We start from the raw sequence: 66495 nt of genomic DNA, 5'->3' as shown, positions 1-66495 counted from the left end.
GTAGTTTAAAATTTGGAATAGACTCTTCCTAAGAGGGAAATCTTAGCCTGGGTCGAAATTGACCTGAACCATGAAGGCACAAAATATAAACAGTGTGTAAGGCTTAAAATGATTGGTGCGTGTCAGTGAGTATGAGCTGAGTGTGAGAAATGTCCTTCCACCTCTGAATGTCCTCTGAAAAGGGTGTTAAACCCCTTTCACAGACAAATTACATTAAACCCAATTAATCCAGTATTAATAAGGGATCAATCATTTGGGACGTCACAGCCAAGAACTGCTAATTGTTGAGTTTATGGATATTTAACCACACTGCCTCTGATACTTGAGGATCTTATTAACTTTTAATCCCTGACCTCATCCATGATTAATAATTCTCTGTCTGATCCTGCAGAAATGAGGTCCCAGCTCTGCCTCTGACAGATGGGCAAGCCAACTGCTGCCAACTGCTTTCTATGAATTTTCAAGATGTACCAGGACACGCACACGCTCTGTCTCTTGCACACACATGCAAACACACACGCACACACACACACACACACACACACAAAGAAGCACATGTGTCCATCAGTCACATCAGTAGGAAAACAAAGGAACCATCTCACCTCAACAAAGGCAGAGGATTCATTTCTACCAAGAATGTCAGTCTTTTATCTGTATTACATTAAACCTGCGATCATCATTTATAGAAGCAAAGAAGGAAGATGTGACAGACAGAAAACAGGACTAGATCACATGGAAATGAGTTTTTAGTCATGATTCAGTTTGATGCAAAATGCTGTTTTTATATGTTGCTGCTTTGTGTTACTGATTTCTTCTGTTTGTGTTTGATTCAGTTTGATCTGCTTTTTGTTGTTTGTTTGGTAAATGTGTGTGTGTGTGTGTGTGTGTGTTAATTGCATGTTTTACAAAAGAAATTCAAACATATACATTTCTATTGATTTGACAGTTTCCTCTTAATGACACTGAAAACGGTTTCATTGGAACAATTCTTATGTCTCAAAACAATTACAAGCATGGCATAATTTAAATCTGTGAGATACACATTCACAGGAAATTATTTTCTGTCTTTTCTTTAAACTCAATTTAAAAAATATGTCAAATTTAATAGTAGAAACTAATGTTTTTAAAGTTGGGAGAGGGGCAAATAAGGACAAAAAACACCATTCTGCAAGATTCTACTATCAGCAAATGAATTGGTGACAGGTAAGGGTGTCAAGACTGGGTATAAAAGAAGCATCTACAAAAAGATTGTAAACAAAGATGTTTGCGGCTCGATATTTTGTGCCAAACTTGCTGAAAGAATAAGTGAGATGTTCCAAAATTGGTATTTCTTAATATACTGCTTCATTCAAAAATATTGCCAAAATCTAGAATACAGTTGAAACGTCTTGTGTAAACGGGAGATTTATGAAGCACACTTAAGTATTTCCTATGTTTGTGAATAGTGAATGTACAGCACAAACATATAATGACAAATTTCCACCATAATTCAGTGGAAACTGAGAATTTTGTGTTAAAATGGCATCTTTAATTTTTGGCTTCACAGGTTGGCAGTCATGTTAGATTCCTTAAGTTTCACTATGAACTATGCAAATATAAAAAACAAACAAACAACAAAATTTCTCCCTCACCCAACCTCCCATCTCCTCTGGGTGGGGTGGGTGGCTGTTCATCTCAAGCTTAGGTCCTCTACCAGAGTCCTGGGAGCTGGAGTAACTAAAGCCTGGTACACACATAACGATATTTGGGCTGTTTTTGTCCTGATTTTGCCTCTTCCGGACCTCGGATGGCAAACGCCCGATCATTGTGAGATTTCCCTGTCCAATCATCATGTGGTCTGTGGTGTGTTACGAGCCAATTTGTCCCGATAATCCACCCTGAAACGGGTCGAAGCCGACAATTGGGAACATTGAACATGTTTAATATTTCAGTGACGATTTCTGAAGAACGCTGACGACTCATGCATTGTGGCTGCGTGGATAGTGACATGGTACAGAATGTAGCCAATCAGAGCGCGAGCTGGCTGGGGAGCAAGGAAGTTAATAAAGTCCATGTTCAGTTCTGGCTTTTTCTGGTAACAATAGTCCCAAGACCACCATCATTCCCTCGTCCTATATATCCTCTTCCATGCTGTGTGTTGTATTTTTCGATTGTTACTTTGTTTCTTCTTCGTTTTTTGCCAGTTGTTGCTATGGTTCTTCTTCTACTTTTTTTTGTTGGTTGTTGCTATGGTTCTTCTTCTACGTTTCAACGTTTGGCCGGCTCGGAGGACTAGATTGTAGATGAGTAGCAGGACAACATCGTCATGTGTGTGTTGTTCCATGATTACATTTTGGGAGCACACCACACACAGTACGATCAAAACAGATTTTTTTTATCTTCATGTGTGAGATCTCGACCAGATAAAAAAATCTCACAAGATTAAAAAAAATCGTTATGTGTGTACCAGGCTTTAGTTGTTCTTAGGACTGCACTCTCTGGATGGAGATATCTGATGTTTCTCCAGGTATCTGTTGGAGCCACTTCTCCCATGTGGGGGACACAAAGTCCAGTTGGGTGGCCACCACCAGGATCTTGGCCCACCAGAGGATCTTAGCCCTCTCATTCTCCACCACCTCGGAAGGTGTTTCACATTGTGACCTAGGGGTCCAGTCCATCTTTTGCACAGATGTTTCTGTACACTATGCCGGCTACTTGGTTATGGTGTCCCAGTATTCTTTTCCTACCAATATCTTGCACCCTGCTGGGAGGTGCTTGTTTCAGGGACCTCTTTGCACAGCCTGCACCTGGGGTCCTTTCATGGGGACATTTTATTTTGGATAGTGGCCCTAATGTTCACTAGTCCTCGGCCTCCCTCTTTGTGCTTAGTGTATAACATCTGGACACTGGATTTGGGGTGGAACCCTCCATAAATGGTGAACAACGCCCGTATTTAACATATTTGTCCCTTGGCCAGCTTTATCCCAGCAGGGTATCTGATCATTGGCAGGGCATCGCTATTAACTGCCCAGATCTTGTTCTTGCCGTTGAGCTGACTTCTCAGGACTTGTCTTACTTGTTGCAGATATTTGGCTGTAGCAGCTCTCCTCAACTTCTGTTATTCTGCCCTCTGAGAATGCAATGCCCTCTATATGGACTACGTTCCATCTCTTTGTTACCATTTGGCCTGTTTTTCTAGTGTCCGAATGATATTCCGATGTCCCTGCTGTGGATCCTGGTGGTGGGGATATATATATACAGCTTGTCCATGTCCCTCCCTCTGACACATTTTAAGAAAAAGCCATCATTACTCTGTACCTTCGGCTGATGCTGGGGTGATCTGACTCAGCATCTCCATCAATCTGCATAGATTAAGATCAGTTAATTAAACTGTTGAAACATTCTCACTCCAGGCCTGTTTTTATTTGTTTTTTCCCCCTCAGCTTGGAGCACAAATAAAGAGACAAATACTCAACAAGCAGACCAACATACCAAACCCTGCTTTACACCTTTTAAATTTACCAACCAGAGATTTTACCTTTTTACTCAGCAGGAGAGATTAGCCTACATGTTTGAAACAGAGCCAACTTTTACTGATAATGAAAACACGTATTTAATCTGTATAAATTAGCTCCTCTTTGCTTGTGCTTTCTTTCTTTTTCTTTTTTTTAATTGCCAGAAAAAGAAAGGAATATTGTTTTAACAGAACATATGGCACTGAAATAAAACCTCCATCAATTCCACATTTCCCCCTTTTCTTCGCTGTTACACAGAAAAAAAATCACCCATTGTCAGGATGTGTCATTTCACTCTATAAACCCCAACCTCCTCCTTCGCCTCCTCCTCCCTCCTTTCATTAACCCCCACAAACTGCAGCCTACTGTCTTCGTCTCCTCCTCATCTTTTGTCTCTTTCCCTCCAGAATTCCTTTCCAGAGGCTACACCTCTTTCAAGCCCAGTAACAGAGCAGATGTTTGTTTCTTCTACCTTGACCTGTGCTAGAGGTGTGTGTCAGGCGGAGACCCTCAGTGGGTAAAGAAGTGTGTGATGGACACCCATCATTTTACAGAAGAGAGGGGGATTAAGTTGAATTTAGTCATATCTTTTCCTTTTTGCAGTTTTTTCCATTAGCCAGCGTGTGGTGTCAAGCTTGTAGTAGTTACAGCCTCGTCTCTGTCCACACATGTGAGAGTCTGCCGGCTTTGTAATGTAGCTTTGCTAATGAACCGTTTGAGTTTGTGTCAATGTTAATGCTGCTTCAACAATACAGTTAATGTCAGGCAAATGCAGATGCAGAAGTGATTGATTTACCATTGACCTCCTCTGAGGTTGTCTAACAGCTGTCCAATGTCCCCCTGAGTCAAAATACACTTTCTGTTTCAAAAAGTAGATATTTACTTTTTACATTATTAATATATATGGATTCCGGTTATTTGAACTGAACTGAGTGAATTAAACTGAATCATCCTTAAAAGGAGACAAACAATTTCATAAATTATTGAGGAAAACAAGTCATGCAGCAAACAATAAATAAATAAATAAATAGGCTGGCAAACGCTTGGCACCTTAAATTGTAGCAGAAGGAAAATATATCACAAAAATATGTTTTACAAAATATATATATTTAAATATTTTTCTAAGCTACATGTGAAACTGATGTATAAATTTGACTCTTTAATTATTTATTCTAAAGGGAACATTGCATTGTTAGGCATTAAACCACCAACCCATGCAAAAAATTTTAAATCCAGTTCTAAAATAAAATGCCGGCCGAACTCATTTTGCTCCATAATCATGATGTTAAATATTTAAAACTTAGGGTGATGCTGTTTTAACAAGACACAACAAGCATGCAGAGTCCACTTGTATTTCATTCTTTGTATTATTACTTTTATATGTAAGTATTCTGAATACTTTTTCCACCACAACATCAGTTTAAGTGGGGGTGTAATTCCTTTGTTTTGGTCTCAGTGATCATTCTGAATCACATGATGGTCCTGCAGCTTCTGAGCCTCATACGGCCGTAAAATGCCAGTTGTGTGCATGTGAATGTAAATGAACCCTCCTCCTTCCTCTGTAGTTTTACTGTTAATCACCACTATAAATGATGGGTTTGAAAACAGTGAAGATTAGTAATGAGATCATTTGTGGAGAGTAGTGATTTATACTTATACTCCCGATTACAGGTTGCCAAAATTTAAAAGAAACAACAACATGTAGATAAAAACATGTCAGCTGCTCTTCATCTATTTGTACACAGTTATTAATGAGCTGCTTACAAGACAATACAGATAAACATAATAAACAGTAACTTAATTCATGTCTCATTTAGAATTTATCCAAAATAATTCATTACCCATTTGACCATTCTTAGAAGTAAAGTGAAACTTATATCAAAGAAGATTAAAAAGTAGTTAGACATAAGTCCTTATAATTACAAATCCTCCTCTTTATACCGCTTAAATATAATTTGTGTCAAACTGGTGAAAGTTTAGACATTGTTTTAGGTAAATGTTGAGGCTGTTCCATAATTTCAGAATGAAATACAAAATTATTTCCTGGTGGTTCATGCCCAATTACTTTTAAAATAAAGTTTTACCCTTAACTGGTAAGCTCCCCATTGACTAGAACAGTTTCTGGTTGTTTCCTGGTAGTAAATTATTTCTGCCCCTAAACATTATTTATGCTGGTAGATAGTCAATCATTTTGACTCTAAGTATATTAGGTTAGTGTTCCCAATATTCAACATAATTAATTATGTACTTTCTCTTTTTGGAGAATAAATAATTAACCTTTGTGGAAATTACCCCAAGCCTCTCTATAGTCTGTTAAATAAGGTAAAATCAGTTAACAATAAAGAATATGGAGAAATTTCTGATCCAAGGCTTGCTTTGCTCTTTATATTAATGGAAAGGTACGTATCAGTATCAGTCAGTATAGTATCAGTATCAGACTGACTGTGACTAGCTCGGGTAGGTAGGATGTAAGATGGATGCTGAATTAGCCGCCGTTAGGGGACGACTCCATGAGAAAATCTGCCAAAGTTCAGTGGTGCTTCTGAATCTTTTCCAAACAGGATGCAGGTTCAGCAACAACAGGAAGTGAAATCCTTATCATCTCTCTGTGTGATCCCTCTAATCTCTATTTATTGCATCACGTGGCTCATAATGGCTGATAATGTGTGACATTATCAGTTTCCAACAATAAAGTCATTTTACTGTAAACTGAAACCAGTTTGATTATGAAGTTGAAAAAAATTAGTAAATTATGTTGCAGAAATATGCAGCAACTTGTTTTGTGTAATGCCCCTGACTCTGTACGGACAATTAAAGCCATATTTGGTTCTCTGCAACTTTGAAGAGTACATGATTTGCAGTTAAATGGTCTTACTCCTTATCACTGATGTCTGTTGGCATGAGTGCAGGTTTGGTGGAAACTGAAAGCATCAGGATTTAAGGTTTTTTTTATTTTTTGGTGAGTGTGGGTCACCTTCCCTTTTCCCCCCTTTTGTGTCCTCTTTTCAGATGAGGGGTGTGGAGCTGATGCTTGTACCTCTCCCGGGAATTTCATTCAACTTCTTTTACATTTGCAAGGCCGGTCACACAAATACTTTGCCTCAACAAAGAGGGCTCAAGTAGTCGGTGTTTACTCCTCACCTCACATTCACAGGTTTGCTGAAAATCATGCTGAAAGGCCTCCCTGGTGGATACTAAAGCCCTGGTGTTGTGTTAAAACAGGCACTGCTTGCCTGATAAGTTATCAGAATCCAAATTACACTTCACTGCACCATTGACCACGTCAATGCAGTCCGGAAGAATGCAGAAGTTGGACTTATCTTGAAGAGCAATTTTAAAAATTAATCTAACTCAGGCTTGAGGAAAGTGTGCATAAACACATAAAATAGCCTCAAATGAACCTCAGGCAGAATACTGATGAGTTGTTACTGGTAATAACTGTCTGGTTTTGTCAGTTGGACAGCCTCTATCATCTGGTTGAACTGGTTACATGCCAACAGTTCTGTAAATGGGCGGCTGTAGCTCAGGAGGAAGAGCAGTCGTCTGCCAACTGGAAAGTTGGTGGATTGTTTCCAGGTTTCCCCTGACTACATGCTCCTTGGGCAAGACATTGAACCCCACATTGCCTCCCAATGTGTCTATCTGGGTATGAATGCTATGAGTGACAGTAGAAAGCACTTAGTATGTAGCAACAGAAGTGTGGTATGAGTGTGTGTCATTTTAACTTTCTTCTAACTAACTTGAAAATAGCTGCAATGCAATAGCTGTGCAGAAAAATTAGCACCTGATGTTTCATGAAGATAAATGTAACTATTTATCAATTTAAAACCTTAAAATTCCCATATGCTGCTGCAAGTTAACTATCCTTTCTCACTACTCTCATACTGCTTTCCTTATCTCTGAACAGAGCATGATTTCAGTAAGGAAGGACTATGTTTCATGGCAGGATGCAGAGGTGTTGGTCTTCATACATATGCACCCTGTTACATTGGTGAGGAACTGATTTCTTTTGTCTGGTCACTTTGTGTGGGAGGCATATAAGCTGCTTTTAGCACACAAGTTATGTTTTTGTCCATGTTAAGAGAATAAACTGCAAAACTTATGCACTGGTGGAATCTAACTAAATGTATTAATTTCAGAGCTGATCTGAATTCAAAATTGTATGGATTTTTTTCTCTTTTTGAATGCCTCTTTACATGCAAATGTCACCAGGTTTCAAATAAAATAATGTCCTCCCCCTTATTTTACAGCTTTTATAATTAGTGACATACCCACAATCAACTCTAGTGATTATTGTGCACTTTTATAAAATTAACATCTTTACTTATTGCGGTGTAATTTTACTTTCTAGTTGCCTGTTTATTATATACATATATTTCCTTCACTACTGATTGTGCTAATTATAATTTATTTTAGGTTTAACTTATAAAAATATTTGAACATTGTACGTATAATTTAATCATTTTTTGTAGGTTTGAATTAAATTAGCTGTACATCATTTAAGATTAAATTGATTCAGATTTTTTTTTAACCCATAACAGAATAATAAGTTGACATTTTGCCTGCTGCACTTGGTTTTTCTTTCTATTTTTGCCCAAATATTTTACAGCCATATAACTCCACAGACGAAGAACAAGCAAAATACACTAAAGATAGATTCGTCAAGACGTATAAAATAACAATATTAAAAACTGCAAGCTTTGCAACATAAAAACAAAAGATGTATGGAAATTTTAAAGAAACAGGTCACATCCGCCTCTGTTCCACATCCGGTAAAAGAACAACAACTTAGTTTCGTTTCGAGCGCTGATTGGTTAGCTGGACACACGACGGTTCTGATTGGCTGAAAAATTGCCGCTTCTGGGCTTCTATTTTGAACATAAATACGAGCAGCATCTCAGCCTTTCTCAGAAACCAGGGGATGTCAGAGAGGGAGTACCAAGTACTGCAGCTCTCTGACATACACAACAATTATGTGGCTCCAGTGAGTTAACCAGGTCGAATGAAAGTTTTACTCCAAGCGGGACCACTGAATCGTGTTTGGATCGTATTTTTTGAAAATGTTTTGTTATGAATTTCGCTGGCTGTCTGGTTAGCTTCCGGGTTAGCGTAAAATTTGGACCGTGGTCTAATCGGCATTGTTTGACTCGCAGCTCTGATTAAATCTACCACAAAGTAAAGTCGTCTGCAGGATCATTCTAGATTGGATAGAAAAGGAAAATGGAGCCCGAATTTGGAAGCACAAGTCCTGCTAAATCAGTTTTTAAAAGCAGGCCTCAAACGATCCCCGGAGTTTCTTCACTCATTCTGCCTGAGCTGGGCACAAAGACCACGCACTGCAGGAATCTGTTCTCCCCTGGACCCGCGGCTGTGTTGTCTCCGGTCACCAATTTAGCTCTTGATATGAACAATTTAGCTGGGCTCGGAAGGTACTATAATTACTGTGTTTTTTTTTTCCCTTAAATATTATTAATGCTTTCATTTCTGCTAAGTTAAAAGTTTAATAATATTTGGTATGCAGAAGATAGTTGTGTTCACATCACTCATTTAAATTTATCCTTTAATCAGTCAAAGTGATACCCCGAAAAGAAGAAAGCCTTCTCTCCTTGAGAAGGTTCCCTCCTTTGCCTCTGATGTCTCATCTGATTCTGGTGAGTCCTCGTTCAGTCCGTTGTCTGCGTTTAATGATGGGGTTAATGCTGCAGGGCCTGGTTTTAAATGAAAACCTTTAAAATAAGCTGTGATCATGAAATTCTGATTTAATTTTCTTTGGGTGGGCAGTAAGTGATAGAATTAGTAACATCAATTGTGAGAATTTGCCATTTTTCTTTTGGATTTTTATGTCTACAAATCAGATTTATTAACCTTTTTATTGTGATGAAATTATAATTAGCCAAACAAAAAGTCAGTTGCCTAAAAGTGATTATTTGGTTTCTCCTATTTTGCTGTTACACTATTGTTCCACTTCAACTCACATTAATTTGAGTTTCCCATCTCCTCCTCCAGGTCTTGGTATGGGCCCCCTCAGCCCTGTGGATGGTGAAATAGAGGACACGTAAGTTGAACTGTCCCCCCTCCCATCTCTTCTAATAAATCAACTTGTGAGCAGTGCCCCTCTTCTCAGCCCCCCTCAGCATCTCTACCCTGTGCTTGGCTTGACCATTTCTCATCTGCAGGATTATTATTTTTACCATTGGCTTTAAGATAACTGGACCACTCATGTTTTCTTGCTAATCAGATTAACAGATTAATCATGTGAGCTTAACTTTCTTAATGTTTTTTTTTTTTTTAAGTGAAAGAGGCATCAGTTATGTTTGACTCTCCCTGGTGATTTTTTATTTTTTGATAAAGTGGGAAATTATAACACATGAAGACAAGTAAACAAGGAGAGGAATATTTATACTTAATTTCTGTTGGCTCAAAGACCGATGTACTATTTGCCCGTCCCAGTGAAACTTGTTTGCAACAGTTGTGCTTAGCATTGTTATCTTGACCAGTTTGTCAGCATACCCTCAGCTGTCTGATCATGGGTGGCCTCTAGCTCTCAGTTGGGTGAGTCTCTGCAGACATCTGCTGCTCTCTGATCAGAGTGCCTTTACAGCAGCGCTGGGTGCTGAAGACCTCACCTCATTCACTGCCCAAAGCAGCTGTTTTGTTGCTATGAGCTCCACAGACCAGGGGGGGTGGATGTCCTCTAAGCTTGGGTTGGATGATACCCACCCCCTCGGTTTTGGCACACTCTTCCTATGCTGTTGTTTCAATAGGAAAAAGGAGGGGTCTTTTTTTACCCTTATACATTGCTGCTATAGAAATGAGGGCACCCCTAGAGCACAACTGCTTCCCACTCTTCTGGTCTGCTTTGAATGGGGCACGCTCCCCCCTCAACAAACAAAGGGCTCTTGCAGAAAAAGCTCAGCAGCGTTGGCTCCGGCAGGCATATGGTGGATTAGCTGATCTCTGCATCCCATCTCCCTTCCCCCTGAGTGCTCAGCTCCACTTGTTTAGCATACAGGTGGGCATTACTCCAATGCAAAGGACCACCTCTTGCCTTCTTTCTTAAAACCCAACCGTTCCCTCTTTTTTTTCCCAAAATAGCCCTCAGTTTCTGTAGCTTTTGAGCGCCAGTGTTTTGCCACTCTTACTAAGCAGCAACTCCTGATTAATTTTTTCTGTTATGTTACAGATTTGAAAAGGCCATTCAGCAGTCAAGCTGTGTTTTCAACAAGTAAGTTGCTTCTCAATTAATAAAATAAAGTTTATTAATTGGTGTTTGGCTGTCACGTCCTCCCACTGGAACAGAAATGCTCAAGACTGAACAAGCATATCTGCCTGTTCATTTTATTTGTATTAACTGCAACTTTTTCCTTTCCTCTTTAATTGTAGGAAGATGCCAATCCGAAGAATCAACTCGCTGCCAGTAAGCTGCTTTTTGTGCATGCCCTGCATGTCTCCATTACAATCAGTGTAAACTGCACAAACATTTAGGGAAACAACTGCTGTAAGAATTTTTGACCAGAAAGTTTTAAAACACAATGGAGAGGAATATAATGGGGGGGGGGGGGGGGGGGGGGGAGATCACACAAAACGGTGAATGTGGTTGAGTCTGGACCAGCTTGTTTTTCAAAGATGGAAATGATACCATATCAGTCCCTCACACACAGCAGTAAATACCACAAACAATTAATCACACTGCTTATTTAAAAAATAAGAAAAAAAAAACACACACATAAAACTTGTCAACCTGTAGCCTTACAGAGAGCAGTTTGTTTCTGGTCACTGAGTCTATCCCAACTGGTTTCTATTTGTTTCCCCCTTCAGCTCCAGCTTTTAGGTTTCAGTCCATGTCTGAAAGGACAGGAGACAGATTCTAACCGCTACGGAGTCTTTGGCCAGCAGCCCCCCCAAATATATGCTCCCTCCAGCTCTCAGCATGAAGACAAGGAGAACGTGCCAGAGGTTAGTGGGACAGGAGGCGTTGTTGCTGCAGAACGTCCAGAAAAGTGTTGCATAAGAGTGTTTCCCAAAGTCAGACACTTCCTTGGTAGGACGGGGTGTCAAACTCCTGTCCTCGAGGTCTACTATCCTGCAGGTTTCCCTGCTCCAACACCTGAATCAAGTCAAATGGATCGAACATCTTCTTGTCAACTTCTTCACATGACACATTAATTTCAGTCAGGTGTGTTGGTGCATGGAAACAACAAAAACCTGGAGGAGCGCATCCCTCCAGGACCGGGGTTTGACATCTGTGTGTTAGGAGGATGCTTTGCTTAAATCAAAGACTCTTTTGTTGCACATGGTAATGTGCACATAATGCATATTAATAAACACAAGTTAAAATAAAATACAAAATGTGTGCAAAGTTAGCATTACTGCTAATTTACATATGTTGACCCTTGGCAGGTCACGCACAAACTTCAACAACATATAACAAGGTACAGAACAAAGTAAACTAAACTGGGTTTAGTAAATATTATTGAAGTGCATATTTCAAGTACATGAGGTTGGAGTGTAGTTTAAGGAATACAAGATAAAACGCACTATAACTCATTCAAATACAGTCTGTTATCATTCAGTCACACAGGAAGCGTATGACACATGTAAACATACATATATGTAAACATGTAGTGAGTCATACCTGGAACAAACCACACAAATACAGAAGCAAGGCAAATGTATACAGCACATGGCTAGGTGTGTATCTGTGTGCTGAGGTGTAAAGCTGGGAGAAACAGTTTGGTTGGTAATAAGCCTTTTTTAGGACTGGGTTTAAAAGTGGTGTGTGTGTGCTCTTATTACAGGTGGTATCGTGTTCCAGATGTTACTAGGTCTCACTGACAGCACAGTTTGTCCTAAAGTGGTGCGTCTGTAGGGAACTCGCTGTCTCCTCCTTTTAGTTTGACATATTCCTTCATTTTGTGGCGATGCAATCCATTTAATATTTTACATATAGAGCAGACATATTTAATGTCTTAATTCTCAAAAGATAAAAGACTTGTATTTACTGAGAATATGACAGCAGTAATATGAATAAATTTTCCTGTCAGAGATTTTTCGGGCCTTTTTGAGAGACCAGTTTGTGAAGTTTGTGAATGATCAACATGAGAGAACATCTTGTGTTCAGATTCTGCACAAGTCTGTAAATGATCCATTAGTTTGATCAAAGTGAGTTGAAACAGGGAAATGTCTAAAACCTGCAGAACAGAGACTTCCCTTCACACGACGGCTAAAAATAAAATCGTCATTGTTTATGTCTGAACAGGGGGCTTTAGCAACACCAAAGATAAACAAACGCATCCTTAAAATGACACTAAATATCAGGCTGGGTTTTTTTTAAGGATAGAAACTGTCCTGAAATAAGACGGTTTGATCCTAGAAAAGTCATCATTAAGTATCTGTCCTTGGGTTTGAGAAGCACTTGTAGAAGGAAAAACCTAGATAATTTGTTACCATGGTGAAAGCATTGCATCATTTGGGTTTTCATTTTGTACCAAATCGTGGATTAGTACAAAAAAATCTTCCCTGCATAAACACACATTTGGTACAAACACTGAATTCCTGCAGAAAAATTGTAAATCTGTTTGCTTTGAATGACCTTTTACCCGTGAGACCACTTGGTGTTGACATTGCATGTGTTTTACCTTTTTGTCTTTTAGGAGGGCTTTGAATTCAAAAAGCCATCCAAGCCTGTGTCACGTTGTCGCATGCGCTCGTTTACCAGCGCACACTCAAAGGAGGCCTTTGCTCAGCGTCCCAACTCGGCGCCAGCTCTCATGGTACGAGTTCGTGTGAAGAATCTCTTTGCTGCAGATGTTGAAACCTGGTTTGGGAAAAGATACCGATCCTCTTTTCATTTTTGTGTAGCTCTCTTCGCCGCCTCCGGTCCAGCAGATGGACCTCTACGACTCCAGCCCCACGTTTCTGAGACGCTCCTCCCTCACCTCTCTGAACGACGACGATGAAGATGGCTTCTTGGAAATACTTGACGACAACATGGAGGTGAGATATTTCTGAAGATCTACAAACCAACAGAAATGGATTTGAACTTATTTTGGTTCATAAATTTACCTTTTTAACATGTTGCCCTGCAGAATAACTCTGGGATGCCGATGGGAATGGCGAGCTTGCTCACTGCTCCACTGATGTCGGACAACACAGGAGAAGACTCTGTAAGTTTCCCAGAGTGGCTCATCCAGGTTTGACTCGTAGGAAAATAAAAAAGAAGTGCTTCTCGAATTAATTTAATTTTTGGTTTTGTTTCTTTTCAGCCTGTTGTTCGCTGCCGACCACGAAACCTGTTTCGCTCGCCCTCCATGCCCTGTCCGGTGTCTCGCCCATCCGTAAAGCGTCCCGACTGCTCCAGGGATGAAAGCACACCCGTCAGGGTGAAGAGGCGACGCAGCCTGGCAGGAACACAGGTCACCACCCCGGAAAAGAACGCTGAATCCCCGAGAACGGTGAGTCCCGCTGTCTAGACCTGCAAACCAAAGTCCAACTTAAGGATCATCATACAACAGAATTTTAGATGCGGCCTCCTCTGTCACACACAAATAGACAAACACTTCAAAATTCTCAAAACTAAAACCTTTTTAATTTTTGATGGGATGTGAGGCTGACTTCAGTAGATGTTTAAAAAAAAAAAAAAATTTCTCAGCCAGTTTTTGTGTCCCTCTCAGGACAGCAGCAGGATGAACAGGCTGCAGAGATCCACCTGTTAACAGGTTTTCTGATGTTTGTTTATTTTATAAGCTCAGCCAGTTTGTGGGGCTTAAAGTTTTCTGGCTCTGTGCCGGATCGCCAGCGTTTGGAGTGTTTTGTGGCAAAAAAAAGAGACTATTTAATCAGTTGTGTACGCTAAGGGCTCAGTTATACTCGCGTCAGGTCGGTTACGCAGCCATCGCCGTAGGCTCTGCAGAGGCTCGAGGCGTCCCTCTCCCAACCAGACGTGGGTTGAGAGAGGGACAGGCCATGCTAACGCGGCGATTATGATTGGTCAGTTTGTGATTATGTGTTCCAGATTTTTGGATCTTCTCGCGGAACGACTGCGGAACGACGTCTTATTTGTTTGTGCAGGAAAATGTTCAACAGATGGATCATTTCTGGGCAACTCGCTATAATTACATATAATCTGGCTGATTTTTCCTTGATTGCTGATTGATGATGGTACAAATCATTCAGCTTTTTTTTCATTAATTTTCTACCTGGATAAGAACAAAACTACAAATTCCCAGCATCCAAAAACTAAATGTCTTCTAGCAGGGATCACCGACTGCAGTCCCGCAGGTATCGAACGTTTCCCTGCAGAAACACCTGATTGAAGTGAACAGGTTATTAACAGTCTTGTGCAGAACTTGACAACAAGCTGTTTATTTGAATCAGGTGTGTTGCAGAAAGGAAACATTTGTCAGGACACTTGCCCTCGTGGACCGGGGTTGGTTATCCCTGATGTAGTTCAACTCATTCTGGTCTGAAGCTTCATTTAAAAAATAAATAAATAGAAATAAATCTCTAAAACTCAACCGTTGAGTTTTAGAGTATCATGATCTCATGTGACAACAAGCTTGTGTTTTATTGCAGATGTGCTTTAAAAGAGCAGTGAAAGAATGATTTATGTTGTCATAAAAGTGGTGGAAAAAAGGAAATGTTTATTTTCCAGTGCTGGTAGATCTGTTCCGTGAACTGGAAGGTTACGTCTACTTTTTGTTTAATAATATTTAATGTAAATTAGTGTTAAATACTTGGTTTTGATAGTAACTTACTGTAGCAACGTCCATCGTGTCCAATAGTATTTCTGCTGCTTTCTGGCAGCTGTCTTGTTTTAAGAAGTGGTTTTTATTAAATGTAAAACAAATATTAAAGCAAACGTATAATTCTGACCTGAGAGTCATTTTGATGCAGGAGGTTAACGAAGGCACAGACTTGCTGGAGTTTGAACAAGTCTCTCCTCGTCACCCGTCTCCTGCTAATGGCTGCTGAAACATCCGCTACGGCTCACTGGCTTCTGGCTGGCTTTACATACAATCTCACATTGTCTCATTATCTCCTCGGCTGCCTCTCTGAGCCTCTCCTTCGTCTCCTTGCAGGCTTGCTTGCTGCTGCAAAGGTCCAAGTCCTTCTGTCAGACGGATATCGAGAAGCTGCTGGACAGGGAGGATGCTTCTCGTGAGCTAATAGGAGATTTGTCCGAGGTGAGGAGGACGGAAAACTCCTCAGCTGTGACTTTCACTTAAATAAATTAAATGACTTTTCCAATCCAATTTCTTTTTTTGTCTTTTAGCCTTTCATCTTACCAACAGTGGAAGGAAAACATCAAGACCTCAAGTACATTACCTCAGAGATGGTGAGCGGACTCGTTCCCTGTAAATTCTCCGCCAGTAATGGTGGTGATGTAAAGGCTGCTTATTTTAAAAAAGTGTTTCCTTGTGCTCTTCAGATGGTGGCAGCTCTTAGTGGCAAGTTTGATCTAGTTGAGCAAGTCATCGTCATCGACTGCCGCTACCCCTACGAGTTCGAAGGCGGACACATCAAGGTGAGTCCAAATCTGCCAACATGTAAATCTCAATGTTAAAGAAGCGTCTCAAAAGGATGGAAAAGTAAAATTTTCTGTTTGTCTCAGGGAGCTCTGAACCTGCACCATGAAGACCAGGTGGAGGATTACCTCCTCAAGACCCCCATCGTCCCATCTGGTTCGAAGAAACGGGTCATCATCATCTTCCACTGCGAGTTTTCGTCGGAGCGCGGCCCTCGGATGTGCCGCTTCGTTCGAAAGCGAGACCGCGCCATGAATGAGTATCCCAAGCTCCATTACCCCGAGCTCTACATCCTGAAGGGCGGTTACAAAGACTTCTTCCCTCATTTCCAGGTCGGTTTGTAGTTCCTGCTTTAGGCGGATGTGTAAGTTGATGTCCAACAAGGATAGAGACATTGTGTCTTTTGTCTTGAACATTGCATCAAAAGTTAATTACCAAACTCTTCTCCTCCTCTGCAGTCCCAGTGCGAACCCCAGTCCTACCGACCCATGCACCACCAAGACTTCAGGGAGGATCTGCGGAAATTTCGCCTCAAAAGTCGCACTTGGGCCGGGGAGCGCAGCAAGAGAGACATGTACAGCCGTCTGAAGAACCTGTGAGCCGCCTCCTCTTCCTCATGAACAGACTCTCCACACCCTCCTCACCGAGCCCAAGACCTCACCCCTCCACTGAGGAAACACCTTTAGGTGTCACACCAGCAGAAAAGGGCATTTATTTGTTTTGGTTTTTAATTAAGTTCCCAAATTTTCAGATAACTTTTGCAAAGAGAAGTTTTTGGCAGGCTTTGTAAAGGCAGTTTTTTTTTTTTTTGTTTTTTTTTAACCTCTTGGACCTACTTGCTGTTTAATTTCTTTTTTTTGTCAGCACACACAGGGCTACAGATTGCAATAATACAACTAACTTATCTGCAGAGTCTGTTTTTCCAGTTCTTTGTCATGTCTGATCTCTATTTAAGCACTTAATTCCTTGAAATGGTGAGGTGCTTTTTTTATATACCTTTTTTATTAATGGGTTGACCTTTTAATTTGACATTAATGTTATTCTTGCATACCTTTCCTAAAAATTGCTAATTGGATAATTTAATGATCAGTGCAGAGATTTTCTTCCTGATCATTTGATGATTTTTCCGTCAAACCAAAGCAAACTCAACTACCTGTTAACTTTGCAGTGAGATTTTCTGATGCTGCAGGTCAGCGAGTTTGAGAAGATTAGGTTTTTTTTTTTTTTCTTTTAATCTGAAAAGAGAGTCTTCTGTTTTGCTTCGGCTCCTTGATTTTACAGAGATAAGATGTCTAATGATGTCTGTTTATAATGAGTAGGGTGGCTTTAATATTTTGGTGCAGGCTGGTGGGGAAGCTGCTGAAATAAAGATCCAATGTGCGTTCCAGTGCGTCGCGTTGTGGATTGTCTTCATTTAGTCTTTTGGAACTGGTTTGCAGAGCTACGTTTTTATATATTAAATCCATTTTTCTTACAGCAGAAATTCGTGTTCAACGAGTTTTAAACAGTTTTCATTGTTCACATTTGAACTCTTGGAATAGTGCTGCTTGGCGGGGACTTGCATTTTCCTCCAGACAGAACGGTTTCTATCTTTTTTTTTTTTTTTTTTTTTTTTTTTTTTTCTTTCAAATTCTCCCTCTCTTTCCCAGCCAGCCTTGGGAGTGGCCTCTTTGTTAAAGCACGTGTCCTCCCCATCCCTCCTCCCTCACACATTCCTCATTGTGAAGGCAGCGCTTGGCATGTCCTGACACTGCTGTTGTAGGAAGGGAAACAAACTTGAAGCCACCACGTGCTGTAAAAACGTGACCCGTCTGACTGAGCAAAGGTCAGAAAGCAGAGTCCTGCCGTCTGGCTGTTTACCAAAGTTTGAAATTTTTTTTAGAGGCTGTGGGAAAGAGCCTCTGCATTCCACTAACTGGGCCCTGAAGTCTCATTTACAGCCAACAGTTTGTGACTGAAAGTGTCATTTTGGTGGTTTTACACAACAAGATCAAACTTAAGTGGAGCAGGACAAAAATCTAAATATGGAAATATCAGGCTGCTAGCTTAGTGTCGTTAAATGACTGAATGAAACAGCTCTGCAGCTTTTTACATGAGACCTACATGATGCAACACTGCTCCCTTTCAATATTACTGCAAAGCAAACAGATGAGCAAAAAGTTCTGACTTAATATGTACATTTTTAGATAAGTTTTTGTTCCTACAGTCACCCCTTCCTTGTTTTCTGAGTTAATTTATGAACTTCCCTCCCAAACTGGTTGTCCTGTGCTTGTGACACAGTTAACTTATAAATCAAGAACTTGTGTTTAGAGTACAACTTTTCATTTGTTTCTCGTAATTCTTGCTAATAGTATAATGATAACGTGACCTGAATTCTCTGAATTAAAAATAGTTTGCAGGCATCTTTGGTTAATGAGGTGCATTTTTGTTTGAATGTTTTCCAGCTTGTGCAGAAAATAATCTCTTGACCTGTATGATTAATGAAAATAGACTAAGAATATATAGGCCTCATAAAGATATGTGTACAACTTCTAGTTATACTTCAGATATACTGGGTTATATTATCAAAATATTCTGTTAATGTGGTTGACTTGACAATTGTAATGTGACAACAAAAAATAATTTAAAACACCTGATTTAGGATAAATGGATCATAAACTCAGCTTCTGCCAGTTAGCATGCTTGCAGCTCAGGTGACAAGGTAAACAGGTGCAGGTACATTTTTATAAACTTTTTCCAACAACTTTCCAAGTTGAGTGAGAAAATAATTTATATCTTAAAACGGTAAAATGTTGAACCAGTGAAATCCAACATAAAGACACTTGGATGTGTGGTTTAAAGCCGTCCTGAGACATGAAGAACCAGAACAGTTTATGGGTCTAGTAAGAAAAGATGGCATGAAAAGTTCTCTGTGTTCTGGGGGATGATTGTTTAATACTTAATAGATACAGAGCAAGACTTTGAACCAAATCCTGGATTTGACTGGAAGCCAGTGCAGGAATATAAATGAGTGATGGGAGTATGAGGTCATGGTGACCAGTCAGATCATCTCCACCTGCCTTCTTGAACATGACGATGAGTTTACTGGACTCCAACGGCCTCCACAGCCACCAGATCCCAGTCCAGTAGAGCAGCTTTGGGATGTGGTGGAACGTCTGCAGCAACTGTGTGATGCTGTCATGTTAATATTCTATTCTATTCTATTCTATTCTATTCTATTCTACAGTCATTTAGCAGACACTTTTATCCAAATCGACTTACATTTGAGAGTAAGAACAACACAAGCAAGAATTCAAACAAGAATATGGAGCAAAAACCTCTGAGGAATGTTTCCAACACCTTCTTGAATCTATGACACCAAGAATTAAGGCAATTCTGGGGTTTAAAAGAAGGTTCAACCCAGTTCTAGCAAGTGGGCCCAATAAAGTGACCAGTGAGTGTAATTAGAATATTTTTACCTAATTATGTTGTATTACTAGCTGGTGAGCTGAAGAATAACGAGTTGATTAAAAAAGCTGGGGCTGTGATTGGCATCATCCCTGACTCTCTGGACCTCACTCTGAAAACAATGCTAATCCGTGAAAACCATCCTCTACATGATGCTTTTAATAGTCTCAAAAGCTCTTTTAGTGAACATCTTGTCAGAAGGTCTTTTGTTTCTGCAGCTGTCAGATTTTTTAACGAACACGGAGTTTAACCATGTATATTTACATATTAAAGGTTTTTATCGTGTTCATCATTGTGTATGTATGAGATGTCTATCTATCTATCTATCTATCTATCTATCTATCTATCTATCTATCTATCTATCTATCTATCTATCTATCTATCTATCTATCTATCTATCTATCTATCTATCTATCTATCTATCTGAGGATGTTATTAAAAACTTGTTTGGGGAAAAAATAGAACAGCAGTTTAAATCTAGTTTTGGTTAAAATGTTTTGTTTTAGTTTTCAGGATTCAGAGCTAAATGAAGCTGTGTATAATCAGCCTATAATGATAAAATTGTTTTTAAATTAAGTGTCCTACCTGGTTTTATATATATATATATATATACATACAAATGTACGTTAGTGTCTGATGCAAAAATCCTGAAAAAGAACATTCCCAGACTCCAGTAGCTGATGTATAACAGAGACCTGCCACTAGATTAAAAGCAAATCTGTCTTTCTTTATATGATGTGGACACAGCCCTTTGCCGTCCTCAGAGGTTCTCTAAAAATAACCCCACCCATCCGGTAACCGGCTCTCCTTCATGGTTCCACCTTTATACCTTGCTTTTAAAATCTGCATTCAGCTATGAGCCGCTCAGAACTTCCCTGACACCCAGCCCTCTGACCTGGGTGTCTCCTGTTCACACCAGCTTGCTGTGAGCTGTTGTCCTCTGACACTGACAGCAAACTGAGAAAGCAGTCTGTAAATCAAAGCACCTTACAGGCTGACAAGGGAAGCACACAAGCAGCATAAAGCTGCGGCTTCAAAGCATGGGTGGAGTTTGTGGTTGTGTAAGAATGAACTTTACTTCTGAGTGATTTGAGGATTTGAAACTCATAATTTTCCCGCTTGTGTTTCTGCCCTCAGTACGTTGTCTCTCCGGTTGCATGCACATGCAGGATGTTTTTATTTCACCCTGCCGAGGCTGCACAGCAGACAGAGGAGCTGCCCGTGTTGTTTTTAGCTCCCTTTGTTTCAAATTTGCAGGTCTAACTGTCATTGGTCCATAAAACTGGCTGATCGCCTTCCCTTCACCCACATCCTGTTGTTATTCTTATTCAGCTGCTTTATTTCATCATGAGGACATGTGACTCATAGCTCAAAAGCAAAAAAAACTTGCTTGAACCTTTTGACACAAGCTGATGCTCATCTCTGCTGGTGAAGCTGCACAGTGAAGCCATGATCATGTCTAACCGCTGTTTCATGATAACTGGACTTCACTTTGAATCTTCTCAGTGATCCCGCCAATTTCCTTCCTCGTTGCTCAAGGACGATGTGCACAAACTGGTCTGGGTTAATCATTTTCCATGTGGGTGTTAAACTTCTCACCATGCATGTTTTTGTGAAAAGACTCATACAAGCAGTTTTCTGGCCTGAGTATAAATTTGACTAAACATTGGCCTCAATTTTAATTCTCTACTCTTGGAAAAGGTTGTGGATTCTTCAAAATAATGTTTGATTCAAACAAAAATGTGTGTAGCTGATACATTTGTACTTAACAGCTACAGCAAATGACAAAAATCACATGATCTGTTAAATTTGGGAAGTTAAAGGGTTTCATTAAAGAAGTTATAGCTTTAAGCCCAGGATGGGGGATTGAATTGAAAAGAAAATTAGATTAAATTTATTGATTTCCTTTTCTAAACTTTTTTGGGCTTATATGCACAGATACTATAAATTGGACTTATGTGGATAATATAATTTGTTTTAAATAGATTATAATTAGGTTTATTATTTTAAAGTTTGTTATATAATTTTATTATTTTTTTATCTTAAATAAATAAATAGTTTTATTATTTTATTATCTATATTTTAATATATAGATTATAAATAAGTGGACCATCCCTTCCTCATGACATGTGTTTCAGCTCTGTGCAGGGCTGAGGATGAAGGGGTTAACAGGAAGGTGGAAGTGTATTCCTGTCCCCACACACACACACACACACACACACACACACACACACACACACACACACACACACACACACACACACACACACACACACAAACACAGCCTCTCAGAGTAAAGAAGCGTGACCAGCAGCAGCTGCTGGATCAACAGCTGCCTCTGTTTGTCTGCCGCTGAGACCCAGAGACTCTGATCCCATTCAACCTGTGCAGCCACCTTCTGTTTCTCAGTGCGGATTTGACCCCCTTCTCTCACCACTCCACATGCTCTCTGCAAATGTTTAATCAATCTGAATACATTTATCATACAAACAAATACTTTTTTTTTGCTTTGTTTGTTTACTAAAACTCAAATCTCACCACAAAGAACAAAAATAATTATTTTATTAATTTTATTTAAATTATTTATTTAAAAAAATGTATGTCTTTTTCTATTTGTTTTCTTCTCTATAGTAATAATAATAATAATAATAATAATAATAATAATAATAATAATAACATTGTTATTATTATTATTATTATTATCATCAATAATAGTAATAATAATAATAATAATAATAATACATTACATAACAGAATTACTGAATGTCTTAAGCTACGTTTTGAAAATATCAACTAATATTTACTTTTTAAATTTTTATTTAAGACCTGTGTACAGACTGCAAACATTTTATTATTTAGTAGTATATTTAGTTCTAAACTAAACAGCAGCTTTATTGTGTTTTTTTCTAAACATAAAAAGAAAGAATAAACGACAAAAAAAAAAAAAAAACTTTCCTGATAAATAGCTGCGTTGTTGTTTTACTCTTTTGGAAAGCAGGAAACAGGACAACGAGCGCCATCTGCTGTTTAAAATGAGATAACACAACGGAGGCCGAGAGTGGTCAGCTGACTAACGCGGAAGTGAATAATCAGCAGATGTATAGCGAAGAACTTGCAAGTTTATGAGAAATAAACTGCGTTTTAGTCATTTCTATCACTATGGTGCGATGTTTCCTGATCCACACCGTGCACCCTGTCAGCACTTCGTCTGCCGGGGAGAGCCGGGTACTTTACTCCCGGGTTTTCGGTCCGGATGAGGCTGTCCTGTCTGTGCAGCACCGGGAGCTCAACCCTGAGGAGAGGAGACTTCTGCAGAAGGAGAAGATATTAGTGGTAGCTCGGTGAGTGTGTATGGAAAAGTGCATTTTGTTAAGGTCGATACTGGTCCTTCAAATGTTTACCGATGGACGCTGGGAAGTTGTGGTAACGTCAACATTTCCATATACCGCTTGTAAATTCAACATATAGTAGTAAGTAAATAATTGGACAACTACCAACTTTTTAAAAAACGTTTGATGGAAAGAGCATTCAGGGTTGCATCTGAAAGACGGAGGCTAAACCTGTCTTACATGACTCATTAATTTAGCACAGTAAAAAATCAGAGATGTTTAGGTGTTGTCATTTAGCAGTGGGAACATTCAAGCTTAGGAACAACAAACCCTGGAATAAACATGAACCACCCTGCTTTCCATCCACTAGTGGAGCAAAACTGAAGCGATCGCTTTATGAAAAATAAATCAGATGTTTTTCAGTTCAGGTCATTTTAACCTTTTCCACATCAGATGCAATTAGAAAAATAGTTTTGTTCCTTTGGATTCACATGAAGTCTTCTACAAAACAAGCAAAATAATCCAGTGAGTGAGCGTCTATATGTTCTCTTAGCATCATTGGAAGTTTTTTAATTTCTACCATTTTCACCCTCCTTTTTTTTTTAAATCCATGTCTTAAAATGGGAATTTAAAATAACAGTGAAACCATACTGAGTGCATATAGATGAGTACTTTATTAAACCTGAGGGAATTTTTTTGTCACAGCAGGGATTAGAGTGACATGAATAAAAGAACAAATATAAGTTATAAAAAAAGGTGTAAACACAAATAAAGTAAACTCAATTAACATATTATATACATGAGAAGCACAAAGACAATAAAAAAATACCAATATTTGCAGGAAAGTATAGGTACAAATGATTTGATGTTGATGCAGTGCAGAGATGTGATCACCTCTCACACAAAGAAGATTTATTGTACAAGATTATTGTAAATGGAAGGAATTCTTTATTTAAACCTCTCTTTGTGACAGCAGAGCTGCAGCTAGAGATAGCGCTCCGCTGAGTCAGAGAAGGTCTGGCAGGTAGACAGATATGATCTGGCACTGATGGCATTTGGCCGAGGTTTTGGCTGATCTAACACCAAATGTGCCGCGTGTTCGGGACCATCTGTGGGAGTTTCACTGTGCATGCTGGGAGATCTGCTGGAAGAGCCTCCAGAAAGATGGGATCTATTTTTAACTAAAAGACTTGACTTAATGACATGCAGCATAGTCCGAGAAGGATAACTGGTCATCAGCCAGACTTCTTACAACCTTTATTGGGATTGGGCCACTTTTTTAGGCGCAATGTTAAATTGCTTTTATAATACAAATAGTTAATCAGCCAATCACATGGCATCTAGTCATGTAGAGATGGTGAAGACGACTTGCTGAAGTTCAAACTAAGTAGTTGGAAACAACATAAAAGCGTGGATCAACTGTTCAGGTAGTTGATGGTGGTGTGATGGTATGAGGATTCATTTTCTTGACACAGTTTGGCCGCGAGTAACTTTTGAGCGTCATGTAAACACCTGGGCTACCTGAGTATTGTGGCTGACCATGTCCGATAATGCACCATGTCACAAAGCTCAAATCATTTCTACCTGCTTTCTTGAACATGACACTGCACTTCAATGGCCTCCAGTCACCAGATCTCATTTCAGTAAAGCAATGGTTCCAGCCTCTTTTCTTTGAGGACTCCATCCCCTTGCTGAAACTATGCTTGGCTTTATGATTTCATTGGCTAGCTCCCTGCTATAAACAATGCATTCTGGCCAAGCCTTGTCCTGTTTTTGAAAAAAACAAAAAACAAAGTTAAGTTAATTCTCAATATATAACCTTCATCATCTGCACTGTTGTCTTTCTCAGGTGTTTCATTAAGCTAACCCTCACAATACATGGATGGAGACTGATTGTATGCCCAAGGTGTAGGACATGTATGGGGGTATTTCCCTATCTTTATCACCATGAAGAAGGCTGTGACGATTTGCTCGGTCAGCATTTCTCTAGTATTCTATTGGCTGGAGGATGTTTGACAGACAGCTCATTCAGCAACCAAAGAGAGAGGAGAAAATATCTGAGAGCAGAGTGTGAGGGAAACAGACCAAGCTTGAACCTGCAACACTAAACTTGAGAACAGGAGCTAGGTTTTGAAAGGAAGAACAATTATTCAAGAGCAAGAAGGGACTTTTTGGGTGCAAGAGCCGAGTTTAAAGGCCGAGCAAAATTATATTTGAGTGTAAAAACAAGAAATCCTGCTCTCAAATCAAACAATTTTACTCTTGATTAAAGACAGGGAAACCCCCACAGACATGCCTTTAATTTTAACAGTCACACAGGCTCTGTACAGTCTCATGGACACACTGTGCTCTTTGGGGACCTCAAGTTGGGAACCAATGGGATGGGATGTGGTTTAACCAATAATCCAATAATTAAAGCAGTTCTGCAGGCGAAAGGAGGTCTAACCCAGTACTAGCAAAGTGGATCTCATAAAGTGGCCGATAAGTGTGTAGAAATCAGATCTGTCTATTTATAAACCACCTTTTCATTGTTTTTCTTTCTTTTATATCGTACTTTTGTCCCTACCTTTGGCTGAATCAGTTGTGTTGCTCATATTAAGCTACACTTGTATTTCAATTCCTGATATCCCTTTATGCTCATAGATGGTTTTTCTTGTGGACAAATGGCACCGACTTGGCCCCTTTTAACACGATCATCCAGAGTCAGAGGTTTATCAGCACTGGAACCACCGTTTAGTGTGATTTCGATTTTCGTGGGTTTGTTAGCCTCGTGCAGGAGCAAACACAAATGTTTCTCATTATCACCCCGACGATGCTGCTTGTAAAAGGTCCCAGTGAGATCTGATCAACAGCAGCTTACTCCCACCTCTAATACTCCTTTTTTAACAACAGGGCCTTTGCTTCGATTCACATGTTTAATCTTGGACTAGTTGGAGCATTTTAATCGAAAAAGAATTTGCAGGAACATGAAAATTAGCTTTCTGACTGCAAACTGACATCAGCAGGCTTCCTAGATTCTGCAAGCTGCAAACAGACCCTCTGGCTATGCTCTAATGACACACTCAGTCAAACGCTGCTGGCTTTAACCTCTGGTTTTTTCTTTGTTTTTTTTCAGCAATGACTCCACCTTTTTGACAGTCCAAGCTAAAATATCGGCTCCTCTCTCATGTTTATGGCCCACTGAGAGTCGGTGCTTACATGAAATGTCTTTTAAGGCAGAACTGATTTTTGCTTCACCTCACAGAGCACCTGAATGAAATTAATTAGAAAACAAAAACTCGAAAACAGCATCTTGTTATATTTAGCACCTAAAAGTTTTTTATTCCCTCAAAACTAATAAAGTTGAAAAGAATAACATCCTGCTTGTTTTCTGAGCTACACAGTATGAAACACCAGCCAAGAATCATCAAGACAGCAGTGGAGGCTGTCAGTCTCTTTTCTGCATTCGTCTCATTTGTTTCCAGTAACTGTGTTTGTGTTTATCAAAGTAGATTGCTCACTTCCTGCGGTGGGAAAGACTTTTATTACATTTCTGCTGCAACATGCCAAATAATGAGTCAATTTAACATCTTCCAGCAGTGTGGAGGAGTAAGTATTGGAAAAGCTAGTTGTTACATATGACCGATGAGCCTCTGTGTCTCAGGCAGGTCCTCAGCGCCGTCACTCTGTCCAGGGAGGCCTCGGGTCGGCTGCTGGTGGACAATGTGCCGGGCGAGGAAGGGCTGGCCGTACAGGACGCCGACAGCGGAGTGGTGCGACTGCGAGCTGGAGATCCCTTCTCTGAGGAGATGAGCGCTCTCTGGCTGGGTGTGCAGAGTCTGGGCTTCACACTGGTCTGCGAGCCCCACGAGAACCTGCTGCTAGCTGAAGGAACCCTCAGAAACCTGACCCGACACTGCCTGGAGAACCTGCACATGCTGGGGCAGGGCAGCGAGGTGAGCATGACCCTGTTCAAACCCAGTAATGAATTTAGACATTACAGATCACTATGCATGAAGAAAAAGCCTCCCTGGTTTCCCACAGGGAATAAAGTAGTGTTTAAAATTATCTGAAAGGGGTTATGATTGGGTCTTTTAAGCATAAGCAGACAGAAAAATGACAAAATCTAGACAATGTCAGTTATAATAGAAAGTGTAAGGTTTCCCTCGAATTTCTGTAGTCATTATTTTCCATCCACCCTCCCACTACTGCTCATTTGAATCATGGCTCAGCAGCTAAAGCAGGGAAGCCCAGACATCCCTTCTTTCAGCCACTTGTTCCTGGGGGATCCCGGGGTGTTCCCAGGCCACCACCCGGTTTCTCCTGGGTTCCCGGGGGGGTCTTCACCTGGCGAGACATGTCTGAGACCCCTCACCAGGTAGACACTCTTAACCAGATGCCTGAGCCACCTCATCTCAAATCAATCAAACTTTATTTATAAAGCACTTTTCATGCATAAGAGCAGCACAAAGTGCTTTACATGATAAAAAGAGCAATTTTTGCATCATAAAACACAAGCACATCCAACGTCTATCACAAAACAAATCAAAGCCCGCAGACAGCTACTTATATTCTCTCACACACAATCTAAACTGACAGTGAGTCCCACCCCAACCCATCACCCGTTGACCCTACTCTAAAATAAACTGTCTCTAACTTAAAAAAAAAAGAAAAAAAAAAAAAGACATGACAGCCTGGCTTTTCTTGATGCAGAAGAGCAGCAGCTTTTCCATGCCAAGGTCCCCAAACAGCATTAGCTTCTGACCGGGTACTCTCAAACCGAGACAATGCTACGAAATATGTAAAGAAACATCAACTTTTAGAATGTATTTTCTCACTTTTATTCACTTTTTAATAATTATTACATTTGTTTAGCATAAGAGAAATACTTACAACTTTTTAACACTGTATACTCGCACTGAATAATAAACTTTTCAAGAAATTATTGATACAGAAATCAAACCTTGTGTGTATGTGTGTATATGTGTGCGTGTATGTGTGTTCATATATGTGTGTGTCTGGGAGTGACAGACAGAGATGACACTAGTGGGACACTAGAGTCTCCAACGGATGCATGATGGGCAATCATGGCCATTTTTCTGTATGGCTAATGTATACTGCATCATATTTTAGGATTTTACTTGGCTGTGGGTGTTTAGGCCTTTTTGCAGCGGCGTCCTGCTGCCTACACGCAGTGAAACACTGCATCTGTGTGTGTGCTGATTAACATGTACCAGCGGTTACGCCAAAGTTCACAGCTGTCTTTGGAAAACTAGAATAAAATTATTTAAATGAACTGCAGGGAGCTTAAAGTTACCAACGTGTCTGATTTAGGACTTCACTTTTAATCAGGAATGCACGGGGATATTGATAAAAGGATAAATACAATTTGTACCACATCAAAGTCTTTGTGTGAGAACATTGCACATTTTTATCAGACTAGTTGCTTTGCAGCCTGGTGCAGGCACCGTAGACAGCAGCTTCACATCACAAGCAACAGAAAACCACAAAGCCTGCTTTGCTATGTTTAACTTTAGTTTTATTTTCATGGTCTTCAGGTTTCCCTTACATAATCTTCATCCTCCTGCATCATTCTGCTCTGACAAGCAATGTCCTCCTGCACAGGTGTAAATTTTACATCCTGCAGCATGTTTAAGAGCATTTTTTTATGTTTAGACATTGGTAATGTGAGGTGCCAGCAATGCTCACAGCAGTTTGCTGTTTTAGCCCTTAAAGAATGTACTCTGGTCAGATGCTAGGATGCAGGCCTAGTGGGCCTCCCTGTAAGTGATCTGTATGAAAGATTGAAGTTGGACACTAATGATTACACATGAGAAATTATTATTATTGCTATTTTTTGCTTATTAAATGTTATATGTCATGTTTAAAAAGGCAACAAAAAGACTTAACAGTATTTTTTCTGCCAGTATGGAATAATTACTATCATCGCTTTTTCTCCAGGTCCTGCTGAAGAGCAGTCGTATCGATGTTCTGCTCAGCCGTCTTCTTCCTCATGGGCAGCTCCTCTTCCTCAACCACCGCTTCTCACAGAGTCTGGAGAAGGAAATTGCAGCTTACATGGCCAAATGAAGCAAAGTGACCACGGCTGCTGTTTCCAGGAAGCAAGCTCCATCACCTGCAGTCAATAACAGCTGACTGTAACTGCAAGCTTTCAACCCAGCAAGCCCGCTGTTTGTTTACTTTTGGTGACATTTCTGCGTCGGAAGCAGAAGAGCGGACTGCTGCTGGAGATTGGATGATGTGCAAACAAAGAGTGGGAAATATCTGCCTCAGCCACTTGCAGCTCACTGTTGGCTGTTTACTGTGTGGGAGGCTTCACTTCAAATCCTGTTTGTCAAATTGAAGAGTGGAAAGGAAAATGTGGCAGATTAAAGAGTGCAGCTGAAGAGGCCAGTTAGGACTCACTTGTCAGGATCAAAGTCTGCTATTTATCTGATTCACCATGCTTGATGTGCCACAGTGTGGCCTTAAGGAGCCACATTTCACTTTTTTCTTTATGCTTTTGCAGATTTCTGGGAGAATTAATGCACGTCAACATGCTACTGCCTTCTGCCGGAGCTGAAGCAAAGGAAAAAAGCAAAATGTGACTTTTTACTTTTTTTGTGCCACACAAAGCATGAGTCATGTTATAAAAAAGAGGAGAAATGGAACAAAGAAAGATCAAAGTCAGGCCTGTTTCCTGTCGGTCGAAGCAGAAATGTCACAGTTTCTGAGGAAAATGGAAACAGCAGGAAGTGGAGGCGCATATGAAACCATAATGAAGAAATGCAAATATGTTTGCATAAATAATCCAGAATAAAATAACACACCTCATTACAACCAACAGAAGATGTTTTCTTGCACATGTAAACATCTGTTACACCGACGGCCCTCTTCTTATTTTCTGGTAGCGAAACCTGAAAAAAAGCTGAGATTTTTCTCCCAGCAGAGTCTCTCTGGATGTGAGCTTCAATTTCTTTGATGTTCTCAGTTTTTGTGTGTTCCTAATAAAATGAATTTCTGTTATTACCAAAGGCATCATGTTTGAAAGTTTCAAAGACAGCAGGGGTTCAATATTAAATATGAAAACACAAACACACTCAAGGGAGGAATTTAGAAGTTGTGTAGATGTTGTGTATTCAATACACCAGACAAGTTTTATGATTAAATAACTTTTATTTTACAATATAACAATTTTAAATTAAATTTTAAAAATAATTTTTATAACAATCATTTATGTGCAAAATAGAAATAAAAGAAAATAAAGCAGAGTCATTGCAACATCCACAATCGTGCAGGAAAAGAAATGCATCGTAAATCAACTTTAAGTTTTCATTTCTTTGTATATTGCCAAAAAGGTATTTATTAAAATATGAACAAGCATTAAAAAACTGAACTTATACAGTTCGGACTAGCAATATTTGGTTGGGCCACCTCTATTCTTAGTAGTTTTCTGGAGTAGTTCTCCAGATTTCTTAAAGGACTTTCCAAAGTTTTTCTTTCCTGGACGTTTCTGCCTTTCATTCTGTTCTCTGTCCAGATGATCCCACACCGCTTCAGTAATGTTGAAGTCTGAGGATTCATTTCTCCATCAGACCTGCTGCCACTGATTTCCAGTCCAGTTCTTGGTAAATGGACTTGTACTTAAATAGTGCTTTTCCAGTCAGTTTTGACCACTCAAAGCGCTTCACACTACCTGTCACCCATTCACACACACACAGATGCACACACTTACACCCCGATAGGCACATTGGGAGGCAACGTGGGGTGAAGTTTCTTGCCCAAGGACACTTCTACATGTAGTTAGTGTAAGCCTGAAATTGATCCACCTACCTTCTGGTTTGAAGACGACTGCGCTTCCTCCTGAGCTACAGCCGCCCCAGTTCTTCCGTCATGTGACATACCACAGCCTTATTTCCGTGTTTCCCTTCCTAAAAGCAGCTTCTTGACAGCCAGCCTTCCATGGAAACAGTTTCTGATGAAGCTGCAGTGAACAGTAGATGGATTTATCAGGTCTTTGTTAGATTTTTTTTTTCAATTTTGTAAGGATATCACTTTCAGATATGATTCATCTGCTGGAGACTTGCTGCCGTCTGCCCTTTTTCTTAAGGCCTGCTACCTTTTTATTTATCCAATTTCCTCCCAATATTTTAACAACACACCGTGCTGAGGTATGCAGAGTTTTTTGCTTCTTAGGAATTACCTTGTTGGTTAAAAAAATGCTTTTTTATGTCAAATTGTGTCATTTTTCATAGATGCAACTACAGGAAAAGGAACAGATGATGTGTCTTTGCACTAAGTTTCTTGTATCAAAGTGTCTCAAGGGGCCGTTTGTCTTTCTGTGTTGGACCTGCGTCGCCGACCTGTCCAGGGTGTACCTGCCTCTTGCCTGTTAATTGCTGGGATAGGCTCCAGCTTCCCCGTGACCCTGGATTGGAATAAGCAGTATAGAAAATGAATGAATGAATATTATGAAGGTTATGTTAAGTTAAAAAAAACATAAATCAACTCTTGGTCTGAAGTGGAATACTGACTTCTGCCAATCTGCTGCTACATTGCTCACCTGAGATGCTCATCCTGAGGGTGGTACCTTAGATATCCTCAACAAATTATTTTAAAATCATGAAACAGCATTTACTTGTATTCATTTGGCTCCTTCAGATGTACACATCCATTTAAGTGTTAAACCTTATACAACTATGTGCAGTGCAGAACGGTGCCACTAGGGGGCAGCATCCAGCCAGACATAACGAGCTGCGCCCAAAGTGCTGCAGAATTCCTGCATCCTGCTGCCTTGAAACAATTTTAAATGAGATGGTAGACATCAAAACAAACAGTGCTTAAATTGTTCTTGTGTATGTGAGTGTGTGTGTGTGTGTGCGCATGTGAAACCGATTTGTAATTGCATCTAATTAGTGATGCACAGAAACAGGAAGTTGATCTTTGCCTACAAGCAGCTGTTTGATAAAATGCACGAGTTAATGTCAAGTGGAGATTTAAATTGTAGAGTCTGATGCAGATTTGCGTGTGTGTTGTGTAATCATTGGCTGTGATGGTGAGGCCCTTATCCCCTGTTTCGTTCCTGCACAGCCTGGCTGGTAGGCAGGATTATTAATGAGGACTTGTTAAACATCACGGTGTACAAATAAACAGGTGGGATATTAAGACGCCGTGTTAGAGAGTGGTGAAAGCTGCTCTGTATAATTGCATAAAGAAGTCACAGGGCTGGGAAATTAGGCGATGGCAGTTGTCTTAAAGAAAAAAAAGAGGGCACTCTTGAGTTTAAATTGCAAGATTAAATGGATTAAAGTTATAAAGTACCAACAAAGCCCAAGAATCAAACACAGGAGGTGAATGCTACCTGATTAGAACAAGGCAAACACTTGTCCTGCTTGGAAATGTAGTTAAATTGAAATCCGAACACCATCGGACTTCAATAACTCTTAGAGTGGGAACAAATGTAAGACCATTAACTAGACAAAAAAAAAAAAATCTTGCAGCATATACGATATTGTGCTTGTGCAATTTTCCAAATAGCTTTTTTTATTTTTTATTTTTGCAGCCCAATACTTAAAAACACACCCAGATGGTGAGTGGGGCGAGTTCATCGAGGGGACCAAAGGTCAAACTGCATGAAGCTGCAGAGCAAATAGATCAAATCTGGTTTTTACCACTTGGTACACGGGCTGCCATGCACAGCAGACCCACAGGAGGGAAAGGCCTCCAGGGCACCTGCTACTAAATGGTGGCTGTTCTGTGCAGATTTTAAAATATAGTTGTGACCCACCTTCCTAAGAAAATTGATCACGTGGTGTCTTTCTTCTTCATATAAGCTGCCCTCAGTCATCATTCTCTTATGACCGAGTGAAGGATGACCAGACCAAAGCTGACATTGTCACAGCCCATCTCAGTCACCCGCTCAATCTCCTCTTCCTCCTGTGTCTTGATCTCTCCCTCCCTCTGGCTTCGAGCTCCAACAAAAGATTTTTCTCATTGAATTTGAAGACCGACCGTTGAGCGTGCCAACTCCTGAGTTTAAGGATTTTCCTCTTAATATTTTTTCTCCTGCCTCATTAGATGTCTCAGTGACTATTGTACGGCTCATGGCGAGAGCACAGTGGAGAAAATGGGCTCAGCACCAGCCAGGGATACAATATGAATTTCAATATGAGTTGACGACTTATTCACTTTAGCCTCTGTCAAGGCATGCAGCGTGACAGACCTGAACGCCACAGCTCCCATTCATATACATTAGAACTCACTTCTATTCCCTTTTATGTGTACATCTCTGGAATTTCAAATATTCCTCTTCTCCTGAGCCAGGTGGAGCTTCTATCAAGGGGGAGGTTGAGGAATGCGCAGTGATAACAGCTAAATGCCACACATATTATGTGCCACAACTGATCTGTGTGATCTGTAAATTTAGGATTTCTCTTTTTTTTTTACTGCCTGCAGAGATGAGAGATTGCATGCTCTTTGCAACAGTTCTGAATATTATTGCTACACCTACACCTCTTTTTTACAAACCCCTCAAAGAAAATCACAAACCACATTTTCAGCAACTTTGGTTTTTTTTCTAAAATTCAACAAGAACTCAAACCTGTAACTTGCGCCTGTGTGTCAGTATCTTTGCAGAACAGCTTCATCATACCTAGAAAACATAAACAAATTTAAAATCTGGAGCCAGAAACACACTAAAAGAAATGGGGGCGAGCTACAGTTACCATTGCCTTACATCATTCTTTTTAATTACTGTATAATACTTTGGGAACTAAGAATACTAATTGCTTGAGGTTTTAGAGGAATTTTGTTTCATACTTGAAAACAAGATATCAGCTGCTCAAGTGTCTGATTTTTATTTTTATTTTTTTTTCTGTATGGATGTCCTCTTAATTTTGAATTGAATTCAGGTCTGGACTGCATCAGGCAAGTATATTTGTATAGTACAATTCAACAGGGTGCTTCAAAGTGCTTTACAGAAACACTAAAACATCAGAAAATGAGAATCATAATTTAACATTAAAAACAAAAGAGAAAGGAAAAAGAAAGAATATTGGATAGAAACAGTATTAAAACATGATCAAGTTTAAAACTTCCAGCTTTAAAGAAGCATGTGCAGATTTGGACTTTTGAATAGAAATTTCTTAAATTCAGCAGAGAACAGGTGGGTCGTTCACAAGGATTTAAATAAAGTGAGTGTTTCACCTGATCTGAGGTTTTCTGGGAGTTTGTTCCAGACATGTGGAGCATAAAAGCTGAATGCAGCTTCTCCATGTTTGGTTCTGACTCTGGGAACCGATAAAAGGCCAAACTGGGTCAAGAGGCATAACGTCCCAGTATTATAGGTTGTGCAGCATAACGTCCAACACTGTACTGCTGAACCTTTTATCTCCTTAGTGGTAACATACATGCCTTTTCAAAATCCCACCACGCATCTCTGCAAGGTACCTTTGCTCATGCCATGGATACTTAATGCACCCTCCCGCAATACCATCACAGTTGCACTTGTGCACCTTTCATTTAGCCTGGAGGCTCTTTCTCATCTTTGGCTTGCAGAATCACATGTCAGTGGGTTCTTTATTCCCTTAAAACCAGCTGTAATGTGGAAGTATTTGACCACAGAACAAAATAAGTGTCTTTCTGTCTGTCTGAAATGAGTTTGTGTTCAGAGAACTTGTGTTTCTCTATACAGTTTATTATGTGGCAGTGATGCAGTTTTAGGTTACATTTCTAGATGCAGTGTGTTGAACAGTACTGGTGACTATTACTGGTCATGGCGATATGATGGTTTCTAATGCAAGTGCTTCCAGACGGCTGAAGGTGAGTGTGGTTTTTCCCACCCTAACCAGTTCCAGTACTGGTTCAGAGCCAGAACCTAGAGGCAGTTGTTTCAGCTGCCAAAGCTCTGACTCAAGCAATGAAAAACTGGTGCTGCACTGGAACCAACTCTTTCCTGGATCAGAACAAAGAATAACTTACCACTGGGGGGCAGGGTTATGTAAAAATCCAGAGCCACTGTAGCATTTAATCTGTTTAATTCAAAAGAGAATAAAAAAGAAGAAGAAGAAGAAAAAATACCACAACATGGATGTGAAGTAGAAGAACATGAGTTCAGTGTTCCACTCATTTTCCTGCTGTTTAATGTTTTAAATCACCAGTCACGTCTGTGATGCCCAATGCTGCATAAACTGTTGCACAATCACTGTTTGCAGCTGAATTTTTTAAGTCTTTGTGGCTATGTCTATTAACTCTGTGGGGTGTTCAAATAGCATCAACTGTCTTTGTCTACCCTCCCCAATACTCTATAAATCAGTGTGAAGTCGGTGAAGAGCATTCATGAACACCAAATATTCATCTAAATAGAGCTTAAAAATGACTGATGAAACTGAGAGATCAGTTTGCATAGGAAGCAAAACAAACGTTGTTTTGTGAAGATAAACTGTCACCCTGCATTGTGGTCATTTACAATTGAGACGGCACTGGAAGGTGGGTCAGATATACTGGAAAAGACGTTTAAAATGATGTTATGATGCTGCTATGTGGTGGCTCTGTGGCTGTGGAAAACCAATCCAGTTCTCAGCAAAAACTGACCCCCAATTTTTACCGGGTGTGTATTCGCCATGGTTTGGAACAGTTCACACTGGGATGTGTCAGATGTGGAGCGCCTGCGAGTGCAGTCCACACTGCAGCTTGACGTGTTCTGGCATGTGCCAATCAAAAACAGACTTGGTGAATAAGTTTATCAGAAAGGGCTTCTGAGACGCGAATGGCTGCTGAGGCTGCGCCCTAACGTGTCCTGGGTCTTCCTGGGTGTCACATCTCACCTCATCTGGCTCCTCTTGATGCTGAGGAACTGCAGCTTTGCTCTGAGCCCTTCCCTGATGACCAAACTTTTCACCTCCTCTCTAAGGGAGAGCCCAGACACCCTGTGGAACAAACTTTTTCCAGCTACTCGTATCTGTGATATATCCAGTTCTTGTTTTTTCAGTCACTACCCACAGCTCATGACCACAGGTGATGGTAAGAATGTAGATTGAATGATTACTGCTAATTACTGGAAGAGGCTCCAGCTTCCTTGTGACCTTGAATTGGAGAGCCTTGAGGTCAGCTGATCAGCTCTTATTGGTTGTTAAGGCCAGGCTAAAGACCAGAGAGGACAAAACCTTTTCTGTGGCAGCACCTTGACTACGGAACAGTCTTCCTCTGTCTGTCGGATCCTCTCAGTCCACAGGTCAATTTAAGTCCAGATTGAAATCACATCTCTTTTCCCTGGACTTCAACACGAGCTGAAATGGTAGGGTATACCTTGGCTTGTTACTTGGTACTTTTACTGTTATTTTTATTGTAATTTTTTAGTTGTCTCATTGTTATTTTATCTGGTTTTATCTGTGAAGCACTTTGGTCAGCAGGTGCTGTTTGTATTGTGCTACATAGATAAATTTGAATTCAATTGAATTGAATTGAGATTCTCACCATACATAATACATTCTAGATGAGTGCTGTCCTTTGATAAAGCCAAAGTTAATTTCAAAACATATAGCTTTACTTTTTGTTCTTAAAATAGGGACAATGTGTAGACATTAATCAGAATGACCACGTTTACATGAGTTTTAATTCAGAATAAAAATTAAATCCTCTTTAGAATGACCTTGTAAACACCTAATTCTGAATGAAAATGTTCATTCTGAACTAAACTTATATCCAAAGTAAGCGGCTGGTTTATTCTGATTTTAAATCTGAATTGAATAATTCCTCGATCATGTAAATCATCCCGCTTTAAATTCGTTCTGGTCGTTCTGAGCATGCTCGTTTCCTCGTCCTGTCGTGATGACGGTACGGTACTCTACCTCCCGTCTCTTCCTAGTAAAGTAGTTTGCTAGAATCAAAATCAAAGTGAAAATAGTTTGTATTATGTGGTCTTCCAAGTTGTAGACGAAACAAAAGCAGAAATTTGAGTTTTTTTCATTTCCAGTAGAGTAAATGCCTCACGTCCGCCCCCGTCCAGTCAGAACCCTTCCCATCCCCCAGGTCTAAAGCGGAACTGAATAAAGGCGATTAAACATGTAAACCTCAATTCAGAATGACTATTTCCATGTGAACGCAAAGGAAAATACTTTAATTCTGAATGACTTAATTCTGAATAATTTATTCCTAATTAAAAAACACCATGTAACCCTCACCCATGGCTCTGAATGTTCAGATTTAAGTACGATTGCATTTTAAAAAGTTTACCAGCTTTATTTTAGTGCATTTTACTTCTATCCATCATGCATTAAAAAAGACTAATGTAACTAAAATGTTTCCATTCACTCAGGCCTGCTGTCTAAAGGTAGGCTAAAGTTTGTTAGTGTAAAATGAACACATCACTTCAAACAACTCAAATAACTACAGGAGAAGTAAATTATTTCTTAACTAAGCTCCCAGTGCGGTTGGATTCCTCTGAAGGTTTGCTGGTTTTGCTTGTTATAAAAGACAAGGCAGTGCAGTCTGCAGGGAAACAATCGACTAAGAAACAACTTCACACAAGAAATCAAAACAAGGACTTATATTTCTTTCATTTTCTTCTTTTGTTCTTTTTTCACCCTTCAGATTGATTTGTTGATCTGTAAATAATTTAAGTGATAAAAGGAAACATTCCTGGTGATTTCATGGTGACCCAGAGAGGATTTCACTATTATCTAAATAAAAGATAAAAAATTATGAATATAGTTTTCTCTCCTAAACATACATTGACAGAGAGAGAGAGAGAGAGAGAGAGAGAGAGAGAGAGATAGAGAAAGAGAGCGAAACTACACACTTATAATAATCACATGTTATACAGCAAATCATGTTTGCATTTTTATCAACTGGCACACTGTCTGGTACTTTACTGCTTGCAATTGGTCAATGATAGCAGGTTTAACAGTAATTAAGATAATTATAGAGATGGTGGTGGCTCGTCTGCAGTGAAACATCATCTGGGATCATGACTTGATATTTGCTCCCAGCAAATATCATCACATCTAGCTCAGAGCACCAGCTATAAAACGTTACGACCACCTCCATAAATTTACATCAGAGAAAGGCTGACGACTCTTTTATGGTGAAATTACAGTCAGAGTGTGTGTGACTGTATTTGACTCAAGCTGCTGGGTTTAGTAATGGATCATACAGCAACTGTGGCCCCCGCTCTCAGTTGTCTTCATTAAGACCTATGCAAGATGAAGGGAACAATTTAAAGGTGAAGCATGGAACAAAATCAAAGGTCAGTATAGAAAAATGTATCATTAAAAACTGCATCTAATCACTTTACTGAAATAACTATGAGTTTTTATTCTCTTAGAATAGGCCATTTATATCTACTTGCTGTGGGTCTACATACATGGCAGCCGCCATTTTTGTGCCACCATTTTTTTACTACGGTGTCTCTGAATGGACAAACAACTCTGTGTGTGAAGCATAGACTGTATATAAAAGATGGACTCTGAAGAGCTGAATTGAAGCTTATTGGGCGGTTCCCACCATCGCCATCTTCACAGCGTCAAGCATGTTGTCATGCCCGGAAAATCCAAAAATGGGCAAAGAGGTGGAGCTGAGAGGAAGAAGGTGAAGGTGGGGGTCAATGATTGACACCCATTAAACTCCGAGCTGCCTGTAGCTAACCGAGCTAACCTGGAGCTAGCAGTAGCTAACCAGCTAACGGAGGTAGGCGGGCTAAAGCTAAAGCTATTAGCCGGCTAAAAACCGTGTTGTGCTACACTCTCCCTTCTTGCCGAGATATTGGATACCTGTCAATCAAAAGGACATGCCCCTAATTATGTAGAATTTCAAGATTAAACATCCAAACGGATGAGTTAGAAAAAAATTCACCCCCCTCACAATTGTCACGAAGGTAAACTTCATGTCAACATGTTTATTTCTGCTGTGAAGTTGGCCTTTTTAACATTTGAGTCAATGGGGATTTGCTCTGTTTTGGAGCCAGCCCCTATAGCGGGTGAGGGGTGAATTGCAATTTTTTGCACTTCTGCATAGGTTTCACATTTGCTGCTTGGTATGCAGTGAGAACCCTCTAAGCTTTAAAACTTCAGCACCGGCTTTGTTTAATAGTTGCTAGAGCAGTTTGCGATAATTAAAGCCTTCAACAGAAAAAAAAAAAAAAAAAAAAAAAGAAGACAGTACACATGTACTCAATGTTGAGGTTGTTACTTGTAGTGCAGTCAAAGCTACACCTGAGTCCATTGGATCTTTAAAGTATCACCAAGTAACTCCTTTAAAGCCATTTTTGGCCCATTTAGACTTTTTGATGTTGTTAAGCTTAAAAAAAAAGAAAGAAATTTATTTCTGACTATTGCACAATTAATTTAGCCAAGTTTATTGTCATGGCTGCTTAAAGCACTGTTCGTTGATTTTGGACCTTTAAGGTGCAGAGTAATACACACCCACACACACACACACACACACACACACACACACACACACACTAATTGTTTATTTACATTTCTTTTTAGGTTTCTTTTGTATCATTCCGTTAGCTTATAGCTTATAGGTGGGTTGTTCACAAACTTTGAGTGTGGTGTCAGTGGGCACAAATTCAATATAAAGTTAGAAAACCCAGATTCTTGTCATTTCATACACAAACAATTTAAAGAGGTGATGTTCAGAGCAAGTAAAATAAACAACTATACTTAGAAAATGACAAATTTGAGTAAACTCACAAATTTGCAATTATATTCACAAGCTGGTTATAAAAACTGTTTTCTTATATCGCAAAAGTTCAGATGATCCAGTCAAATATATTTTTACTCCAAAAACATCATGACAGCAAATTCCCCCAGATTGTTGGTGCATCATAAAGAAATAGCTGGCTTCTGTGCCCATTGCTGCTAGCTTAGCATATTTGTTGTCAGATTTATCTACTCTTTTTAGACTTTAAGCAAACAAGAAAAAAAACTGTAGTAAATTTAAGGATGAACCCTGGAAACTTAATAGAAAAAAGAGCTATCAGTGTTGCTCTGCAAAGACAGGGTATAGTTATCTGTCATGTGTGAGATGTGTGGTCTACAGTGTTAAGTGGCAGGGATGCTCATGTTTCTGCAGCTGAAACACCAACGGTATGACACAGCAGCGTGTTGGAACAGCAGCTTCCACACAGCCGTTGACAAATGTTGACAAGAACTTGGAGAAAAATATTCCAGACGCAATTTCTAACTTGTAAATATGTAAATAAAACTTGTCTTTAACTTAAGAAGAAAGATGATTTTGTTGGATGACACTATGCTTATAAAAATCATGGTTTTACACAATCAAAATATTTGTGTTTATGTTCACGGAGCCTATAAAACGACACTGAGTGAAAACCAACAGTAGAATTTAGCTGTGATGCTCATTCTGCAAATGCATGATCTTTACAAGTTATACTTTGTTGTAAAGGTGACTAATCAATCTTTCCAACAATGTGTAATACAACATGAATTGTGTCACAGTCTAGGGGGTTTTGGTTTGGGTTTTTCTGTTTTTGTTTGTTCCTTAGTTACTGGGTCTGCTCCTTTTTTGTCAGCTGGGCAATGAAGTGATGACGAGCAGGGGAGGAGGAGTTTGACGCTTATATAAAGGGAAAAGTGTTTGCTGGTGGACAGAGGCTTTGCCAAAACAAAGCGTGGATCTTTCAGAGTGCAAAAAAGTTGATAGTAAAATTGACAAAAAGTTAATGATAAAGTGGAGTGGTAGCTAGGGAGTAACAGAGGTGGGCTTGGGTCTGGAGAACCTGGGTTCAAGTCCCTGTGTTGGCAACTAAGGTAAAAACCACTGTGGATCCCTGAGCAAGGCCCTAAGCCCCTGAGTGCTTCCCAGGCGCTGAATCTGGCAGCTCACTACTCCCTAGTGTAACTAGTGATGAGTTAAAAGCAGAGGACGGATTTTGGTGTGTTTCGCAAAATATGTACTGACAAATAAAGTTAACTTTTGTAATTTTGAAGGCATTATTTCAGGCTGTAGTCTGCAAAGTGGAACAGTGTCCATTGGAGGGCTCTTAACAAGTGAGGCCAATGCAGTATAAAGGAGTTGGATTGGGACAGAACTACTGCTTAGAGCGGCTAAACAAAATTATAAAGGCAGAATTTGTTCATCATTTCACTGTGTGCTTAATTCACTGAACTCTACTACTCTGCCGAACTTAAAAAAAGGCTACACATCAACATTATTTAAATTAGGCTTGATTGCCTGTGCAGTAAATGGAGCGCACCCACTGCTCTGGTTTCCTCTTTTACTTTGTAGGGGTTATTCCTTTGCGTTTGTTTCCTGTTCACAACAACTGATCTTTAGTGTCACACTTGCTCTTCATTTGGTTGGTACCCCTCAGTGCCTAAATACCCTGGATTATCAATCCTGGTCCTCGAGGGCTGGTGTCCTGCAGGTTTTCCTTTGCAACACACCTGACTCAGATTAAACGGATCTCCAACAGCTTGATGTCAAGCTCTGCACAGTGTGTTAATTATCCATTTATTTGATTCAGGTGTTGCAGCAGGGAGACATCTAAAACCTGCAGAACTCCGGCCCTTAAGGACCAGGATTAAGGATCGCTGCCCTTTCTTTTTCCTAGTTCCATTTTTCTTTCCCCCTTTTGTCTCATTACTCTGTTTTGTTATTTAAACAATAGTCTTTTTATCCTGTTTTGACACCACCTTCTATTACTTTCAAATAAATCCTCATCCTCTATGTCTGCTTGCCTCCTGCCTGCCTCTTCGCCCTGAGTTTGGGTCCTGCTTCCACAGCTTCCATGCACCCTGACAACTGGTATTATTAAAGAGCAGAAATAATCCACCAAATACAAATTCCCTAACCTTTCATAAAACTCATAACTTAAGATTTAATTGTTTCAATAATTATTAATGATTTGAAAAATTAATAAGCTAATAATAACTTATTGTGTACTCAAATGTAGCCCAAGTTACAACATGTCTAAGAAATTTTAATCCTGACTTCAGTGGACTATTTGTCAGTCTATTATCCAAACATATTTTCTTGCAGCTGACATTAATGTGCGATCTTTATATCGCAAAATAATTTTTTAAGGTATTCATGCTGCTGCCTCTCTGATTTAATTTGTATAAATAAACTAATTGCTCAATTTGCACTGTACAAAAATAAGTTGTTCCCAGATTTCTGCCACTTCAACAGTTTACCACACTTCATTAACAGCTCTAAATTTAACCACACAGGGCTTATGGAAAGCGAGAGCCCGGTGTGAAAACTTCCTCATTCTGACTGCCTTCCAAATTAAATGGAGATGTTTTATTCATTCGTGGAGGATCCCCCGTGATTGAAACTCAGCAGGAAAAGAAGAAAACGTAGGAGGTTTGCTTCCTGCTAGCTATGTAGCATTGATTGACACACCCAGAAGACCTTCAGAAGACCATGCAACATTTTCTCACATACACTCACTGGCCAATTTATTAAGTACACCTCTTCAGTTGCTTGTTAACACAAATAACTAATCAACCAATCACATTGGGACACTTCAACACATTTAATCATGTAGACATGGTCAAGCTGATAAAGTGAGCATCAGAATGAGAAAAAAAGCAGATTTAAGTGACTTTGAACATGGCATGGTTGCTGGTCTGAGTATTTCAGAAACTGCTGATCTACTGGGATTTTCACACACAACCATCTCCAGGGTTTCCTGAGATGGTCTGAAGAAGCGAAAATATCCAATGAGCAGCAGTTGTCTGGACCAGAGTGTCTTGCTGATGTCAGAGGTAAGAGGAGAATGAGCAGACTGATTGGAGATAATAGAAAGACAACAGGAAGTCAGATAAGTACTGGTTCCAACCAAGGTCTGCAGAACAGCATCTCTGAACACACAACACGTCCAACCTTGAAGCAGATGGGCTACAGCAGCAGAAGACACACCGGGTGCCTCCTGTCAGCTAAGAACAGGAAACTGAGGCTACAATTCACACAGACTCACCAACACTGGACAATAGAAGATGGAGAAACATTGCTAGTCTGATGAGTCTCCATTTCAGCTCCACATTCAGATGCTAGACTCCGAATCTGGTGGAAACATCATGAAAACATGGACCCATCCTGCCTTTTATCGACAGTTCAGGCTGCTGGTGGTGTTATGATTTAGGGAATATTTTCTTGGCCCGCTTTGGGCCCCTTAGTATCAACATGGCCTGGTTTAACCACCACAGCCTACCCGAGTTTTGTTGCTGACTATTTCCATCCCTTTATGACCACAGTGGAGCATCTTCTGATGCTTCTTCCAGCACGATGATGCATCATGTCACAAAGCTCAGATCATCTCCACCTGCTTTCTAGAACACGCAGTGAGATAACTGGACTCCACAGTCACCAGATCTCAGTCCAGTAGAGCAGCTTTGGGATGTGGTGGAACAGAGATTCTCATCATGGATGCAGCCGACAAACCTGCAGAACTGTGTGATGCTGTCATGTTAATATGGAGCAAAACCTTTGAGGAATGTTTCTAACACCTTGTTGAATCTGACTGTGGCGGGGTTCTTCGCCAACCAATAAAACAGGCAAGTCGCTTGTCAGTTTGTGGTGGATTTATTGTGCCCGTGGCTCCCAAACGGTGCTCAGCAGTGCAAGAAATGTCGAAAAACTCCAGTGCCAATTATATTTACATATTTACAAAAAGAAAAAATAAGAAAAATAACAAACATACAACTTTTGGCTCTCTCTAGACCAGCCAAAAATAATCCAACCTTTTGTCTCCGCTCAATCCTTCCAGTTGCCAGCAATGCAACTCAATGAATGACTCCATCCTTCTTCTCAGGCTTCCCTTTAAATACTCTAAGCCCCGCCCCTTATGCTTAATAATCCTTAATTTCTACAAATAAATCACTTTAGTTAAGTTCTTGTTATGTTTCCACATAAATAAAATAATTACAAAAATAACACAAATTCTACATATTCGTTTCGAATATTCATATTAATCACAGTAGCAGAAACAGCAAAGTAATAAATGGTTTTAAAAAATAAAAATGTTTGGCGCGAACCGGGGTGCTCACGTGGTCGTGACGTCACTTCCGGATGTCGGCCAGGTCGGCTACTTAACAGTGGGTTGGATATGGCCTCGGGTTTGACCAAAGCCACAGCAGTGACAGGAAGAGGACGGTAAGTAACCAGCAAACGCCATATAATCAATGAGCCTAGCAAAATATTAAGTGTGCACCCTTAATAAGTCGCTACGTGAGGCAGACTGTATTCCTGTGTGGTTTACTGTTTTAATATGACTGTCGGACTTTGGCGGGAGTTTGTCCCCGGGGAACTGACTAGGCGAGTATGTGTGTGTGTGTGTGTGTGTGTCTGTGTGCGCGTTTATGGACTCAGTAGGGACAGCTGTCAGTGACGAGACGGCTTCGTCACACTGACACCAAGAATGAAGGCAATTCTGAAGGAAAATGTGTGCGCTATACAGAGAGAAACTTAAAATAAGAAAACAGTGTTATATAATCACCCTTTGCATTATATGTAATATACTCTTCAGTTTTTTTAATTCTCTGTCAGATCTGTTTTAGCCCAGGCTGGTCCAGCATCACGTTTATCAGGTTTATTACTTTAGTCCTACATTTGATTCCGCTTCTGAGATCTCATTGCAACACATAATTTAATTTATATTTTCATTGCTGAAATCCTTTCTAATTCTAGAAACTGTTGTTGGTCCATTAAGTCAAATGAAATTAATTGCAAAAAACAAAACAAAACAAACAAACAAACAAAAAAAAAACATGCCTGGAAACTGTAACATGTCAGTTTCTGATTTGAAAGTATTGTAGTGGAAAATCCAAGCTTCATCAGCCATCTAGGTTTTGTGAAACCACCCTCGGATCTACGTTTGGCTTTTTATTCAGAGGCTCTGGCTGCTGAATATGTACAAAGCTACAGTAGCAATAAAATAGGGCAATAATATTGTATATAAATAATGTCTTTTATTTTTACTTAATAAACACACTCCAGCTCTTTGAAAGTTAATACTAATTCTACTTGCATTGCGTGTGATTCACTGCAGACTGTTGCTGCTCACTGAATCTTCTGCTGTGAACCGTAATACAGTTTTAAAAAGGAAATAGCTATTAGAGGAGGGGTGAAAGTGGGTCACTTATGACACCAGGGATGTGCAGCAGAAAGCACTATGTGCTTGTCATGTCATCTTTCACTAAGCTGCAGTCACTCAGGAGCGGCCCCCAGTGTCAGTCGCGTCAGTTTGCTTGGGTTCATTTCACTCTAAAAGCCCATTCTCTCCTCAGTGGCCATTATCTCTCACAGGGAGAGCCTTCAATATGTTAAAATAAAGCTGTCATGTTTTCTGCAGCCCAATGAGTGCATTTATATAAAGTGATCAGAGCTTTGCCCAGTGTTTACACATCATAGAAAGTGTCATGTTAGCACGCAACACTTCGAAACACAGTCCTCGATGATTTATTGTAGGTATTTTGAAACTCTTTAGTATTCTATGTAAGGCACCGATGTGATGTCAGGTTACCCGAGGATACAGAATAGAAAATGTATTCATTTGTAATGGCAGCTTAATAATTACGTGTCTGTGTGGGCTGCTGCATATTTGTCTCCTGTGTGAGTTTTTTCTCTAAAAACATCTTATTGCAACCTGATTTGAACACAAGACACAGTTTTGACTGATATCTCTTTCAGCTCTGGCCAGATTCCAGGCCATCGTGATTCAGAATACAGCTCTTTCCAAATATGCTGAACAGATTCAGGGGTGTATAGGAGTTATGGAGCCATAAGGGCACCTTTGTATTGCTTGGCACAATATGTGAATATATATGTGTGACTCATTCAAACGGGATCATGCTATTTACTGATAAATCATTTGCTGCAACAAGAGCATCAGAACTGGACTATTTTGATCCAGTAAATGTCATATGAGGCCCTCTTTTCAACATTTGCTCACAGACTTGGCAGAAACTTACTTGAGTATCTTGTAGTTTTTTTTCTTCTCAGGGAAAACAAGGGCAACAGCAAACTGGAAGGATTTAAGTAAACAATGCAAAATTAAATATGTTTTTACAGTTCAAGAGCAGTTAAACAGTAGTGGCACCTCAGGGGTCTTTCTTTTGGGACTAAATCTATTGCCATTGACTGTCCCAATTCACTTACTTTGTATAGTGACAATTCAAATCAAAGTAATCTCAATTTACTTCTAAAGATACAATGCAATCTAATTAAAATTTAGTCCAATTGTTTGATAAGCCAAGTATACTAATTATTTAGTTATATAATCCACATTTGTTCGATTTATAATAATTATGCTAAAGCCAACTCATTACAGTTAATTACCTACCTAATTCAATTCAGCTTTTTTTTGTAAAGTGCCGAGTCATGACAGAAATCATCTTAGGGCACTTTTAAAGATACAGTCCAATTCAATCTAATTTATTGTAGTCAAATAAATAATCCACAGCAGTCCGCCTAATAATAACTGACTTCATACAAGCCAATTTCTAAAAATAACTGGCAAAAGAAAACCAGTGGATTCGCTTAACTCATTTCCTCATCCTGAGCATCCACAGGGTGGTGGGTGACAGCAGAGAGAGAAATTTTTAACAGGAAGGAAAATCTCCATCACAACCAGATTCAAGAAGGGCAGCCATTTGGTAATGGCTTATAAGCACTGTAACTCTAAGCCAGGGATACCTGCTGACTGGGTGACTACAGGGATGGCTAAGGGTCACTAAACCAGTTTTAACTGTATGTTTTATCACAAAGGCACGTTTTAAGCCTAATCTTAAATTTAGAGAGGATGTCTGCTTCCTGAATCCAAACTAGGAGCCGACTCCACAGTGACGGGGCTGATAACTAAACACTTTGTGTCCCATTCTACTTTGACAAACTAAAAGAACCACAAGATAACCTGCAGTCTTAGAGCAAAGTGTTCTGCTGGGAAAATATAGAACTCTGAGATCTTGAAGATGCAGTGATGCTTGGCCTTGAAGAGATTTATATGTAAACTAAGAAAATCAATGACCTGCATCAAATATCTTGACCAGTTAGACTTTTGACTATACTAACACACAGTTGTAGAATATTACTTGAAGGGAGGATTGTCCTCTCCTCCTCCAGGAGTTCTGTGGCAGCCATAGGACCTTCGGGACACTTGTGGAAATAGATAAATAGCTCTGATCCGACACGGTTTCTATGACAAAAGTGACATCAGTAATGATGACCAGGAGAGCTGTGTCTTCCCTTAGAGTATTGTTATTGTTGCCCCTAAAGCAGAGATAGATGTATGTTTGTACCAACAATAGGTAGCAGCATCTCTCAGCCCCAAAATATTTTTTAATTTTTATTTAATTTTTTTCCCCTTGGCTTGTGTAGGAAGAAATATCAAACATGTAATTTCATATGAAAGAAAAGTCTGTCCACAGCTCATTACTGCAGGCTTAAAAGCTGCATCGTACTGATTATGTCTCCTCAACCAGCAGCTTTCAGATTGCTGAGTCATTCTCAAAGAGGAAAGGCTTCAAATGATTGCCTCATGTTTCCTAAGAGGCCCTTTTGTTTTAACATGGCCCCTCAGTCATATTGATGAACAAATTTAAAGGCTACAGCTATTGACTGTAACCAGCAAATTACAATTTTATGGACATTTTTCTGCTGATATGCATGTTCTTCCTTATTTGTTGTTTTTCTTCAGTTATGCTCAGTTTGCCCAGAGGCATCTTTAAATCTGAATGCATTAAACAATTTTCTTATCAAAGTAATAGTATATTAAAGAATAGACAGTTCCTGGTGTTTATAACTCAGTATTTAAAAAATAATTAAAAGGATTTGTTGCATATTCAAAGCTGCCTGAATTACAACAAACAAACAAGACTATCTTTATTAGTATTTTGTACTGGTATTTTGGAAAATAAGCTGGATAATTAATGAGTAATCAGTAATTGCACGCATCTCTACAAAATTAGAAGCTTTGGAAGTTTTCTGTTTTGCAGCATTCAGATGTTTGTTAACACAATGTGAGGAAGGAAAGACATCAATAAACTTAGAGAAGAAATCCTACCCATTGATCTGGGAAGGGTAATCTCCATAATTAAATTAAATTCAGCTTTATTTATATAGCACCAATTCACAACAGAAGTTATCCCACTAATTTTAAAGATAAGGTCCAATTTAATCCAATTCATAGTAGTCTGATTATAATCATAGCTAAATAAATCCATTAAATCATGCACATTAGTCCAATTTATAATAATATAAGCCAAATGATAAAAACATAACTACATTGATAATAGAACCGACTGATGGCATTGAATTGTTTCTTCAATTTAGCCTCCCATCCTAAGCATGCACAAGGTGGTGGGTGACAGCAGAGAGGCGGGAAAACCTCCAGCAGAACCAGCCTCAACAAGGGCAGCCATCTGCCTCGACCAGTAAAGTGTCACCTTAGCACCAGTCCAATTATTTTAATAAAGTTTTTAGTGAGGACTGAGTTGTTTTAACAATTTCCCTGAGTAATGATTAAATGTTTTCCAAATAAGAAAAATGATAAATTCGTTTGACAATGAAACATCCAACAGAGACGCTGACATGAAATTATGATTTTCATAAAAAAGCAATATTCTAAATAAAAACTTTTGTACAAGTAACTCTGAAATTGGTTTTACAAACAAAATCAAGGAGAAAATACTGTGTATTCTTGGTGAAAGAATATGCCATTCACTATTAATTTTTGTAAAAATTGCAGAGTTTTTAAATACCAGGCTGTGATGGGGGAGCCTTATAAAAGCTGGGAGGCAGGAGTAAGCATGAGAATAGCCAAAGTACAGGAAGTGCCATGGACCTGTTCCAAGACAGCTGCCTCCAGAAGGAAGGTCATTAGTTTATATTTTTAACATTCAAATAATTTGAAGAGTTTATTTACTTAGTCCTTTTGCTAGTCCTTTTATTTTTATTTTTTTAGTGATAATTAAACTAACTATTAGGTTCTGTCTCTTTGTTTTGTTTATTTATCAGTTTTTGTTAACCCCTTATGTGTTAAATAGTAGCTGATCAGATCAGTCTAAGTTATTCTTTTTATCTTGTCCTGTCCAGCATTGTAGCAAACAGAATGATGGTCTGGCTGCTCTGTTGTGCCGAACAAATTTGCTTTGCCAAGAGAAGCTGTATGGGTATAAGCCTCCTCTTGATAATCTCCTTTTTTTAATTTCTTTATTTTTTAAAAAATATGGTTTTATCTTATTTATTTGGTATTATGAAAGGAAAGTAGAAAAAAGGACAGAGATACAGTAGATAGAGGCAACGACCTTCAATCGAACCTAACACCAGACAGCCAACTGCTACACCTCTAGAGAAACACAACACAGAATTTCTCACAGTTTTTACAGGTAAACTAAGCAGACAGTTGTCAGGAGTTCCTAAAAAAATAACCAAGACAGCAACAAGAAGATGTATCACAACAACAACCAAAGTACCAAAGACACATATAAATCAAAAGAAAAACCTAAACAAAAATAGCTTGTGTGTAAACTTTAGTGGGAAAGGGACTAAAGTTCTTCTTTAGCCCCTTTCCCACTAGTACACATTTAGTCCTACCTTAATTCAGGTGACACCACACAACCCTACAAATAGGGAGGGGTGGTGTTGGGCTGGGCTAAGTGGGATCTAGTGGGAAAGAGCCATTTGTTTCCTCTTTGTTAGGTTAGTTTGGTTTCTTTTGTGCTACTTGTTAAACAGTTAGTTGAAGTTACTATGACTGGTTTAGTTTTGTTCATATTTTGTTGAATGTTTTGGTCCAGCAATGGCCAAAACCTGATATGATGTTTCACGGCTTGTTTTGTAGCCACAGGATCTGGAAACATTGCAGTCACTGAGTTAGCAACGAATGTAAAAACGTATTCCAGAGTCAAATGTCTGAGAGCTGAAGCTTGACCAAAACTGAGTCTATCAGCACAATGATCCCAAACACAGCAGTAAATCTACAACAGAAAGCCTGAAAAAGCAGGGAATCAAGGAGCTGGACAAAAGCTGAAATGCTGGGATGTTAAGAGAGCTGTGCATAAACAAACGCCTGAAAATGTCAATGAATTAAAGCAACATTATGAAGAAGAGTGGGCCAAAGTTCCTCCACAATAATGTAAGAAACTCATCATAGAGAAAATGACGACATGCTTTTGTGCTGATGCTTAAAACATTTTTCACATAACAGTGTGTAGCTCCACATGCTCTGTGAGATATCAAGATGGAAGGATTCAGGTTTTATTCCAATCATTAAATAAAATGTTATCAATAAATGAAACGAGTTTTGTGTATGCAGTATTTATCTAAAGGTGCTTTTACACACCATGCAGACATGGATGCGACGGCAACATAATTTTCATTGCACAGTATTATCACCTTCCAGACATAAAGTCACAGCAACACAGTTTGAACTGATCTTCTGCCTGATTTTGTAACCAAGGTTTACATAAAATAAACTGTGGCCAGGATTTTCCAAATAATTGGATCACAACAGGAAGCCATTCCAATTATTTCAGTATATTTTCCACCCTAGTAGGTTATTCTGCAAAGAATGGCTGCATACACTTGTGTTTGCATAGAGGTGGTCTCCGGCAGCATTGTGCTAATAACTGGAGAGAAGTGGGTGGACCATTTGGACAGGCAGATGGGTAAGGCATGATCACCTAGTAGAAGCTGGTCCTGACAGATCAACATTAACCTAACAAGAAGTGTATAAATGTTTTATTGTAATTAAATGTTTAAATGTACTTAATAAGTGATTTCTTATAAACATGTCTCTTAACTCAGTGAGGGAGATAACAGAAATGTTTCCACCATCCATTTTTACTGCCAGACCCATTGATCCTGCACAGCCTGTTTTTTCTCTACGAGAAATAACAGAGCCGGAAGTTGCAAACATCATTGGCTCACTAAAGAATTCAAAGGCCAAGGATGTTCATGGGCTGGATGCAAATATCATAAAATTATGCAAAGAATCCCTACTTTCACCAATAACCTGTATGGTCAATTTATCATTTAAACAAAAAGTTGTTCCATCATCCTGGAAAATGGCTACAGTCACACCAATCTTTAAATCTGGTGATAGTTCAAATATAGCCAACTATCGGCCAATCAGTATCCTCCCTGTGGTTTCTAAAGTTGCTGAGAGGTGGGTAACAAAAAGTATAAATAAACATTTAAAGAAAGACCACTCACACTTGCATCCAATGCAGTTTGTTTTCTGTAAAAATCATTCCACAGAGTTTGCAAACTGTCTGTTTATAGAAAAGATTAAACAAATGTTGGACACTAATGCTTGTGTTGGTGCAGTATTTCTAGATCTGCGAAAGGCATTTGACACAGTAAATCATGAAATTCTTCTGTCTAAACTAACCTACTTTAACTTTTCCATGGACTCAATTCAGTGGATAAAATCATACTTAGGATTTAGGAAACAGTGTGTCTGCATTAACAGTGTCAAATCAACATTTCTAGATGTCCCTACTGGTCAGGGGTCAATACTTGGGCCTTTGTTATTTTCCAGGTATATTAATGATTTGCCAAATTCATGTGTTAATGTTGAATTTCAAATGTATGCCGATGACGCTGTCATCTTCACCAGTGCAAAAAATATTCAAGAAGCAGCCTCTGTTCATTCAATGATTCTGTCACACATTGAATATTGTATCACATGTTGGTCCCTGGCAGGTGTAAATACAGGCAAAATCATAGAATCGCTCTACAAAAAATCACTTAAGGTCTTTGATAGAAAACCATTGTCATTCCACGTTTGTAATATTTTGAAAAAGTGTAAGTTGTTGAGCTTCGAGAACTTTAAAATGTTTAAATTTGCTTGTTTGATGTACAAGGTGTTACATGGACTTGCCCCACCTCCCATGTCTGACTTTCTTAAAAAAAAGGGGCCACAGTGGTCTTAGGACCAGGGCCTGCTCTAGAGGGGACTGTGAGGTCCCACACAGAAAAACAGCCTTTGGACAAAATGCTCTTTCTGTAAAGGCCAGCAAAATCTGGAACAGTCTTCCACTCTCCATAAGGGAGTGTCCAACATTATCTACCTTCAAAACTCAGCTCAAGCAGTGGTTTAAAGCAAACCAGTCCTGTAACCACTGACTCTTAACTTCTTAATAATGTCCTGTCTTGTGATGTGCTCTTATTGTGATCTATTGTCCTGTCCATTGTCTTTTGTTTTTGTGTTACCTGCCTAGGGACTATGGATGCAAATTAGCATTGTTGCAATAATCCAGCATGTTTACATCTGTCACTGACTGAAAAGATGTTCATTAATGTGCACTGTCCCTATTAAATAAATAAATAAATAAATAAAAATAAAACCACTATGAATAGGCTACAACTAACAGAAAAAAAACGAGCTGGTGATAAAAAAACAAAAAACAAAAAACAAATAACAAAAAATAAAACCCAAAACAAACAAACAAACAAACAAAAAAAACCTCTTGTATAAAAAGGAGATGGAAATGAAGAAAAGGTGGGTTGTCCAAACATTGGTCTGGAGAAGATTAACAGTACAGAAGACAGTTTAAAAGAGCAGCGTTTGGGCTGATTGGCTTGAAAACTAGCAGGCAAAAAGCCAGAGATGAGGTGGATTTGACAGTGTGGGAATATGGACGGGACAAAGCGTAGCAGGATGACAAGCCCAAATACCAGTGGGGGCAAATATGAGGGGAGAAATCTTCCTTATTGGACTCTTGCATAAGCTTCACTGTAAGTTTTTAGTGTTAGGGAAGTTTAAAGTGTGGGTAACATGTCCAGGATAACATAGTCATGCCTACCGCTCTGTCTGCTGCTCTGTCTGCCTGTACAGTCTGAATGTGGAATAGGTGACTACTGCCAGATTTTGGTTAAAAAACAAAACAGAATTCCCTGATGTATGCCTGTTATCCCTACTGTGTCTTTGTTATCTCTCCCAGCTCATGCACATAATTTGCCAGTTGTTACACATCCCCCATCATAGAAAAAAAGGTTAAAATGTCTATTCATTCATGAAAACAAAGCTCCTTCCCGTAGTTACACAGACGACACTCAGCTTTGTGTTATCAGACTCACTCTGCCAGTAGGTGAATGTAATCAAATTTCCTTCAACAAATAAAGACAAGACAGAACAGAAAAAGTAAAAGTTGCTGCTCAGCTTGACTCCAGAAATATAAAGAAAAAAGTTTGTGTTCTTGTTTCATGTGTTTGGGTTTTATGTTCAGGGTTTATGTTCTTCGTTTCTTGTGTTTAGGGTCATGTTTAGTTCTGTGTTGCTCTTGGTTTCTGCTTCATTCACCTCACCTGTGTCTAGTTTCTCTGTGTGTTTATACTCCTTGGTTTCAGTTGTCCTTTGTCACATAATCTGTCCTGTTTCCAAGTAGTTGCTCCCTGTTGTGTTTTTTTTTTTTTTGTTTTGATTTTTGTTTTTGGTTTTTGGTTTATGGATTAAACACTTTTACCTACAATTCGTCTGCCTCTCTGTCCTGCATTTGTGTCTTCATTTCTACCAAACCATGACATTTATGCCTTCATCTCAAGTGGACTTGAGTAACATAACAGTCTTCTGTCTGGTCTTTCCAAAAAATGATTAGACTTCAGCTCATTCAGAATGCTGCTGCCAGAATGTTATCAAAACACATCACATTTGTCCTGTTCTATAATCTCAGACATCTTTGGGCCAAATCAAGTAGAACCTTGAGATGTTTAAGGGACAATCAGCAGGAAGAATCTCAAGTAAAAACCAAACAAATCAAATGCATTTAACTACGATTGCAACAAACAGATGGCACAGAACTTATAACAGATGGAGATGACAAATTTGTAGGGTGTAACCAAAATGATGAAAACGGCAAAAAAAGAGGATCTTGGTATTTGGTTAATTTTGAGACCATGACAGAAAAAAACAGCAGTGGTATATTAGATCAATGGTTCCCAACTTATTTTCCCTGAGGACCTCTTTAATACAACTACCAAAAAGCTATGAAACCTCTCTGCTCGCCCTGTGTCAAAACCTAGCTTGGCTTCATGCTTTCTTTAGCTGCTTCTCACCATAAATAATGCATTCTGGCTGACCCCTTTCCTGTGATTAAACTAAAGTTAATGTATTTATCAACATATAGCCTTACATTTTTTTTTTCAAAATAAGGATGAATCATCTTTCATGGCATTTCTCAAACGTGTCTCAACTTCTTCCCATTCCTTTTTCGAACATGGAAATAAATTACAGGGTTGGTTGTTTGTGTTTGAATGTGGTGCACTGCCCACCTGCTTGTTTTGTTTATTATTGTTTTTTTTGTTTTGCTTTGTTTTGTTTTATTGACACCTTCAAAAAAAAAAAATAAAAAAAAATAGAAGGAACAATGTAGCTGGGGTGTGGAGAACTCAGTGTGGTTCGATGATTTCATGGACTAGCATGCAGAAGCATTTTGTTTGTCCAATAGAGTATACAAATGTGGTTCTTCGGCCAGTAAAGGGTTAAACCTTGTTACCTCTGGTCTCCACACTGCCACTAAAAATTACTCACACAGCTTTTGCGTGCTGTTAATTTCTCAGGACGTGCATAAATGATGCTTTAAAACAAAAGCAAAAAATATGCTAAGTAGCCATAAAAAACACAAATACATGTAATTAAAAACAAGTAAATTCTCAGCTGTACTCCTTGCTTTGCATTTTGCTTCCATCTCCAACGAAAACATTACCTTATCAATTCTGAGGTGTATTATTCCATGCATTATTCGGGCTTTGGAAAGCTCAGTCAGCTCCTCATGCATGTAAACAACTTTACCATTGGTATTAATATTAAAGTTGATAAATAATTCATTGATACTAGTGCAACCAGTTTTCTGTGTTTGTGTAAAACAGTGGTTTCCTACCTTTTCTATCCTGGAAAGAGTCTGGTTGGATGCTTATTTGTGAAGATTTGATTGTACTTACATTACAGTAGCTCCAAATAAGCACTCACATTCCCTTTGCCATGGAGTACCATCTCTTCTGTTTGCATCATGCCATCCACTGAGCGCTGAAGAGAAGCTGAGCCTGCTACTGAAAAGGCATTCTGAGATTTTTCCAATTAAACATTTGAACAGCTGTTTATTTAATCAAGGAGTGCCTTTTTAAAAACTTAAGCCCCCTTTGCTTGAGCAGCTTTTAATCCCAAGTTCAATTGACTCGGGACTTTGAGAAAGCTGAGATCAGTAGTAACCTGCATTTAGGAAGGCTTAGGGTTATGTGGTGCCTTATATAATGAAAGTCATACTTAAACAGCCCTTTAGTTGAAATATTCAGCAGTAGATTTAACAGATCACTGCTGCACCTCTGCAAGCGACACAAATGCCACTAAATCAAAATAATGGTACACATGCCTTAAATTGATCCCCCTCCACCTAACTGCGGTCCAGTGTCTAAACAAAAAGTAAGCTCAATCAATTTCAATTTCACCTTTGTAGGGATGATTGAGAACATAAGGGGTTAATTATCCCCTTTGCATCATTGATTGGTGTTCCTTGCACCGTGTTAATTAGGGTGACTGATTTGGTGCTGAGGTGGAGTGAGAGATAAATGATAAGCTTGACTGGAGGGGACCTTGTAGTGATACATCAGTGTTTCTAGACACCTACAGGCCTCTTATGTTTGTTTCTTCCTCTTAAGAATCTGACTTTGCTTTTAGCTGAAAAATGTAATGGCCACTTATTCAGTCTTTTTTTTCAACTTCTACTTACATATGACAAAGTTTTGCCTGATGGAGTCATTTTCTGTCACTCAGATATCTGAGATTTGGAGCATCACATGCTATTAAGCTTTGACAGGAAGATGTGTGTGGTAGATAGTTTGTCTGTTATGCATTTTTCATGATGTGCTGCTTGCAGAAAATGGTGTAAAAGGTTATTTTTCTCTTCACTGAAAAAAAGATACTTCTGAGCTGTCTTGTTGTCATGTGTCATTGATGGGTGCGAGACTTGGAATGCATAATGCCGAGCTGCAGAAACATTTATATCCTTCCAAGGAAGCTTTCCATGAGGGCCGCCTGCCGCTTGGCTATGCTTGGCTACGCAGGTGACAGTGTGACTTAGCTGTGAGAGTGGGCTGGCAGAGCTGCAAGGCACACCTAATTGAAATCCTCTCCTATGCGAGACAGAGGAGATGTAGCTGTAAAAAGACCTGTAATTACTGAGGCCACTAATGAGATATAATTAGGTCATATGGCAATGTCTCTGCTGGTGCTGTGCTGCAAAAGATGTAGATAGCAATAAAAAGGAGGGAAAACTATGAACTTCTATAGCTCACTGCTGTTATGCAACACTTATTACTGACCTGCTCATTATTAAAAATGAGTTAATGTTCTTTAAAGGCCTACTTGGAGCCAAGCCATTCACCTGGCAGGAGGTGTAAGTGAATCAAAGATCTCTTTGAGTCCCAAACGCCAGTGGGGATCTGCAAATGGGCCATTTCATGCACAAATGATGTTTTTTTTTTTTTTTTTTAATTTTTTTATTGCATGCTCTGTCACGTATTAACTGCGTCTTTTTTTCTTTGCTCTATTTAGCATGTGGTGCTTCCCTGCATGTGCACTTTGCAAACTAAGTTTTAAAGCTTGTAAACTAGTAGTTTGGTAAGTGAAAATATTAAAAGGAAAGAAAATCCCATAATATCACATTGAATAAAGCCTCCATAACAAGTTACAGTATCTGGGTTGGACCCATTTTGCCTTCAAAACTGCCTTGATTTTCCATCTCATTAACAAGGTGGAAGCATTCCTCAGAGATTTTCATCCACATAGACACAACAGCATCAAAAAGTTGCTGCAGATTTTTTGGTTGAACATCCTTTCTATCCCAGCTACCACTACACAAACAACCATAGAAAATAGACTTTTCATTTTAATAGTTTTTATTCAGAAGTCCAAATCTGCATCTGGTTATTTTAAGCTGGAATCTTTAAACTTGATCATGTTTTAATATTGTCCTTCCCAAAACTGGAACTTTATTTCTTGCATTTTATCTATATTATTTGAGCCTTTTCTTTCTGTTTTTATTTAATTAATTTTACTTCTTTTAATCTTTGTTTTTTTTTCAATGCACTTGTATTGCTTTCTGCACCATGCTGTAATGTTTTATGTAAAGCACTTTGAATTGTCTTGTACATGAAATGTGCTATACAAATAAATTTGCCTTGCCTTGGTGCTTTCTGGGGAACCAACCTGTGTTCACACCAGTTTAACCTGAACCAAAGTTGGTGGGCTTTACCTAGCAGAAGTGAACATAAACAGCTTGGAGATTTGGTCATGAACGTTGACCATGAAGCCGTCAGGTTCAGTTATAAACTACTTATAGTAGTCAACCAACCGTTCATCTGTGGAAGACTTAGACAGCTTCTTCTGTGGTGGCTGCTGCAGTGGTTATCCACCTGCTGGAAAGACTGTTGCTGTATTCCTTCTCCTCTTTCTGAAGCTTATTGATTATTTGATCTGTTAATTTTATTTATTTATTTTTTTTCTAAAATTAATTGAAACAAAGCATGCAACACAGCACCTGTATGAACACTGACAGCCAATAATAGTCTGGCTTTGGTTTATTTTTTTTAACTTTATTGAAACACAAGTTATACAGAGGTATTCAGCAGTCAGCCTCTGCCCAATGATCACGATTTACAGATGAGAACCACTATATTGTTGCCCACTGAGAACCAACTGTTCCACTTTTTCTTCGGTTTGAATGCACCAGCCAGTTCAAAATTAAGCACTGTGCCATTGCCTGGCCAGTTTGAAAAAGTAAACAGAAAGACACCAGGTATGGTACAAATCAGGAGGATTTTTGGTGTGTTGTGAATGGAAGCTGGCTGTCAGTGGGCCAAAATTCTTCCGGACATAACATTTTTTTTTATTTTGTCTGTGAGTAGATCCAGTTTACTCAGGTATAGTGGTGACCACACTACAGGTGTTATTTCAGAATTGTGTACAGGTGTACTGTCTTCTTCTACTTATCTTAAACAGTGCTCTAAGACATGAAACAAAGCTAGTATTGCAGTTTTAAAGCTCAGAGGGGTCTCACTTTCCAAAAAATGGTGTTTGTCCATTCAAAGACACCATATAAAAATGGTGTCACAAAAATGGCAGCTGCCATGTATATAAACACGGAAAATGAAAGAAGATATTCTAAGAGGCAACAGTACTAAAAGCATACGAGTTAGTACCAGAAGCCTACCGTCAGAAGTTCAGAGATTACCAGAAGACCAAAACCCAGACCTATGTAGAATTTGCACGGAAGAAGCGTATTCTCTTCGACCGATGGTGCTCGTCTGGTAATGTGACCAGTTTCGAGGCCTTACGTGATCAGATATTGCTAGAAGAGTTTAAAAAGCAACTACCAGAGAAGGTTGTTGTTTATTTAAACGAACAAAGAGTGGTAACAACGTCTGCGGCCGCTGTGATTGCGGACGAGTACGTTCTGACCCATAAAACACTGTTCAAACCCATACATAGAGAAACCGGCTCCGAAAGAAAAACCTTTATTAACTCAGGTTTACAAGAAGAACGTGCCTGTTACTACTGTCGTAAGGTTGGACATCTGATTGGGGATTGTCCGCTACTAAAAGGTAAACCGAAAAGGCCACATGCCTCTCCCAAAGAAAAGGGAGTAGGATTTGTAAAGACAAATAGAAGGAATCAGGATGAGGATAATCCTCCCTCTCCTGACCCATGCTTTTTGCCGTTTATCACGGACGGCACTGTCTCATTGACAGGGCTTCCGACGGAAGCCACCACAATAAAAGTCCTAAGGGACACAGGAGCCTCTCAGACGCTCATTCATGCAGGAGCTTTACCCTTCTCCGACTCTTCTTACGCCGGATATCAAGTCCTCTTAAAGGGGGTGGAATTGGGATATGTACCCAGGCCAGTACACTACATAAATCTGTCTACCGATCTTGTCAAAGGTGTGTTTCCAGTAGCTGTCTGTCCTGAGCTGCCCATACCTAACTTCTCCCTTCTCCTAGGCAATGACATTGTGGGCGGTCGAGTAGTTCCATCAATAGAGGTACTGGATGAAGTGAAAGGAAATAAGGCGGCCTGTGTGGTAAGTCGAGCGCAAGCTCGCAAGAATAAAAGTAAGGATTGTGATAAGAATGATGTGCCTGATCTGTAGGGATGTTATGCTCGAGCAGTCTGCTCGATCACGTGTCGAGCATGTGACACGGAAGTGTTGCGAGCATTGTCTCTGAGCATTGATTCAGCATGCCAAAAGTCACGTGATAGACCAAACGAGGCCTCGTTACGTCATCAGCGCGTATCGAGCAGCAAGCGGGATCTTTGAAGGGACCGGGCTTGTCAATCTCTCAGATTCCAAACGCTGAGGAGATCGCGGGTTTTTGAGAGGAGATTCTGTAGCGATTGTGCGACATTGCATTTTGAAAACAAATTTAGGAAAAGCATCACATCAGCATGAGCTTATATTGGATCACATTTAGCTTTTAGAGATTTGGGGAAACAAACGTCTGCGCGAGACGCAGTTGCCAGAGTAACTGCTGAAGGAGCTTGGAGTATGAGAGAAGGACGGAGCAGGCGGTGCCTTCACCATCATAGGTAAGCTTAATTCCCCTTTCTTTATATAGATGTTTTTTAAATAGCCTTACAAAGAGCAGACTTTAAAGTTAATCATAAACTTCAACCAGAAGCATCAGAGGAAACGTCTCAGTCTACAGCTGCAGAGGAAAACTACAACCTGCAGGACCTTACACACCAAGCTGGTTTCTGATCACCATCAGCAGAGAATTTAATAATTTTAAACTTGGTTAATTACAATTTTGTTCTTGTGTTTCTTTCAGGTGCAACCTCTCCAAAGCTGGAGAGTTAGTGTGCCAGAATAGGAGCAGACTGAAGCCTGACAGAAAATACGTTTTTTAAATAAAAATTTATGACACATCACAATGTTGCCAGTTTTTTTTTTCTCATCATACATTTCAAGATTCAAAGTGTCTTTGTCATTTGCACAGTAAGGAAACAAGTTTCTCTGAACAATGAAAATCTTACTTTGCCGTCCAACCTGAATGCCATAAAACATTATAAAATAAAAATAAACAATTTGAAAAAAAAAAAAAACTAGATAGACGATAAAAAAAACTGAGTAAATAATCTATGTACATAAATGTGCAGTGAGCTATAAACTGTTGTTTCACATTTAACAACGATCAGCTATGCAAACGAAAACAACTCATGAGGTAGACAAAACACGCATTTGCAATATCTATTATAAATAATAAGACACATAAAACAGTAAACAATTTTATTACAACTGTATAAAATAACTAACACAGTCACTATCCCCGTTGCACAAACACTTCTTCCCTCATGCCTTCTCACTGAGTAACTACTATCATTACAGATTGGTTTACTTAAGTTACACCACAATTCTGTTACCTAAACAAATGTTACCTAATACCCCTCCTTGTTATTTATGTGAACAACAGAAAATAAATATTCACTTGGATGGTAGATTACATATCGTTTATTGAACACGTATTCAAAGTTGAGATAGGAATGACAGATGTGAGGTGTCAATGCCGTCCTTCTGATACATCAGACTCCTACAGCCAGCAGATGGAGCTCTTTGGTTTGGTCAAATGATTCAGAACACTAAGCCACTTTCAAGCATTTGGTTCAAAGTTGGCTCGATGATTCATGAGGCCTCGCTTTCACCATCCCTACTGATCTGTCTGAAACTTTCATGGTGTCTCTTTTAGATGATGCGCCGCTGAGAGACGAACCAAAACAGAGAGGAGTGATCCCTGAACAGAAAGTTCAAACGGATCGGTCCTCCTCTGCTGGCCCCCCTCTGCCGCTATCTCGTGCCAGCTTGTGTGAGGCACAACAAAAGGATCCCACATTGAAAAGATGTTTTCAGGATGTGCTAAGTGCAAGTCAGTTGATAGGAACTCAGCTTGTATTTTACTTGGAAAATGGAGTGCTAATGCGGCGGTGGTGTCCACTTGTGATTCCGGGAGCAGACTGGAAAGTGGAAAACCAGGTAGTCCTGCCATCCACATTCTGCTCCCAGGTTTTGAGTCTAGCTTATGATGACCATTGGGCGGGACATATGGGAGTAGCCAAGACCTACAAACATGTGTTGAAGCATTTCTTCTGGCCCGGTCAGAAAAGGGATGTTATTCAACACGTTCGGTCCTGCCACATATGTCGGATGACGGGGAAACCAAACCAGAATATACCCCGCGCCACATTACATCCAATCCCGGTAGTCGGTGAACCGTTTGAAAAGTTGATAATAGATTGTGTAGGCCCATTGCCACGTACCCGCACGGGAAACGGATTTCTATTAACCATCATGTGTGCATCTACACGATACCCCAAAGCTATTCCATTGAGACGTATTACTGCTCAGACGGTTACCAAAGCACTGTTAAAGTTCTTTTCCACCTTCGGTCTGCCGAGGATAATACAATCCGATCAATGTAGTAACTTCACCTCCAAATTGTTTAGACAAGTACTAACCGAATTGAAGATTCGGCATGTTACTAGCACCGCTTACCACCCGGAAAGTCAGGGTGCGTTAGAACGTTGGCACCAAACACTGAAGGCAATGCTTAGAAAATATTGTTATCAGGAAACCAAGGATTGGGATGAGGGTATCCCATTTCTTTTGTTCGCGGCTCGAGAAGCCCCCTTAGAATCAACAGGTTACAGTTTGGCTGAACTTGTTTTCGGACATTCGCTCCGAGGACCGTTAAAGGCCCTAAAAGAGTCCTTACTAGATAGTCAGACGGCCCCGAACTTGAACGTGTGCAAGTATGTTAACGCCTTCAGAGAACGCCTAAAACGGGCTTGCGCGTTAGCTTTGGACGCTCTGAGCAGCGCCCAATATGTGATGAAACGTAGTTATGACAAGAAGGCAGTCCTTGGTACTTTCAAAGAAGGAGACAGGGTTCTCGCCCTCCTTCCTTCTACCGGAACAGCATTAGATGCGCGATTTTCTGGACCATATGTAGAGACAAACCGTTTATCAGACACAAACTATGTAATCGCAACCCCGGATCGGCGACGGAAAACGCGGACATGTCACATCAACTTGCTTAAACAATACGTGTCACGTGATGACCGTGCGCCCTCCCCGATTGGCTCTCAGGATCTTGTGTTGCCGGAAGCATGCGGCATAGTTATAGGAACAGAAGACGCTCCCTACGACGTTGACTTAGAAAGGATAGCTACTAAGCTAACCCCACACCTCCGGAATTCGGAAATGTTAGAACAGTTACCCACGAAACTACAAAACCTAACAGAACCCCAACAGAAAGAGTTAATTACTTTAGTTCATCAGTTCAAACCCATATTTCAAGATACCCCTTCTCAAACCTCGCTTATATACCACGACATCGACGTAGGAGACCAGAAACCGATAAAACAACATCCGTACCACTGCAATACAAAAAAGCAACAGATAATGACACAGGAAACTGACTATTTGCTACAGAACGGGTTGGCCAAAGACAGCAGGAGTCCCTGGAGTTCTCCCTGTCTAGTCGAAACCAAGCCTGACGGATCCCCTCGGTTTATTACTGATTATCGCAAGGTTAACGTGAAAACTGTGTTAGACGCCTATCCGATGCCTCGAGTTGAAGACTGTATTGATGACATAGGATCTGCCCGTTACGTTTCTAAGCTCGACCTACTTAAGGGATATTGGCAGATTCCCTTAACGGACCGAGCATCCGATATTTCTGCTTTTGTGACCCTAGACCGGTTCCTCCAATATAAGGTGATGCCTTTTGGGCTTTGCAACGCGCCAGCCACATTTCAACGACTCGTGAATATTTTGTTCGCTGATTTGCCCTGGTGTCGTGCTTATTTAGATGACATCGTCATTTTTAGTAAAACGTGGGAGGAACATTTGTCGGCGATATCTACTGTGTTTACCCGACTTATGGAAGCCAATCTGACTCTTAACCTGGCTAAATGTGAGTTCGGAGAAGCCACCATCTCATACTTGGGCCACCAAGTAGGACGCGGTGTGGTGCGCCCTCTTGCGGCCAAAATAGAGGCCATCTGCCAGTTCCCCGTCCCTACTGGCAGAAAGGCATTACGACGTTTCCTAGGAATGACCGGATACTACAGACAGTTCTGTCGGAACTTTGCTACAATCGTTGCTCCACTAACCAATCTCTTGAGCACAAAACGAGATTTTGTGTGGACAGATAACTGCCAACACGCCTTCGATAGCACCAGGGCCCTTCTTCAGCACACGACAGTGTTGGCTGCTCCTGACTTCCTGACCCCCTTCAAATTAGAAATAGATGCCAGTGATGTAGGAGCTGGCGCAGTCCTCCTACAGGCTGATGACCGCGGGACTGATCACCCCTTGGTATATTTCTCCCGGAAGTTCAGTTGGCACCAACTGCCATACTCCACCATTGAAAAGGAGACCCTGTCGCTACTGCTTGCACTTCAGCATTTTGAAGTATATGTGGGTTCTTCCCCTGTACCCGTGATTGTTTACACCGACCATAACCCGCTGACATTCCTAGCAAAGATGTATAATCGTAACCATAGACTTATGAGGTGGGTGCTCATAGTCCAGGAATATTGCCTGGAAATACACAACAAGAAAGGTGCAGAGAATGTGTTTGCTGACGCACTATCCCGTATGATGAGTCCCTGATACGTGCTTTGTGAAAATACCAAGAAAAGTATGTGTGCTAATGTGTGTTATGTGGAAGTTGCGTCACTATTTTTGTTTCAGGAGTCTGAAACTTAAGGGTGGGGGTGTTACGACCCCTGGTCTACAGTCCATGGGAGTAAGGCTGTCTGGAGATTTCCAAGTGGGTTTGACGCAGCTCCAACGGGAACCGCCCCTCCCTCTGACGTCGGCCAGACGTCCACTCCTACTCCGTGCCAGCTGGAATGATTGCTCCGTCTCCGCCTCCAGGCCTTCAAAAAGGAGGAGGCCCCAACAATCGGGGCAGCTGTGTTCCCGTGGGCGCACAGTTTGACAGGCTGGGTGTTGGAGAGTAATCGCTAGACTTTAGAGTGTGTTTCGTGAGCTTGATTCCTGTCTTGAGTAATTGTGTGCACCATTGTGCTTTTGAGTTGATATTGAGCAGAGACTTTCTCACCAGTTTTGTGTGAGTCATCTTAAGTTATCGTTTTGAATATGGTTAATGCTCTCACCTTTTGTGAGTAGCTTTTTGGTTGTTTGTTTTGATAATTAGACGCTCTCACCTTTTGTGAGTAGCCTTTGGTTAAGTTTCCTTTTTGTACATAGTATAACAGTAATTGTAATATATCTTTTGTTTCTGTTATTCTTTTTCTTTTGGCTGGAGTTATATAACCTATATTTATTAATTAAATTTTACAGTTTTGTCCAGCCTTTTTTGTTATCGGCCCTAAACCCCTGGATCTTGTGGAGGGCCTTAACAGAGAGGAGAGAGAGGAAGCAGCTGCTGCACAAACACAGAGATGACCAGAGCCACTAGTTCGGACACATTTGTGCAAACTGCAGGAAAAAAACAACAACAAAAAAAAAAGTACATGTGTAGAATCCTCTCATTGGGAAAAGACTGGGTCCATGGTTTGCTCCATTATTGTTGTGTTTGTGCTCAAGTCCATCAGTAGAGCCAACTCATCTTTTCCTCTCCATGTCCTGCCATCATAACAGAGAAATGACAGATGTATGGGACTTTTCATGCCATACATGCATATATATATATATATTTATATATATATATATGTGTGTGTGTGTGTGTGTGTAGAGAGAGAGAGAGAGAGAGAGAGAGAGAGAGAGAGAGAGAGAGAGAGAGAGAGAGCGCGAGAGAGAAGAGATTATCAAACAAATGCCGTTAATAATAATGTAATAATGTCTTGGATATCTTAAGGTTTCACCTTGCAAAAAGAATCAAATTTCCAGTCTGGTCATTGCCTCATGCTTATGGCCCATGACGAAGTGTTGCATAAGTTGCTAAGGATAAAACAAGCCTTGTTTGCTTTGCTTTCTTGTAAATCCTGCCTTCCAATGATTCCTTGGCTGGAGCTTCTACCATCACTGTTAAAAATGTAATTCCAACCCAGACTCATGAAAAAGGCTCATAAACTTGATCTATTTGAGCAGACTGACACATTGGAGGTTCTTTTACATTACTGCACACCAAAATAACTATAAAGTGTCACATCATTTCTTTATATAGTCATGTTGCTTGTTGCTTTTAAACCATATATAGCTAATCAATCAATCAATCAATCAATCAACAAGATCCTCATCAATAATTTGAATTTTAATCAGATTTTGGTTAAGAGCTGATGGGATTCAGAGATGTGCTTTGAGTTTGCTGGTTAGACAGCATGACTAAAACAGGGATGCTGCAGTGAAGTTCACAGTGAGGGTGCAATTATGAATTACTGCTGTGTGTGAATGAATGATTTCCACACAAGATTTAAAGACTTTATATCTCTTTAGAGCCAAATGCATTGATGGTGCAATTCATGTTTCTCAGGGTATTCAGGGAAACATTTGTTCTTTGTTTAGTTCACCATCTCCTTTGCAGGGCTAACGTGGAAGTTGATATTTCTTGGATTTATTTTGTGTGCAGTGCTCAGTTTGTGGAAAACATTGATTTCTTCTTTCGTGTTTTTATTTTGGATTAGCCCAGTGTAAGGGGATAAAGTTTTTCTTTAGCTCATACTATGCCCCACAGATCATAGAAGCAAATGTCTGATGGTCTGTATAGATGATTGAGTTTGCAGACACACATCTATGCATGACTGCACGTGTTCTTCACATTCAACAGCCTACCTCTGTGTAAAAGAGTCAGCCATGTGTCTTTTTATTGGAAAAATGTAAAAACCAAAGTGGAAGAGTCACGGGTCCAGCTTTGAAAAGCCCTAATGGGTTTCTTCAGAGCGCTTCAGGATAATGACCTCTTCAGCTCTCCAACCATTTAAGTGATCTCCAGTTAATTGGGCAGGAACCTCAATCATGTTGGTATTTTCCCCCCATCTGACCCTGCTCTCTTTTTATCCATTAGTTGTGTTTCCAGTCTATATTGTCCAGGGAGCCAGCAGAGAAAATTATCTTTAAATTAGAAACAAAGTCTCTCAGAAAAGGGTTTAGAATTTGCACATCTACTGAATAAAAAAAAAAATTTATAACCACCTTTTTTTTCTGGAAGAGAACACATACAAAATTTTGCAATTTTAGCACAGTGCCAAGCATGTTGTCTTTGTAATAAGTCACATTTTGAATTGAAAAAGAAGCATTTTAATCTTTTTATGCTCAAACCAAAAATGTTTTAATTTAAAAGTGCCCGAGGCCACAATAGCTTGATTACAATGATGATAATTACTTTTAATGTAACTTGTTATAGCGGGAGGCTAATTTGCAACCTGTTTGATTCACAGTCACCATCACCTCCAGTCTCACACTACAAATACAACAATAACAATTTTTTCTCAGCCCTTCACTGTCAGACTGCAGGTTTACTTATGGCCCTTTCCCACTAGTACACATTTAGCCCAGCCCGACAGCACCCCTCCTGATTTGTAGGTGTTCCCGTCAGGATTTTTCAGGGGTGAGTAGATACATTTTTAGCGTCTATTCCTTCGGGGTTCTGAAGGTGCAGACCTGGGCTGAAAATTGTGATGTGTCGTGATAGCAGGCCACTATTGGCCAGAATTTGACGTTGGATGGGTCATGAGAGCGACTCTGCCATCTTTAGCATCCTTAAGTCGCGATTGTGGATAACAACATC

At 39.7% G+C, this 66495-nt stretch overlaps 2 protein-coding genes across 2 annotated transcripts; both read left to right on the top strand.

Moving 5' to 3' along the window:
• Positions 1 to 8391: 8391 nt before the first annotated feature.
• cdc25b (cell division cycle 25B) lies at positions 8392 to 17411 on the top strand. The gene is made up of 15 exons (XM_041972933.1): positions 8392 to 8923; positions 9063 to 9145; positions 9501 to 9549; positions 10678 to 10719; positions 10878 to 10911; positions 11313 to 11450; positions 13148 to 13267; positions 13356 to 13490; positions 13583 to 13660; positions 13760 to 13948; positions 15575 to 15679; positions 15769 to 15831; positions 15925 to 16020; positions 16108 to 16353; positions 16480 to 17411. Exons 1-15 carry the CDS (start codon positions 8715 to 8717, stop codon positions 16618 to 16620), a joined length of 1728 nt encoding a protein of 575 aa, XP_041828867.1. The 5' UTR covers positions 8392 to 8714; the 3' UTR covers positions 16621 to 17411.
• Positions 17412 to 22539: 5128 nt separating this feature from the next.
• Positions 22540 to 29802, top strand: ap5s1 (adaptor related protein complex 5 subunit sigma 1). Its single transcript, XM_041972973.1, has 3 exons — positions 22540 to 22809; positions 26441 to 26732; positions 28738 to 29802. The coding sequence occupies exons 1-3, from the start codon at positions 22628 to 22630 to the stop codon at positions 28864 to 28866; spliced, it is 603 nt and encodes a 200-aa protein (XP_041828907.1). The 5' UTR covers positions 22540 to 22627; the 3' UTR covers positions 28867 to 29802.
• The last annotated feature ends 36693 nt before the right edge of the window (positions 29803 to 66495 follow it).

The sequence above is a fragment of the Melanotaenia boesemani genome, chromosome 20, assembly GCF_017639745.1.
Source record: "Melanotaenia boesemani isolate fMelBoe1 chromosome 20, fMelBoe1.pri, whole genome shotgun sequence".
NCBI lineage: Eukaryota > Metazoa > Chordata > Actinopteri > Atheriniformes > Melanotaeniidae > Melanotaenia > Melanotaenia boesemani.
This window is presented reverse-complemented; position numbering and strand designations above follow the sequence as displayed.

Coding starts and splice junctions, on each gene's coding strand:
- cdc25b (XM_041972933.1), top strand. CDS start 8,715: ATGGAGCCCGAATTTGGAAGCACAAGTCCTGCTAAATCAGTTTTTAAA. Junction 10,912..11,312: donor GAAGAATCAACTCGCTGCCA/GTAAGCTGCTTT, acceptor TTCCCCCTTCAG/CTCCAGCTTTTAGGTTTCAG. Junction 13,661..13,759: donor ACAACACAGGAGAAGACTCT/GTAAGTTTCCCA, acceptor GTTTCTTTTCAG/CCTGTTGTTCGCTGCCGACC.
- ap5s1 (XM_041972973.1), top strand. CDS start 22,628: ATGGTGCGATGTTTCCTGATCCACACCGTGCACCCTGTCAGCACTTCG. Junction 22,810..26,440: donor AAGATATTAGTGGTAGCTCG/GTGAGTGTGTAT, acceptor TCTGTGTCTCAG/GCAGGTCCTCAGCGCCGTCA. Junction 26,733..28,737: donor TGCTGGGGCAGGGCAGCGAG/GTGAGCATGACC, acceptor CTTTTTCTCCAG/GTCCTGCTGAAGAGCAGTCG.